The sequence below is a fragment of the Pipistrellus hanaki genome (assembly GCF_964339955.1).
Source record: "Pipistrellus hanaki genome assembly, chromosome: 4".
NCBI lineage: Eukaryota > Metazoa > Chordata > Mammalia > Chiroptera > Vespertilionidae > Pipistrellus > Pipistrellus hanaki.
Window position 1 is genome coordinate 25388905 of NC_140506.1, and position 60948 is coordinate 25449852.

General features: G+C 50.0%; 1 protein-coding gene across 3 annotated transcripts; it reads left to right on the forward strand.

The window, feature by feature from the left end:
• The first annotated feature begins 24320 nt into the window (after positions 1 to 24320).
• On the forward strand, positions 24321 to 60673 carry LPCAT1 (lysophosphatidylcholine acyltransferase 1). Of its 3 annotated transcripts, XM_084882612.1 has the most exons (14): positions 24321 to 24598; positions 40215 to 40357; positions 42307 to 42521; positions 44400 to 44512; positions 45748 to 45808; positions 46349 to 46407; positions 48607 to 48641; positions 49689 to 49743; positions 51619 to 51701; positions 53828 to 53953; positions 54569 to 54722; positions 56403 to 56501; positions 56771 to 56912; positions 58301 to 60673. In XM_084882612.1, exons 1-14 carry the CDS (start codon positions 24464 to 24466, stop codon positions 58483 to 58485), a joined length of 1605 nt encoding a protein of 534 aa, XP_084738738.1. In that variant the 5' UTR covers positions 24321 to 24463; the 3' UTR covers positions 58486 to 60673. The 3 variants fall into 3 exon arrangements, with proteins under 3 accessions (XP_084738738.1, XP_084738736.1, XP_084738737.1); XM_084882610.1 differs by lacking the exon at positions 56771 to 56912 and having other exon boundaries at positions 24341 to 24598; XM_084882611.1 differs by lacking the exon at positions 40215 to 40357 and having other exon boundaries at positions 24360 to 24598.
• Positions 60674 to 60948: the final 275 nt, after the last annotated feature.

The window sequence follows — 60948 nt, forward strand, 5'->3', positions numbered from 1 at the left end:
GCCTCCCGGGGCACCAGGCGGCTTCAATGCCCACATCCTGGCCTTCTGCTCTCTGTAATTGCTTACCTGCCTTCTGAGTCATGACCATTGTGTTATTCATCTCAGAAGAGAATTCTCACCATGCTTCTCTCTCCTTTAGGAATTAGCCTGTCAGAGAACATCACAGTACCCTGGGTCAGGTCTGCTGACAGACACCTCAGAAAGCTACGATAAGGCCCCAAACTGCCCTAAGCAGTTAAAAAAAAAAAACTTAGAAAAAGCTGATGTATGTGCAGAGCAAGCAGGCGGTGGAGAGGAGGAAGGAGGCACGGGGTCAGAGTGCCGGAGGCAGAGGGCGCCTCCGGTCTTGCAGAGGAATGCCTGCAATGTTGGAGTTTGCGTTAGAAAGCCTGAAGAGGTTCTGACATCCTGGAGCCCAAAATGGACAGGTGGTCCGACTCGCCAGTTCCTCCATCTGACCGTTCTCTGAGGCTTCCGATGGGTAATTTCAAGCCGTGGTGTCCACACTCTCCCGTGCAGATGCCTGTTCTTTGGCTCCTGAGAGCTCCCCTGGTGAACCCACATGGCATCTGCAGATGTGAGGCTCTTGCCATCCACCCATCAGAGCACTGTCCCTGCACCAGCCCCTGGGCGGCCCCTCGCACCTGGGACTGGGCTGAAAGCAACTAGAAGCACTGTCAGCACAAACTTCACTACCAAGAGTCTCCTGAGACACAGTCGTTTCTCCCTTTATTAAACACAGTCTGTAATTTATAAAAATGGCCTCTGTTTAAAAGCCCCACATGCTTATAGGCCTAATTCATTAGTGCTTCTTCTGATTTATTTTAGAAATCATCAGAAGTGCTAAGTTTAATATAGAAAGATGTTCATTTCACAACTGATCATAATAAAGAAAACTTGTACATAGTCTAGTGCCCAGCTACAACATTGTAATAAAAAGCAGAGTGTGAAATATTGTGTGACTATACTTAGCACTTATTCAACTTCATAAATATCTTAAATGCTTTGTAAAAATGTGATGTAGGACTTTTTGTTTTGTATGTGTGGTAATGATTAAGTGATTAATCAAGGAAATGGCCAGAAAATTTAGAAAATAATGTATTTGCGATTATATTAACTCACACTAAAAGGCCATGTTTCTTCTCCTCCCTTCTTCTGAGCCACTTCTCTTTAATCGGCCCTTCGGTGCTAATTATCATGCTAGGAAGTCCTCTCACCTGCGGCTAGGAGTTAGGGAAGCCCAGGCTGAGGTTCTGTTCTGTACGAGCCCTGCCTCTGTGCCGCGCCCCACAAACAGCTGCACAGAGGAAGGGCGATGTTGGTAGGAGTGCTTTCTCACTGTCCCCTGAGAGGTTCTGAGGACCGAGTCCCACTCTGCCCCAGACCCCGCTCTGCTCAGCACCCGAAGAGATCCCAGGCCACAGGCATGTTCCACGTCCTGCCACGTGGCTCCACTGAGCACCTGGGACAGAAGGTGCCTTCATCCTCCCCACCCACCACTGTCTTTCCAGCTCTCTCACCTGGGGTCACCCACTAGGTGGTTCTCCAACCCCATCATGGCCCCGGGCCACTGCCCCCACTCCTGTTTTGCTATCCCACATCCTCTCAGAGGCACCAACCTGGCCACCCGGTAGGGCGTAGGAGGCCCAAGCAGGGCTCTTTTTCGGAGCCAGCCAAGCATCTCCAGCCAGCTCACCCCAGCCTCCTCCCGGGAGCTGCCAGCCACCTTAGAAGACTAACGACACCCACCGAGTATCCATGAGTTAGGGCAGCCGGCTGGGGCTCTCACACATCAATGGTGGGAATGGAAGGTGGTGTCTCCCCTTCGGGAAATGATCCGGTAGCTTCTCACAAAACAAAGGCACAGCTGCCCCGTGACCTGTCAGTGCCGCCCCCGCACATGCACCCAGGAGGGGGACAGCCTGTCCACACAGGGCAGAGGAGCAGGGGGCCTGGCACTTCATCCCTGGCATTCCTGTCGCCCAAGTGTCCATCAACAGGAGGACAGAGGGACAGTTGGAAGCTCATCCACTCAATGGGGGGCAGCACAGCCATGCGGGAGAATGACAGCAAATAAACATGGCATAACATTGTGTTAAACACTGTTAGTTGCCAATTGCTGCGTAACTCATAACCCAAAACTTTAGTGGCTTTAAAGCAATACCAAACACTATCTCACAGTGTCTGTGGGTCAGGAATTCCAAATGGGCTAACGTGTTGGTTCCAGTTCCATGTCCCTCAGGAGGCTGCAGGCCAGATGTTGGCCAGATACCTGACGGCCGGATGAGCCCACGGACTGACGTCGATATATTCTTCATGGAAACTTCTCCCTGGGGCTCTTCATTCATTTTGAAACTGGCTACAAGGGCAGCCCTCTCCTGTGGGAGGAACTTCAAGGGCTGTCATTTTAAGATGACCACAAGGTGAGTCATTGGTGTCCACTTTGGAGACCGGCCACAAGTACATACTATGCGTTTCCAAGTTTTGGAGCTCAAGATCAGGCAAAACTCACCTGTGGGAGAGAGTTCCCAACAATGGCCCCTATTCTTGAGGGCAGTGTTTGCTGGGGTGGGGAGGGGGAGTGAGGAGTGGTGTGGAGAGCAGTGTTTGGCCAGGTTCAAGCCTCAGACTAATGAGAGGGCATAGTCCTCTTGTGGCCACATGCAAGTCCCAGCTTGGAGGGCAGAGCCCTCCCAGCACAATTATAGCCAACAGCCATAGTTGTAAGCTTGAACCGATGGTCCGAACACGTGCTCCCACGTGCCTGAGTGATGTGGGCTTGATAGAGTTCAGGTGCATGTAATTGAGTAGGATCAACACCCAAGAGAATGTTGTAAACATCTTGACTGAGCCCTTACTTTGCCTCCTGGAATCTCGCTATAAAATAAAGACACGGCTTGTAGTCCCTGGCGCTGTCGCTAGCTCTCCATCAGAGAGGACAGCGTCCCACCAAGAACCCAGCTTTCATTCTCTTGTCTGTCTTTTCTCAATCCTTCACCGCTCACCGAACCTGGCTGAGCGCCCTGGGGCTGAGTATGCCATCGCCGTGCCGGCTAGCCACAGGGTGGGATATTCGCTCTGTGTCTTGACTAGGTGGAGATTGTGCAGATCCACACAAGGGTGAAAATTAGTCGAATGCTTATGACCTGTGCCTTGACTCCCTATAAGTCAAATGCATTTTGATTAAGACAAAAAATTAAAGCGCACAGTGTGGTAAACACTGTGACATGGTGACAAGGCTACGTGAAGGGCCCCGTGGACAGCCAGACTGGAGGAGCAGACGCCCTGAGTCAGGCAGCCTGGGAGGAAAGCAAGGCTTCGGTCATGGGGAGAGCAAGGAAGGTTTGTCCGAGTCTGTGCAGAGACTAGGCCCCAGGCTATGAGCTCAGTGACTCTCCTGGCAGATGGCACTCAGGGAGACCATCTGGGAAGGCCTGAGAAGACCTAAAGGAAGAGAGGCCAGCTAGCCCCCCAGCTGCTCCACGCGCCCAGCCCCAGACTTCCCGATCAGCCGACACCTAATCCCAGCCACCGAGACCCTGAGAGAGAGCCACCAAGACCTTCCGGAATTCCAGACTCACTCCCATCAGTAGTGTGGTGACATGGCTGTGAAAAGCCACCAGGTTTGGGAAGCTCCCTGAAGCTGGACCCCCATCCTCCGAGGCCCCTCTTCCAGGCTCCCAGGCCCCAGATATGTTCACGGCGCTGCTGCTATGAGAAAAACCGTTTGACCGCTCTGAGACCCGTTTAAATGCGCTGGGACAGCTGTGAGTGCTCAGGATGAGCTGAGCGTGTCTGCGCCCGTCAGAAAGTCGGTTGCAACATCGGAACTGCTGTCATCACAGATAACATTCTCGTCTGAGAAATGAGAGGCCCCAAGGAACAAACGGAGGCATCTGCAGCGATAAGCCTTGATTACAGGAGAGGGTGCCAGCGGCTTCCACCTGCCTCCCTGTTTCCACCCAGAGTCAATGTGCCCCAAGAGCAGCCCTGGTCTTGGGGGTGTGTCAGGACTCTGAGGGGCAGACAGCAGGCTGGGCTCTGAGCTCACACAGAGGATGGGGTCCCCGGCTGCAAATGAGGAAGCAACCAGTTACTGTGGGGAGAGGGGCGGGGAATCAAGGGGCTCTCCGTCTGAAACAGAGGGGTCTGAGGCATGGGCACAGTCATAGCCAACACCTGAATTTCACTTTGTAGGTCTGCGGGCCCCAGCATGTCCGTCCCACTTGTCCTTGTGTAACTGGCATTGAAGAACTGCCCGGCTGCTAGTGAGCAGGACCGGGACCTGCCTGGCCTGGAGGGAGTGGCCTGGAATGAACACCTTCCCGAGGGCTGGGCAGGCTCCCCATGGGGTGAGTGTTTGCGTGTCCTGAGGCCCCTGGAACAAATCGCCACACACAGCAGCAGAAATGGGTTCTCTCCCATCCTGGAGGCAGGAACTTGACACGCAGATCCTGCTCTCAGCGGCTCCCACGGGCCTGCCCACTCCGACTGCCGGTGCTCAGAGGCTCCAGCCTCTGCTCCATCTTCACGTGGCTTCTCTCTGTGGCACATCTAATCTCCTGTCTCTCTCTTGTAGGGACATTGCATTCAAGGCCAAGCAGTTAATCCAGGATCATCTCAGATCTTTAACTAATTCACATCTGCTGAATCACATTTCTCTTATTTGGAGAAAGGTCACTTTCACAGGCTCCAGGGATCAGGACATGGACACGGCACCCACCACGAGAGAGGTGTCTGTTATAGAACCACTGTGCCCGTCCGTTCCCAGGTCTGACCAGTAGAGACCATTCTGCCCAGATCTGCAGCACAGGAACCACTGGAAGGACATCGGGGGCTGTCCTGTTTCTCAGGGGCACTGGAGAGGTAGGTTGAGAGCCTGGCGCCAAAGCAGGAGGCCAGAAACCAGCCAAGGTCCAGACCCGAGAGCAGATTGTGTAGGGTCCTGCCTCGGCCACGGGACCCCCAGTGACCCGGTCACTCTCTGTGGAATGGACTCTGCCGTGCACCTGGTGGTGGGTGAGGGACCTGAAGCCTTGCAGCCCCAGCCATGCAGGACCCTTCATGATGGGAGCCTCCAGTCAGACTTCCTGGCCCCAAAATATAAGGAACCCAGTTCTCAGGGAACAGGGCAGAGCACAGGTCAGGGGCAAGTCATGGGTAATGCAGTATCCCTTGGTTATAAGAAGTGAAAGCCCCAGGACATGAAGACTTGAGGGCCCCTCCCCCAACTGTGGGACCCAAACCATGCAGCTGAGAGCAGCTAGTGTTGGAGAAGGGTCTCCATTTCACTGATCGCTGACCCACAGGAGACTACACAATGGGGTCTGGAGTGGTGAGTCCAGGAACTCTGCCAGGAAGTGCATCTGCTGCCCTGGTGCTGTGGAGACAGGAAGGGGGTGAGAGGCAAGAAAGCCAAAGTGACAAATGTGCCCCCTGCAAATGCTGAGGTTCTGCCCCGGGGCCACCCCAGAGACAAGAAAATCATGGACAGAAATAGCTAGTCTTTTAAAATGAGTTCTCATCTGTAGTCTCTACATCCTATATTTTTAGTGCTTGCATTTATTTTATTATGATTTCTTAAAATGCATGACCTTTCCTCTTGGTGTCTCTGGGCCTTGCATGCAGAGTGGACCCGCTGGTAGAGGATGGCAGAGCCACAAATGCAGGGGTCAGTTTCTGCCTGACTATGAGCCACCACAGCAGCCATGCCAGGACCCACCACCTGGATTTTGTTTTTAATGGAAAGCCCTGCTCTTTGGGTTTCTGTCCACTGCAGCTGAAGCAAATTCTTCCTGCTATGGACTCTCCCTCATTATGGGTGGGTAGAAGTGTACATTTGTTTAGCTACTTTGAATTAATTTTTAAATTGTAGATACTGGTCCCTCCACTCCTCAGACAGCCTACCCATTTCCCCTCTATTATCCTTAAAATATCCCATGTTGAACCATCACTGAAAATAGCCATTCTGGGAGACCACAGGATGGCCCGGAACTTGCATGAGTGATGGTCAGAGCTGTCCAGGTGGCTGCTGCAGATTTATAACACATCCATCCAGGGTATTAATAGGGTGCTCTCACGCCCCTCAACTCCTCCTCCAACCAGCAGCTGGTGAGGGATGCCTCCCCGGACACCTGTTCCCAGGACCACAGGGCAGGTGGCAGCTTGCTCGACTGGGGCCACACCTGGGGTACAACTTGGAACTGAAATGATCCGTCCAGCTGAAGGGCCTGCAGTCCAGACATCTTCTGCTACATGAGTTCCTCAAGGGTCACCACGACCCTGCCTGCCTCCTTGCAGGGGCATGACCCTCTATTCATGTGTTTCGTTCCATTAAGAAAACACAGCCAGGGTCGTTGGTTTGCATAGTTCAGTGTAAACCATCGGCTGATTGGCTGACACCACACTTTTCCATAACAGCTGTCATGGGACAGTGCAGATGCTGCCAGGTTCACCTTTTGGCCCTGGGCTAGCCTTCTCCTACCCCTGACAGGCCCAAGTCTGCCCAGCATTCTCCACACGCAGAGTCAAAAATTGGGCAACTGTGAGAAGAATGACAATAAGGGCAGGAAGGTTGTATCTAGCACAGGTGTTACTTTATGGAAAAACTCAAGGGTTTATGGGAAGCTTTGCCTACACTGCAGGCGCTGAGTTCCTGCTCTCTCTGTGAGGTCAGGCCTGCCGAGAACCCAAGGCACTGCCCCGCCCCCACCATGTGTCATCAAAACCACTAGAAATTGTTCAGAAAGGCAAATATACTGGGCAAGCCTGCTTTCCATGCACCACGGAGGACGCCTGCCATCCAGACACGGTTAGATACATGAAGAGCAGCCTTCCATGAAAAAAAGAAACGTTAAAACTAAGGAATAGTCACTACGAGATTGAATAACCCTTGTTTTCATAGGAAAGTCAGCTTCTCAATTAATGTCTCACAATTGAAAATCCTTCTATTCTGTGGCGCCTTGGTGTGACGTGCACCCACAGCTGGCTGCCGCGGCAGCAGGCTCAGCATGGGCTGGTGGGGACTGAGTTTATCATCAACCACACCACCTCCCCAGTGCGTGCCAGGGCTAAGTGACACAGGACTCCAGGCGCTGCCTTCAGCGTGAGCAGTGGACAAACCTGTGTTTCCAGTCGCCTTGGAAAACATGGTTAAAATTCATCACAGCACTGGGGTGGGGGAACCAAACCCATCACCACACAGAGGAGGAAGCTGAAGGGCTGAGCACCCGGTCTTGATCCAGGGCCCGTAGTGACCAGACCCAACCAGCCTCCTGACCCCTTGCCCCACACTCACAGCATGCGTGGCTGGATCTGCAGAATCTGTTTGGCACACAGGCCCTGACCAGTCACCTGCCTCCGAAATCTCTTGCCCTTTACCTGACTCTTACTGGGAAGTTCAAAACACAACCCCACCTGCTTCCTGGACATCCACTGAGGTGTGTGTGAATGTAAACATGCCTGAAAGCTAACCTGAGCAGCACCTCACAGCCCCAGGCATTTGGGGTTCAGGGCATGCCCCCCTCCTGTGGCACGGTGAGCCCTCAGCCCATGTGGGAGCGGGTGTCCTCTGGGATAGTGCCCTCTCTCCCTGCCATGGCACTCACAGCCCAGCCCCCCACACACCGTTTTTTCAGCACTGCCCTCTCTGCATGTCCAGGAGCCGTCTCATCGGGAGTCAGGGACGGGAGCAAAGGCGGCCATACGTAGAGATGTGGAGGAGTCATTACCACAGCCCTCTGCACACCGTGTCCCTGGGGACAAGCTCTCTGGGCCAGAGGCATGAAAGTGTAAAGCAACACCCTGAGGAGAGGAATGGGGGTCTGTTAGGGGGGAGCACCATGGGGCGCTTCCTGTTTCCGCAGGCCGGCTGAGCAAATGCCCAGAGGGACAGAGCTCTCTGCTCCTGCTCCCGGGCTGACTTCCAACTGGTATGTCAGCCCTGTTTAGGCCCCCCAGGGTCTGGGCCAGGCAGGGCTTGGAGGGCTGCGCAGGGAAGTGTGAAGCTGGGCACCGTGCCCTCGTCCCTCTTTCTGCTGCCTGGTTTCTGAGAATGGCCCAAGCTTCCCGACACTGGGAGTTAGCACTACCACTCAACAAGAATAGGGGCGCATTTATTTGAACAACAAGCCAACTATATATATATATATATATATATATATATATATATATATATATATATATATACACACACACACACACACACACACACACACACACACACACACTGAGCCCACAACCTGGGCATGTGCCCTGACCGGGAATGGAACTGTGACCTCCTGGTTCATAGGTGGATGCTAAGCCACTGAGCCATGCCAGCTGGGTTGAACAACAAGCCAACTTTAAAAAGTCGCACCATGGCTGGCAAGACCCCTGCATTTAGGCCTCAACTACCGAGGGCCTCCTTGACATCGTGGGCAGAGCAGCCTCTCTGGCTATGTTGGCACAACTCCCGGGCCCACCAGAGCTCCCTGGACAGGCTTTCCCCTCGGGCACCAGATGTCAGGGGATCAGCCCTCCTTCCTTCCAGGGAGCCAAGCGACTCAGGTTTCAAAGCCCGAGGGTGGGGACTGGCCACAGCAGCCTCGCAAAACCTGCTCCAGTGCCTGTCTCCTTCCTGGTTCTGGCCGTGTGGTGCCCTCGCACCAACACAGGCAGTGCTGACGTGAGCCAATGCTCACTCCCCAAAAACTAAAAATGTCCTCCGTGGGATGAGTGTCCAGTGACTGCCTGACGTCGCCTGAGAAATTCACAGGGCGGGTTTCCTCTGGGTTCACGCGCTGGGCCAGGATGGGCACCACGGCCTCTCCCACCTGATGGGCTGGCAGGCGGAAGAGCTGTCCGGGCACCCATCTGGGATTCCGGCCCCCGCAGTGCGGCCGGCCAGACCCTTCCTATTCAAAGCCGTGAATGAACAGAGGCTTTTTGTTGCCCTGAGATTTCCAGGGCTGAGTGATCTCGCTCCGTAGACCGAGGAGGCCTGGCCAGGGTCCAGTGGGACACAGAGGGACCTGTGTGTCGTGTTGGGTCAACAGCACAGCACAGCACCGCCGCGGCGGCGGCGGGAAAGTGGGGCAGCCGTTCATAAAACTCTGACTGGTGCGAGGGCGGCGTGCTTTTTCCAACGCCGCCAAGAGGCCGGGTCGTGCTGAAAACTCCGTGCCAGCCGTGGTTACAGCATTTGGACTGAAATAAAAATGGCAGGATCAGGAGCTAGGGTAAATTCCTTTCCCTCACTCTCCTTCAACAAAGCCGAATGAATGGAGCTCAGACCCTGCCCTCCGAAAAACACACTTGGCTGAGAACTGCCTGTGCCAAGCGTCGGCCAAAAACAATTGTTGTGCTGACAGCAGAAGCCCATGAAAGGCAGTGTAGCGAGTGCTGACGCCACCAGGCACACAGCCTGGCTGAGGAGGCGCGGCCCTCCCTCACTCCCTCTGAAAGCGAAAGGGCCTGGCTGCTGAGACACAGGCCAGACCAGAGTTCTGTGGATGCTGCTGGCTGTAAGAGAACTTATTATTCAGACAGCAGTGCTACTCTCAAACATTAAGTAAAACAGAAAAATGGAGGTTGAAGTAAAAAATATATAAACACCATAGCTTCATTATCAAGGTAAGTTAAATTTACACTCATAATTGAAGAAACAGCTGAAATGTCCCTTAGCCTCATGCCCACTCCTCCGTCCGGCTCCCACCCAGGCTGCTTTCCTAAGCAGACCCTCAGACCCCCTGGCCCATGGACATCGTCCCCTCACACTGCCCCTTCTGCGGCCGACTTGGTCCCCACTCTCAGCCACGCTGCTTCGGTGTTCCAAATGGGGTTTCAGCACCTGCCATCTCACTTGTGGAAACCTACTCTGTCTCATGGAGAGATCCGAGTGACGGTTCAAAGTGCTGCCTCAGAATGCCCCTCGCCCTCTGTGCCTCTCATCTCTGGTCTCGTGATTAACCCAGTGCTTCTTGAAAACCCCATTCCGCCGCAGTGCTGAGGCTGTTCTGGGAGACAACAGATCCTGGTGGCCGCGTGCAGTGCCTGGTGACTTAACCCTGCCCAGTGCTCCACCCAGGGCCTTGCAGAAAGGACTTGCCACTTCCCTCCTGGAGGGCATTGCCAGTCTCTCAGTTCCAAATCAAGATTCTTCTCACGCGTGAGACTCCTCTGGGACAGGCTCCAAGGAGTGTAATTCCTAGATCACAAGGCTTGTGTGTGTGTGTGTGTGTGTGTGTGTGTGTGTGGTTTATTGGATATTTGCACCCTGCCTCCCCAGGGGCTGCTCTCATCTCCTCTGAGCATCACTGCGGTCTCCTGACAGGTGGCCTGGCTGACTCTCTCATGCTGCCAGCTCAGGGCTTTGGGGTTTTGGGGGATGTCTCCTCAAGGTGGTGTTTGCATTTCCTGGGCCCTAACCCTGAAAATGGAATTGACCAGATAGTAGAACAAGCAAATACCTGCTTTTACATCATGGAAATATAAAGATACACAACACCTCCTGGGGGGGATCCATCCATTTCCCAGTGTAGGTTTTTATACAAGGAACCCCAGTTGCACAGCCCCTGCCCATTAGGTACAACCATGGCTGCAGAAATAGCTGTGGGGAGCACACTCAGGGCTCACGGGGCTCCTGGGTGCTTGGCCATGCTGACTCAGAGAACCAGGCTCTGTTTCTGCCCCTCCGGCTAGGGCCCTGCAGGAACCCTCTGTGACTCTCAGTGAGTGGAAGGGGTTCCTCTGCCCAGTGCTGTGGAGCGGCCACCGTGGGCCCCAGGGGAAGGCTGTGCTGGGCGCCTGGAAGGAGGAAATGGCCCTCACATCAGTTTATTGAAGACACTTCATAAATCACAGGAACCCTATAGCACAAAATGCAATGTCGTAAAGACTTTATGAGTTCCCCTCAAAGTATATTGTTTCATTGTGTGCAGCATTTTCCCAGGTGTTTGTTTTTTATAACAATGAAAAGACAGTTTTCTTAGATCTATTGCCTCTTGACATTAGAGTTCGTGTCCGTTGGCTCTTTATAGGCTAGCCGGGTCATTCTGGTCTGCTGCAGAGGCTCGTGTGCCGCCCCGCCCAGCTAGCTTCCTCGGGCTCAGGCCACGCCCAGAGGCTGGACCGTTTACCGAGTTATTTTCTCCATACATCTCCTGGACCGGGATCAAAGGAGAAACAAGATCTGGAGGCAGCCGCTCCCACGGGACTCTGGTGCGTGAGGAGCAGGATTAGGATTCGGGTTTTGAACTGGATTTCCTGTAGCGCCTGGAAGCCTTTAACTGTCCACAGAGTGCAACATGGCTGTGACCGTCAGAGGTGTGAGTTCGTTTTTTCTCATAAAATTAAACAGCACCTTTAAGACATGAAGCCAACTGTGAAAACACAGTCTGACTTAGAATAATAACAACAATTTTTAAAAGACCACAGGACATCAGCCCACGTGGCTCCTGAAAGGTAAGGCGAGGACATGGACCTACCCATCATGAACACCCAACCAACCCCAAACCGAAAAAAAAAAATAAAAGGCCACGATGTTACACCTAATGGAAGATGGTGTAGAAGTCTGTTCATTCAGCTGGCGCAGTGAGTAAGAAATACCAGGATTTAATATTTAGGTGAGAGAGAGTGGCTCATGCTTTTCATGTTAACACTGACAGCTATGTTTAAGAGCTCCCTATGGGCCAAGCTTATGCTAAGGTTCGACAGCTATTTGCAAAATGCTATTTGCAAACCTTAGAGGTGGGCTGCACCATAAACCCCTCTTTGTAGATTAGATAACCCGGGCTCTGAAGTGGAAAGAACTTGTTCAACGTTCCCCTCGTGGTAAATGATGGTGCCAAGTCCTCATGCCTTTCCCTGCCCCTCCTCCTGCCAACCTCAGGCAGCCCTGGGGGAGGGGCCACAGGGACAGCCTTGGTTCTCTGATTCTTTTCTGGTGATATGTACACGTTTGTTTGTTTTTTAAGAGGAGACATTTTATTTTTATTTTTTAAATATATTTTATTTTATTTATTTATTTATTTATTTGAGAGAGAGGGGGGGGGGGGGGGGAGGAAGGGAGAGGGAGAGATAGAAACATCGATGATGAGAGAGAAACATCGATTGGCTGCCTTCTGCCCTGACCAGGAATCAAACGAGGAACCTCTTGGTGCATGATGCTCAGCCACTGAGCAACCCCAGCTGGGCATATTACACTTTCAAATTATGTTCCTGTGCGCATGGGCTAGGGACACAGACCCAGAGAAACACGTGTGTGGGATGTGGTAACAAGCTCACGCTTACAATGACGAATGGAGTACATCTCAGCACAGCTGAGCCCACGTACCCATCTTGAAGGTGTAAGAAGCCATTTGTTCAAAGAGAAGGTGAATTGCCCACCACAGAATATTCCAACTTTTCCTCTGGGAACTGGAAACACTCAAACTCGGAGCTATACTGGGATTTGCTTTCCCCCAGTGATACAGTCAGTGGCTGAAATCACACCCAGCTTTCTTCAAAACCACACCTGCAATCCGGAATCCACCTCTCCAGGAAAGCCGACTAGTTCCCTGCTCTTCATAAAAGCATCCATCTTCGTGTTTACCCTGCCACATCAACTCTGCTGAACTGAGAACTCGGGCTGTCTCTTGTCCACCCAATCCCATGTTCATGAAAGGACTGCTGTCCTGGAGGACGATGACCAGGCCCCTGACAGATAGTGGCTCAGCGAGCACTGGCTGCGAGCTGCGCTCTGCTCCTCTCTTCCCTGCACGCACTCTGAACCTCACAAAAACCTCGGGCACCTTCTACCTCGTCCATATCACAGGTGAGGACAGAGCTTGAGGCAGAGACAAGCTGTCACCCCAAGGTCACAGAGGGCACGTGCTCTAATCCTTCTCCATCGCCTCTCCATGTCATGAAATATAACCCTAGTTGTTAAAAAAAAAAAAAAAAAAAAAAAAAGGCCTGTGACTAGTGTCAGCTCACCCCAGCAATCAGATCACTGTTGTTACAAATGGATTTCTATGAGAATAGTTTAATTCCAAGCACAGAGGAAAGGAGAATGGCAGAAAACAGCATTGTCTGCATAAAGTTTTACTCAGTCAGGCAGAAATGAGAGTATTTGCCATACAGGAAGGGGTTGGCACAATGGAATGGTTTGTAAGTATATATGTCGGACCTCTGTGACAAACATCCTAAAGTGGGGGGTGGGGGGGCAGATCAGGGAGTTCTCAGCATCTGTTAGTGGAGACCAAGTGCTTCCACTCAGGAAAAATACCATTAGGTTCATTTGGGTTACCAGTGCATGTCCTATATGGGGATCATTCAAAAAACATGATGAAGCCCTAGCTGGTTTAGCTCAGTGGCTAGAGCATTGGACTGTAGAGGAAGGTCCCAAGTTTGATTCCGGTCAAGGGCACATGTTCGGGTTGTGGACTCGATCCCCAGTAGGAGGCATGCAGGAGGCAGTTGATCAATGATACTCTCTCACATTGATGCTTCTATCTTTCCCTTCCTCTTCCTTCCTCTCTGAAATCAATAAAAATATTAAAAAGAAAAACATGATGAAGTGAAACACATGCTAAACACACTTCCAAGATTCCAGGACTGCACCCCCAGTTATGTTCAAAAAGTCCTTCCCAAAATACCAATGCTATTTTCTTGTTCCTTGTTTTATGAGACACACCCTCTTTATTGAATCTTTAAACTCAAGTGACTTATAAAAGGCCTCCAATCCACTAAGAGTTCCTGGCCTCCTCAATTCAAGTACTGAAAATATGTACAAGGACCCCTATGACAAACACCCTGAAGTGGAGGGGCAGGTCAGGGGGTACTCGGCATTTGTTAGCAGAGACCAAGGGCTTCCCACTTAGGGTGACTTTCTGTTTGCCAAAGCCAGAATTGGTACAAAGCAACCTCAACTGGCTGTGCGGGTGGGGCTTCGTTGCACATGTGAGGGGAAGAGGGCAGTTGTGTGTGCAGGAGAAGGTAGTCATGCAGGTGAGACTGTATGTGCAGGAGTGTGTGGCAAGATTCTAGCTGGGACTTTACAAGACAAGCCTCTTATAAATGACGCTGATGATGTGTCTACCTCCTCACTCACTAGTTTTCTCCTGGGCCTCTTCCCAGAACTTCTCAAACACCACCTCCTCCAGGGACCTCCCTGATCTTCCAGTAGGAGTTAGTTCTCTCTTCCTAAGAGCTCCTCCACCTTCCCCAGTACCTCCTTTCCCACACACTCCGAGGGGCCCAACTGTGTCAATGTCAGTGTTAACCTCCAGCTGGGAGCAGAACCCATCTGTCACCCTAAGTCCTCCCATCCAAGCCAGAGCTTAGGACATACTAAGGGTTACATCATGAATATGAAGATTGATGTCATTACATCCTTCTAGAATAAACTTTTTGGTTCTCCAAATGTATTGACTTGTATTACAGACAATGAATATTATACAACCAAAATGTCTCAGGACTTTATAGCAAAGGTGGCACCTTGATCCTGATCTCCTACCATGTTCCAGAGCTCTGCTGGGCTCCAGACCCACTGAGGAGCCAAACAAGGAGGCTCTGGAGGTGTCAGACCACCGAGAGCATGGGAGACCCTCCTGAAGGGAGCGCAGGGTGGGTTTGGGGGAGTGACGTGGTGTGGGAAGGGGTAAAGGGAGCCAGACCGAAATATCCTGTAGAAATTGGGATGAGAAACAACCTGGGTTTGAAGAGGAAGCAGCAGAAGGGCATACTCACAGGAAATTAAAAGGGCTTTCTAAATCAATTTAAATATGCAAAAATCAATACCACATCTCCTCAGCTTTGCTTTTTCAGTCCAAGCATACCAATGGTATGTATATTCATTAGGATTAAGTTCACTTGCAAGTAGGAACAGAAAAATCCAATATAACAACTTAAACGAGACATTTACTTCTTCTTCACGTTCATGAAGGTCAAAGGTAGTCATCCAGGGCTGGGAGCATCCTCCATGGGCCCAGACTCAGGCTCCTACTGTCTGGTTGTTCTGTTGGCATGACTTACATTCCCAAGGTTATCTCATAGCCCAAAATGAATGCTTTAGCTCCAGCCATTACCTTCACCTTCCAGCCACCAGGCAGGGACCCTACCCTTAAGGGCACTTCCCATTAATTCCATTTTGTGCTTGGGTTCCATTTGCTGCCAGGATATAATCACTTGACCACAGCTAGCTGTCAGAATGTAATCACATGACCAGTTGAGGCCAGAATATAATCACTGTTGGCCAGGCCAGTGCCCCTTCCTCACAGTGAATCATACCTCCAAGAATTTTCCCTCCTGCCACAAAATGAGATCTCTGTCTTTGTAACTTTGCAAATATAATTCCCCTTTACTTCTCAAAACCAACTGGAAAGAATTACTATATGCATTTTTTTCATAAAGGATCACTCCTTTGAGAATAATCGTTTTCATATTTGTGCTTTCTTTTGACATTTTAAGAAGCAAAATTACATGCAAACATTTGTTCTGCAAACCCAACGTGTGAAGAAAGTTGTACTCAAAACACCAAAAAATTGTTTCCATGCCTCTGAATTTCAAAAATATTTTTAGTTTGCATAAAGGCCCACAGGAAAGAAGATCATTTTTTTTTTTTTAATGTCAAGAAAAATAGAACAGATGACACAGCTGAGGGAGACCCTGTGCAGATGATGCATTTTTAAATCACGCGCGGCCCTTTAACCCTGTGTTTTCACGGCAGCTTCAGATTGCTGGCTGTGCTGTTGACGTCACTACCTCATGTTTTAAATGCTGACCTGTGTGTTGAGTAAGAGTTGAAATTCACAAATAAAATATAAAATACGGTCAAGTATTTAGATTCTTATTTGATGTCAAATAGTGTGTATTTGAAGAAAATTATTTTATCTGGGAACCCAAGGGTTGCAAAACGAGGGCCTCTGTCTGGAAGGACACGTGCAGAAATAATGACCACGGCCAATGGTCCCTGGGAATCCAGAACCTGAGCGGGGAAAAAAAGACTTCTGGAAATGGGACTACAGCCTTCACTGGCCCTGCCTGCAATCTTGGCACAGTCTCTCATGCCTCAATTTTCCTGTCTATAAAATGGCCCTAGCAAAAACAGTGAGGGAGGAAGAAAAGGGGAGGAAGGATGGGGAGGGGAGCGGAGGAGGGCCACAGAAGTCCTGGAGAAGGTGTGTTCAGGGGCGAACAAGGTGTGGAGGAACCACTGGCCAAGATGGGGGAGAGTGAGCAGGAGGGAAGCGAGGTTCCTGTGGCATCTGGGAGGCTGAGGAGAAAGGCGTTGGAGCCCTGGGAGGAGCAGAGCAAGGCGAGTTCTCCAGGCAAGGTGGCCTCTGCGCTTTTCAGGTGCTGGCAGGTGTCTTTTCTGGGCCATGACTACAGCACTGCAGCTAGATGCTCTGAATCCGCCACAGCCTGTACTGGTGGGTCACCTAACTGGGCACAGGATGAGGCTGTACAGCCTGTTTACAGAGGGCACAGGGGGCAGCGCTGTGAAGTGTCAGGACGCTACATAGAACCCTGCAATGGGGACTCAATGGGTGGAGTCCTTACTCCACCAGGTGTAGGAAGGAGGAAAGGCCCTAAGAGTAACCTCATCTCTCTGGGGCGGCCCGGGTGCCCCAAGTCCAGGCAGGGACCCTGACAAAGAGGCTGAACTCATCCGCGCCCTGCATAGTCTGTGCCCACAGACAGGTAATATGAGCTCCAGTTGGGACAACCCGCAAAATACTGAGATACCCACCTTTTCTTTCTTTTAAGGAACCATGTAATGTAAATTCCTGGGATATAAAAACAGTATTTTATTTGTGTTTCTTTATTTGAGTTTCACCTTAAAACTAAGCTGAGTACACAGGAAATCACTTTCTTTGCTATGTGCTACATAAAACCTGCCAACTGCCACTCCTACGTAATAATTTTCAACTGGCTGACATTTATCAACATGGTATTTTGACGTGTTTAAGTTCCTATTTTGGTAATATTTTCTTTCTTTTCTCCAAATTGCATCAGTGTTGAGTTGCAATGTGGGGGTAGGGGGGAGGTAATATGCACAGCACCTCAATTTTGTTTTTCCTTAGAAATGCATTATCTGCCGAGACCAGTTTGGCTCAGTGGATAGAGCGTTGGCTTGTGGACTGAAAGGTCCCAGGTTCGATTACGGTCAAGGGCATGTACCTTGATTGTGGGCACATCCCCAGTAGGGGGTGTGCAGAAGGCAGCTGATCGATATTTCTCTCATCGATATTTCTAACTCTCTATCCCTCTCCTTTTCTGTAAAAATCAATGAAACATATTTTTTTTAAATATTTGCAGACAGAATACAGCAATGTAACAGGGTAATATATCACACCTAGGCAGGAAGATGGGATATCCACTCACAACTTCTGTTTGAAAACTTCCTCAAGATTCTCACCAATAAAATTAGTCAAGAAAAAGAAATAAAAGGCATCAAACTGCAAAGGAAAACCTAAAACTGTCTTTTTATTTGCAAAGAGCATGATTTTCTACCTAGAAAGCATAGAACCTCTGAGAAAGCTGCTAGAACTTATAAGTGAATTTACTAAGGTTTCAGGATACAAAATCTATATATAATTAATCATATTTCTAATACTACTATGAACAATGAAAAATGAACTTTTTAAAAAAAAGTACATGTACAGTAGCACTGAAAAATTAAATAGTGATAAGTCTGACAAAAGATGTATAAGATTTGTACATTAAAAGCTATAAAGCATTGCTGAGAGAATTAAAGAAAACCTAAATAAATTGAGAGACATGCAATATTAATAAAAAGACTCAATATTGTTATGATGTTGTTTCTCTCAAAATTGATGCATGAAGTCAACATAATTCCAATAAAAATTGCAGAGACTTTTTTGTGGAAAATTACAAACTGATTCTAAGATTCCAGTGGAAAATGAGGAGGATCTGGAATAGCTGGAACACCTTTCAAAAGGAAAACTGAGTTTAGTTTGGAAAATTAAAGCAATGCTCCCTGTAATGTATTTCAAGATACATTACAAAGCAACAGCAAACAAGATGGTATAGAACTGACATCAAAATTGATGAACAGATCAACAAGATAGAATAGACATTCCGCAAGTAGAAGCACCATGTATGTGGTCAGTTGAATTTTGACAAAGGTGCAAAGGCAATTTAATGCAGAAAAAAAAAATAATCTTTACAACAAATGAAAAACATGCAAAAACAAAACAAAACAAAGAACAAAAAAAAAAAAAAAAACATCTTGTAGCTATACCTCACTCCATATAAAAATTAGCTCACAAAGTTTATAGATCTGAATGAAAAATCTAGTTATAACACTTCTTAAAGAAAACAGGAGAAAATATTTGTGACCTTGATTTAAGCAAGGACTTTTAAGATACAACACTGAAAACACAATTCATTTAAAAAATTATAGATTAAAAAACAACCATAAAAGGCAGAACTAAAATAAATATCATGCTCTGCAAATTAATATCGGGCATGTGGGCACTTATCCAGAAAAACAGGGCTGGTTTAAGATTAGAATATCCACCAATTTCATTCAACATATTAACAGTATTAAGGAAAAAAACTATAGGATAGGTTTTTAAAAAAATAAAATAAAATGACAAGGACGCTCAGCAAATGAGGAATGAAAGGGAACGCCCGAACCTTATTGAGAAAACCTATGGGAAACCTACAGCCAGCATAATGACTTCACACTTTTCCCAAGATTGTCAAGGATTAGGGGTGCCCTCTTACTGTTTCTGCTCAAATCTATAGAAGTGAAATGAAAGAGGAGAAAGCCAATAAAAAGCAAAAGCTTGGAAAAATAAACCATATGCACAGGTAGCATGGTTGCAAACAGAAAATTCTAAGAAATCTACAAACTGATGAGTGAATTTAGCAAGATTGCAGAATACACAATAAACACACAGCATTCGGTTGTGCCTGTATGTGCTAGCAACAAACTTCTGGAAGTTGAAATTAAAAATTACAATTTACAACATGAAAACATAAAATACTTAGGGACAGAATTAGAGACATAGATAAGACCTATAAATTACCTTGTATAAGCGAAAATGATAAAACATTGCTGAGAAAATTTAAAGAAAACCTAAATAACCAAGCATGAATTACTCAATAATGGGAAGCCATTGATTTTTTTCCAATTGATCAACAGATTCAACACAATCTTATTAAACATCCCAGCAGATGTTTTGGGGGATATTAAACTGATTTCTAAAATTGTATAGGAAATGTAAGGATCTAAAAGAGTCAAAATAATTTTGATGAAGAGGAACAAAGTTGGAGGACTTACATTATCTAATTTCAAGACCTAATATAAAGCTTCAGTGATAGAAACAGTGTGATATGGGCATAGGTCGATGTGCAGGTAAATGGAACACAATTCAAAATCCAGAAACAGACCTATATAGACATGATCACTTGATTTTTTGACAAAGTTGCCAAGGTAATTGTATGGGGCAAGGTATTTTCTTCAACAAATACAACTGGAGCAACTGGATATCCAGACAGGAAAAAAAATGTAAATCTCTGCCTCTACCAGCAATTCATGCCATACACAAACATTAACTCAAAATGGAATACAGACCTAAATGTTAAAGCTAAAACCATAAGACTTCCGAAATAAGAAAATCTTTTTTAAAAGTTTAAAATTGTTTTTTATTTATTAAAAGTATCTTAATACCCTTGGTGTAGGTTAAGTCCTTCTAAAACAGGATATCAGAAGCATGACCTATAAAAAGAAAGATGCTGATAAATTAGACTTCATCAAAATTTAAAACACCTGCCCTTTGGAAGATACTATTGATGCTTAACAAAACATGCCAACACTTAGCTTCTTAAAAGCACAGGATTTACTGTTTCTCATTATTCTGTGGCTTCCTTGGGAGGTTGGTCCATTGCAGGTGCTGGAGCCCCTCATTCAGCTGCATCCACCTGGGGCTGCATCCACCTGCACCAGAGACAGCAGTGTGGGCCAGGGACAGCCACCATGGCCTCTGGTCCCCCACAGTCTGTCATTATACAACCTCAACAACATCAACACAACCATAGTATTTCTCCATATGAGTCATGAACAAATAGTAAGATTCCTTTATTTTACCCCTATAAATGTATAATGTATCCAGGAATTAATCTAATAAATGCAGAATACTCATGTAGAAAAATTTTAAGTGCTCTTAGAACTTAAGAAAACTTAAATAAATAAATAAATAAATAACAACCATGTTGGTGAAAAACAATGCTTAAAATTGCAAAGTATCAGATATTCTGTATGGAACATGATTTTCGGTATTTCTAATGCTTTGACATCTGGGAGCCTTGCTGACTGACTGCCTCTTCCAGGGCTACCTGCCTGGAGCACACATTTCAAATGCAAACAACCCTCTCCTCCATCAGGCACTTAAACTCCACACCTATGTCTCTGCCCTAATCACCTCAGGGCAGATAACAGACAATCAGGGGCAGCCCCTACACCCGCCCTTCACTGAAATTATTCAAACTAGCCAAACCTACGCCTGTTTACCCTTCGTGGCCTGTTCCCTCTTGTGGAAATCCTATGTAATAAAAGCTTAGTATGTAAATTGTCCCCTGGCAGGGAGTTCGTCCAGGAGTTTGACCAGTGGGTGGGGCCAGCAAGGGGAAGGGAGGAAGGCCCCAGCTGGCAGCCGCTATGAATCCTACCTGTACACAAAATTCGTGCACTGGGCCTCTAATCACAAATAAAGGATTTTGCCTATGGTTTTCCCTCGCTTTCTCTGCCCCCGGACCTCTCCTGGTTCTTCCCCTTATGGCCCCATGTCCCTAAGTGCCTCTTGTGTGTTGGGAGCTGTGAGTAAAAGTTCTCCCTTGACGATAGTCAACCCCCTTGTCTGTGTGTCTTTCCATAGCTGATTTCACCAAACTCCGGGTACCTAGCAACACATTCTTATGAAAGCCATCTACACATTTAATGCAACTTGAAACAAAACTTCCAGTAAAAACCTTTAGCGACTGGACACACTGATTCTATCATTTGGATGGATAACAAGTCCTATGAATTGCTGAGGCAGCTCTTGAAAAAAGAACTGCCAACAGAAACGCACCCTATGGTTACTAAGGCAGATTATTTCTAAGATAGAAGTGACCGCAGTGTGGGGCCAGCACAGGAATGAAAAAACCAATAGAATAAAATAGAGCACCCAGAAATAGCTTTATAAATACTTCTGCTCATGTACCAAGTGGAGCCACACATGGGAGAGAGACTGATAAATGGTTGTAAGAATATTGGGTCGCCATGTAGAGAAAAAAGATCTTAGAATAAAAATAACCATGAAAAGCAGAACTAAAAATAAATTAGAAAGAAATGAAGAACATCTTCCTTTTCTATAAATAAGGCTAAAATTCAACAATTACACACACCACAAATCCCCAGCCCCACAGCAACCAGCAGCCACCTGCATCCTCAGTTCATCTAGACCGTGGGAGAGTTTTTTCTCTCCGTTTACCTGCTTAAACGAGAAAAAGAGCAGGGAGCCAAAGGGACCGAGCAAGACCAGCAGCTCCTATGCTCCCAGCATCTGCATTCCAGAATGTTCCTGGAGAACCATGTGGGATTTGCCTTAGTAGTTAAAAAGACCTGTCTGGTGGTTTTTCCAAAACTGAGAAACTAAGTCCCAGAGATGAATGGAAGTCTATTACCCTCTTCTGAAAGAAACTGCTTACAGTATAACCCCAGGTCAAAGACCAACTTCTCCTAATCAAGCTTTCAGAACCCTCCGGGACTTCTAAAACATTCCAAGTCAGTATTAAAATTGAAGCCTGACAGTGAGCAACCAGTGTCAGCCAGCCAACCTCCCAGCCTCCACCATTCTCCGCACAACCCCACCTGCCAGCCCCCACCTGTCACTCAGCCTCCAAGAGATAACTGACTTTCTCACACACAAGGAACCTTTGTCCACAGTGGGTAACCCACTTGTTAGCTGTCTCTCTGCCTCTTCCAGGGCTACCTGCCTGGAGCACACATTTCAAGTGCAAACAACCCTCTCCTCCATCAGGCACTCAAACTCCACACCAACGTCTCTGCCCTAATCACCTCAGGGCAGATAACAGACAATCAGGGGCAGCCCCTACACCCGCCCTTCACTGAAATTATTCAAACTAGCCAAACCTAAACCTGCTTACCCTTCGTGGCCTGTTCCCAGTCCCACCCTGGGTCCTCTGGACTGAGATGGGGCCATCCAGGGGCCTTCAGCTGCTCCTGCATGGCCTGCTCTTTGCTGTCACCTAGAAATGGGCCTGAGAGTATCTTCACTAAAGGAAAGGTCCTAGGCCTGCCTCCTGCCCCCACACCTCCTCACGTGCATTTCCATCTGCACTCCTCTCTTTATCCCTCCTTCCTTCACCAGGCAGCTTTCCAGAAAGAGACTCTTGGAATTCCCACTCCCTGTCCACCACATGACTCACTGTAGGGTGGTCTCCACTACCTTCTACTACAACTGGACAACCTCTAAATTCTATTCTGGCCAGTCCTCCTGAGGGGGCAACTCCTGAATCCAACCTTCTGAGCCCTCACTCCTCCACCCTGCTCTCTGGTGACCTTTGGCTCTGGTTGGCCTTCCAGGGTCCACCATGGCTCTGTTCATTGTGAAAGAGTGGAGCACCCCTTCTCCTTCCCCTCCCCTGCCCCCCACTTCTCTCCTCTCCCTCTTCCTCCGATGCCCAGCTTCTCAAACTGCCCCATCAGCCTGCCCAGCTGGGCTCTCATGTCTGAGGTCAGAGCAATTACCAACCAAATTCCCAAAGATCAGCAGAGTGATGATGGCCACAGAGGCTGGTGCCTGCCAGTGTCCACCAGCAAGTAACACCTACCACATCCCCCAGGCCTTCACGTCTTCACAGCACAGAGTGCCTTTCACAGATGTGCCAGCCAAGGTTCGAGGAGCGCTCACTTGCCCGGATCAAGCATAATGGCTCTGAAGCTGTGCTGGACCCAGCCCTGGTCTTCCCTTTCTTACTAGCGCTGCTGTATAGGATGCCTGGAGAACCACTGGCCTCTTTTTTGGTTCCAATTCTCTCCCTCCATCAAAACACAGAAAGGGCCCAGCATGGTGATATTTCACCCAGTTAGAGGTGAGCGGTTCAGTTGGCTATTCAGAGGATCAAGATACTCCCTGCCGCCTGCCCAGGAAGGGATGAGGCTGGGGACCCTCCCAGATCACAAAGCCACAGCGAGGTCTGACCTTCCTGCAGTCCTAGAGCAATGCAGGCAAGCTGGGCTCCTGCCCCTAATGTCAGACGCCCATGTATGAACAAAGGGGCTGGACTGTGTCCCAGCATCCTCCCTCACCCACCACCTAATGCTGGCTCCTCCATCTCCTGACTGACGGGGCCACACGGAGAGGCATGCCGAGTAAGTTAGCTGTTCTCACTACAAAAGGTTTGAGGTGAACTTTTGAAATGTATAAATTTTGAACATGGAGCTATTTCATTGTTGCCCTAGTTAATACTGTGCCATAAATTAGGGATCCCCAAATGTCTCCCCGTCACAGGGTGATTTCATGAACCAGAGTAATTAGGTAATGAGAATCATTTGATTCAAAACACTGGGTTCCAGGTAGCTGATGCATCCCTTGACCCCTTCCAGCCTGGTCCCACAGTCTGGGGTGGGCCCCTGGGCTGAGTGCCTCCCCCACCCTCCACCCCACCTACCCCCCACCCCCACCTCCCTGGTGTCTGGATGAGCCTGCCCTAACAGCGAGGATTGGCACAGACCGAAGAAGCCAGGGAGAACCTCCTTCTCCAAAACCGCTTCCCGTCTGAGAGGGAGAAAAGCAGGGGGAACGGGACCTGGGAGCCCTAATGGGACAGTATACTGTGGCCTCACACGGCCAGGCCAGGCTCTGCTCCTCCGGGGTTTCAGAATTTGAGCAGGTGGGGCGGCCTCTCACCCAGACCGGGGCGGGGGGGAGCATGCCTGCTGAGCGGGTGCGGGCCCCCGACCCTGCCCCCGAGTGGGTCAGTCCAGGAACCACGGCCGCGCCCCCGGCCATGCGCTGAGCCGCGGAAGGCGCGATGTGGCGGGCCTCGCCGCACGTGGGGCCGGACCGTCCTCCTCTTCTCTCGGGACCAGGCGGCCTGCAAGTCCCAGAGGCCCTGCCAGCGCTCCTCCGACCCGCGCAGCCCCACCCCGCAGCCCCGCAGCCCCACTCCACAGCTCCGCAGCCGCACAAAGCCTCCGGATGCTGGGAGGGGGCGGGGTCTGGCTGCCTCTCGGGGACGGGGTGGGCGGAGTCTTCAGGGAAGCCCCGCCCTGGACACGCCCCTCCGGCGCCCCCCGCCCACGTCACGCCGCCGCCCCTCCCGCGCCTGCGCGGCTGCACACCGGCCCGCTCCTGGCGCCGCGCATCCTCGCCCCGCGCCCGCTCCGCGCTCAGCTCCACTCCGCGTCCCGCTCGCGCCCGGCCCGCCCGGCTCCTCGGCTCCCCTCGCGGAGGGCGGCGCGGCCATGAGAATGCGGGGACGCGGCCCCCGGGATGCCCCCGCCTCCAGCGCGGGGGCCGGCGACGCGCGGCGGCTGGCGCCCCCAGGGCGGAACCCCTTCGTGCACGAGCTGCGCCTCAGCACCCTGCAGAAGGCCCAGGTGGGTGCCGCCCGCGCCCCTTGCCCCTTGGCCTGGGCCGCGCCGAGGAGGGACTCGGGGAGGGGGACTCGGCGCGGCCCAGCCCGGCTCCCGCCCCTCAGGTCCCCGCCGCCCGCGCCCGCCACGCCACCCTGCGGCCCGCATCCCCGACGCCCTGCCTCAATTTCAGGTCTCCTTACTTTCCCGCCGCCCGCGCCCCAAACCTGGCTCCTCCCCTTTCCCCAGCCCCTCCGCACCTCGAACCCGGCCTTATACCGTCTTTCCCTGAACCCTGCACCCCTTTTCATGTTCTCCGAACCCCTTCCCCTGATTCCCCGCCCCCCTCCCCCTAGCTCGGTCCACGCAGCTCGGTCCCTGGTCCGGCTGTCCCCTCCGGCGGGACTCGGCGCGGGGCTGGAGAGGACCCCCCTGGTGTGACTTTGTCACTTGATGAGTTTCGTCGTGTGTGAGTTGATCATTTGAGTCAGTGCCAGAGATATTGGGGTGCGGGCTGTGTGGTGTCCCCTGAAGGTGAACAGCAGGAGAATTTGCGCTTCTCTGTTTGCAAGTTATTTTCTGGGGAGTGTGCTAGGAACGCTCCCCTGGGAGGCGGGGGGGGGGGGGGGGGGGGGGGGGGTTGTCCATAACCGGAAACAGTTGTATACAACTTCGGTTCCAGCCTGGGCGGGAACAGTGTGCCCTTTGCTTCCATCCGGTTTTATTTGTGAGGTCCTCTGGTCCCGGCTGAGGGATGGGCGGCTGCAGGAAGCACGGAGGCCTCCACACTTGTTCCTTTTGTTGGTTCTGGTCTGGTAGGAATGACTACCTGACTATCGGGTCTCCGTGCGCTGGTAGTTGTGTTTGGATTTCTGTAAGTCGCACATGGATCAGCCTTTCTTCTGACTTCAAAACTATACACCGAAGCAGGCGCAGATTTTGGACTTCAGTGGCTGTCCAGTTGGTGGGGAGTATATTTCCACCCGTGACAAAACTTTTGGGTGTGACATTGAGAATTTTTTTAAAAATTTATATTTTATTGATTTTTTACAGAGAGGAAGAGAGAGGGATAGAGAGTTAGAAACATCGATGAGAGAGAATCATCGATCAGCTGCCTCTTGCACAACCCTTAATGGGGATGTGCTCGCAACCAAGGTACATGCCCTTGACCGGAATCCAACCTGGGACCTTTCAGTCCGCAGGCTGACGCTCCATCCACTGAGCCAAACTGGTTTTGGCGACATTGAGAATGTTTTAATGTGTAATGTAACTAATCTGAAATAATTTTCAGGTGAAAGTTCCTGAAGTCAGTTTAAAGCTGTCATTTCTGGGACTCCTGCCTTGCCTTGAAGCCGTTTCTCCGTGGGTTCAGTTGGCATGGGTGGCAGAGGAAACCAGGCAGAGACTGAGAAGAGAATAGAGAGGGTGGTGTCCCTCCTGATGATAGGAAAGGGCAAGGTTGTCCCCAGTTGGCTCCTGGTCCCTGCCCCTATGTGTGTCCAGAGCCAGACCTTGGTATCTTCCTCTTTCACTTGTAGTTTCATACTCACCACCTATACTAGGTGCTGTGCCCGGGGTACTAGGATATTAGGACACAGTCATTTCCTCTGTGCTCCTGAATGCCCCCTTCCCAGGTCCGGTCCCCGTCCCCCCTTTGACTCTTATGGTTTAGGACAGTGGTCGCCAACCAGTGGGCAGACCACTGGTGGTCCGTGAGGTCCAAAAGGTTGGCAACAACTGGTTTAAGAGGCCTTCCTCCTCCCACTTCTCTGCTGCTTAGAATCCCCTCGGGTGCCCTGGGGACCAAGCCAGCCCTGAGCCCTTCAGGTGGTTTCCAAGGCCTCTTCTGGGCCCTCCCCACACCTTTGGCTCCAGCTGCCACAGGGCCTTCTGTCCCTGCCTCTCTGCTCCTCCCTCTTTGGTGAAATACCACCTCCAGGAAGAAGCTGTCTTCCCTGGAGGTTCCCAGAGGGCCACCTCCATAACCCTGTCACATTTGCAGTCCTCCCCACCCCCCCACCCCCCCACCCCCCGCCAGTTTCTCCTGTCCCAAACTGTATACTCACTGCTGAGATGGGTGAGGTCCTGTGCAGAGACTCAGCTAGTTGATGAATAAACAAGTGAAAGGGAAGGATGTCAGAGCAGAGTCAGAAATCCCCAGCTCCCCTCCCCAGGAATCACAAGGTTGTAAATTGGAGGTTTGGTGCAGTGCCTGTGGCCGTTCTTCCCTGAGACCGCTTTCAAGTCCTGGCTTTAGATGTTGGCAAGCAGCATCTGGATGGCATTCAGAAAAAGAACAGGTGGGTGGGATGTGTTAGCCTCCAAGGGAGGGCGGGGTACCTTGTGTACACCTTGTCACAATCTTTCAGAAACCGTAGTCGGAATAATCAGGTGTATTTGTAACACAGTCATCGGTACTGCTCAGATGTCAGCAATGTGTGGATGAGGGTGTGTAGCTCCTCAGTGCTCTCAAGTTCCAAGTCCTGCTCAGCACACATATTTTACTTTTCATCAAGCAGTGCTCTGTCTGCCAAGCCTTTTACCTTTATCTACTGTATTTTAGGGTAACATTTCCACAGAGTGAATTGGACTATCCAAGCAAAGAAAACCTGCCTCCCAAATCAATAAGTAAATGGATTCAGCAATGACGGAACACCGTGGGAGCTCAGGAACTCACCCAAATTCTGGTTAAGATAAACCAGTAAGGGGACCTGCATTTATCTGCTTGAATTTTCTGCCAGGGAAGAACATTGTATGTGGATTAATGACCAGTCCATCTGTCATTTAACTGCCGATTTAGCAAGGAGCTTAAGCAATTTCTTGGACAGAAAACAGCATAGTAAGATCTGAAAACTGGGAATAGTATAATATGGGCTAGTCATGGTGATTCTTTGCTTCTGAAATCATGAAGTGGTTTTATATCACTTAGGTTTTAGGGTACTTTCCACTGGAGCCCACAGGTGTGTGTGTATCCTACCTCCAGCTCTGAAGTTTCCCCATTTCTGAATTCCCTAAACCAGTGTCGTGAGCACTTACTTCCTGGAAAGCTGACTGGCTTCCTGTGTACCTTGGATCTGAGTCCTGGGAGGGAAGAAGCTGGGAAACACACCCCTCCCCCTGACTAATCCTTAGAGAGGATTACCAGGAGGGTGGAGTCCAGGGAGACTCAGACCCACTAGACCTGCTGGTAGCAACCCTTTGTGGAATTCACCCAAAAGTGGGTGGTCTTTTTCTCCACGTTCTCGATTTTGTTAAAAAAATAAAATAAAAAAGTAGCAGCAGAGGCCTTGGTTGGTCCCAGCCTGGATCCCAGGTTAGGTGTGGCCATTCTGGAGCAGGGAAGCCTGTTCATTCTGGGCCACTCGTGGTCTTGGTCCCTGCCCCCTGGCTCAGTGCCCCTATCCCCATGCACACAGACCAGCCTGGCATTTCCCTCTTGCACCACTGACCTGCCAGACTCCTGGGCCCTGCCCAGCCCTTCCCATCACACCCACCCTGCTGCCCCTTGTATCTGGGTGCTCTATGCCTGAGACATAATGAGCAGCTCGGACATAATGAGTTGCCCAGAAGGCCCAGGAGGCTGAAGCTTCAAGTGGACACCAGGCCCTGGGTCTCTGGCCACCTCTGACCACCTGGAAGTTCTGATGGTGATGCTTCTGTTGACACATTTGTAGCCCAGTGGGGCCCAGGGGAATTCCCAGTGTCCTTGCACTGGTCACTCAGTGCAACCGTGGGAGGAGGGGTTCATTGGAGGGTCAGGGGCTATATACCCACATCCCAGGTGAGGAGACAGGACCAAGTTCATTGCTGTCCCCAAGTCCAGGGCAGTGATGGCTGCTTCATGCAGACAGCTGACCTGACCTCCCATGGAGCCCCGTCCAATTCTAATTGGAAGGGTCCACCATGACACTGAATTCTTGCTAACGCTGAGGGTGGGAAGGGAGATTAAAAAGGCTTGTCTTTTAGTTTTTATACTCCTCTGTCCTGAAATGTGAATTTTTAACACTTGTATATGTTTTATATGTATGTGTATATAAACACAACACATACACAGAAGCATATTCACACGTTCACACATTACATGCATACATATTCACAGAAGTATATACTGACATACTCACACATACACACAAAAGCTGTGCTGCAGGATCTGGGCACCTTGCCCACCCTGCCAGGCCCATAAGTGTCAGGGTCCTAAGAGGGCATATCCCTGATGATCTGAGGAGAGCCCTGAACTTTCCTTTCCAGGCGAGCCTGACCAAAGCTTCTACACAGCATGTTCCAAGGAGCTCTGCCCGCCTGCCCGGAGACCTGGAGCCTTGCTGGCAGCCCTGCCCCCTGTCCTCCCTGCCCCTGGGCCTTCAAAGTGTAGGACAAAGTGTCATCATCCCCAGAGCAGGCAGAGCCCCCATCGATCCTCTGGAATTCCTGTGGGTTTTGGAAGCTGGGTTAGGGCGACCTGGCCTGGCCTAAGTTAAGTTTCTAACATTCCTAGTGTTTCTTGAACCTAGTCATAGCCTAGCTGTGAAGTGCAGTATTTTGAAAATGAGCCCAGAAGAAAGTATGTGTTTGGAAATAACATGTTTGAGGATGTGATCATAGTGTTTGTCCTTCTAGAGCCCACGTCACCCTGCAGGCCCCAGGCCATGTTTTGCAGGACTAAAATCAGTCCCTTGTTTCTGTTTTGTTTGTTTGTTTTGTTCATTAGTTTCCACGTATAAGTGAAATCATATTGTACTTGTCTTTCTCTGACTGGCTTATTTCACTTAGCATAATACTCTCCAGCTCTATCCGTGCTGTCACAAAAGTAAGACTTCTTTCTTATGGCCGAGTAGTATTTCATTGCGTAAATATACCACAGCTTTTTTTTGTCCACTTATAGATACAGAGAACTGACTGGCAGCTGTCAGAGGGGAGGAGTTTGGGGGCTGGGTGAAAAAGGGATTAAGTAAAAAAATTCATAGACACAGACCTGTGTGGTGATTATCAGAGGGAAAGGGGGATGGGGAAAGTGGAAGAGGGTTAAGGGGGGGATAAATGGTTGCAGAAGGAGACTTGACTTTGGGTGGTGAATACACAATATAAAAAATATATAGATAGATAATGTATTATAGAATTGTACACTGGGACCCTATATAATTTTATTAACCAATGTTACCCCAATAAATTCAATGCAAATTAAAAAATAAAAACTAGTCTTTATCCCTTGGCATTTTAACCATGTTGCAGCCTTATGAGCTTACATGTTTTAAGTGCTGAAATGCTGTTCAGACAGGGCCCACCTCTCTTCTTTGGGCACATTTCCTGGGTTCTGTTGCATTTGGTGACAGTCAACCAACTACTGCAGGCCATCATGGTTGGAGCCCTGGCCTCATCCTGTGTTACCACATGTGCAAGTGTCCATGGGACCATGGCCCTTTTCCTCTTAAAAGTCAGATTTCTACCTCAGAGCCCGAGGAGTGGGGGGAAAAAAAATTTTTTATTTGCCACATAAAGCCTTCTTTTTAAAAAAAATCATAATTTTAATATTTCAAACCCCTAGGCTCATGACACAGAGCTGGGCCTCTTCATGCTGTGTCTCACGCAGGTTCCCTAAGATCTGGGCGGTGAAGATCAGCATTTAACACCCAATGAGGCCTGGTGCTCCATGGCCTGCCCCAGAGCCTGAGCTGCTCACAGGTGACCTTGGTGCCCAAGGCAGCCAGGTATGCTGACTGGCAAAGGGCTCCATGTGGATCAGTCCCTGGATGCCCACCCTGTGATGGAGGTCTTCTATCTTAGCCTATTTCCTCTCCCAGGCTCTTGTGGAGGGGGCATGGGTGACTGTCTCATATACAGAGCAAACGGCACAATTCCCCTCCACCACCAGCTGGCTTCCTTGCCCCCACACCCTCCATCCACCCTAGCTGACCCTGTGTCTTCCGATCACCCCTGTCTTCCCCCACTGTGCTATGGCCAGGGGACAGACTGTCCGGGGTCCTCTCCACTTCTCTGCTGACTGGCACCAAGGACCCAGTCCCAGGCCCAACCTCACCTGACCAATGTTATTGGTGGGCTGGAGGCTCCTCGAAGCTGGGGAGCAGAGCCCTGATACTCTGGGGCACTGTCTGTATTTGAGGGTGGGTATAGCCATGAGTAGGTGCCCAGGTGGGGGACTGCCTGTAGTTGGAGGTATTCTCCCCGTGGCTGGGAGCCCAGGACTTCTGGGGAGGGCCCCGCCATGGGAAATTTAGGACTGTCACCTGGGCCCTGCTGGCTGTGCAGGTATTTGCTAAACAAACGGAAGAGTCTGGAAATGCTGGATTTCAAGATTCTTGAATTTCAAGATTCTTTTATTCGGACATGAAGGCCCCTGGAGATAGGGGATTTCCTTGAGCTTACAACTCTGAGCTGAGCTGAGCAGGGAACAGTGAGGATCCCTCAGGCTTGCTATGTAGGTGGGCCCTTATTGCTGGGTGCTCACAGCATCCTTGTCCCTGCCTCCTGGGTGTTGTGGTCTGTACTCCCTACCTTTCTGGCCCCGACTTCAGACAGTTCGATTGTGGGGGCTGTGCACTTAGGAGCAGGGACTGGGGCCTTTGCCTCACTTTCTGGCCTCTGAGCCTCGAGGACACCCAGGGCCTATAGGGACCCACCTATCGGATGAGCAGACCTGTCTGCCTCTGGTGCTTACTACAGCACTCTAATTCTGCCTGCCCCTTCAGTGCCACACTGGGACCACTGGTGTTCTGACCCTGTCATTTCTGGACATCACTTTTTAGTGGGCCAGGACGAGGTCTTCTTTGTGCCTGACCTGTGCACTCCCCTCCCTCCTGAGTTTTTATCCCTCAGGGACATTCTCAAGGATAAGCCAGCACCTTTTAGAGTGGCTCTTGCATCCTGGCCCTTCACCAGGCCACTTGTATGGGGGCCTGCCCCACCCCCTGGGGGCTGCTGTCCAACCTCACTTGTCCTGGGCTTCTACACCCACCTGTGGGGCTCACAGCCTCCTGGGTCCATTTCTGCAAGTGGAACTCGGTGTTCTTCATGTAATTACAGGATGTCCTGCCCTCAGTGAGGTGCCGTGAGAGTAGGTCAGGTGTTGCTGTGTTCCTGCAGCCTTTAAGACAGGATGTGGAGCCAGCTCCTGCCTCTGGAGCTGAGCCTCGTCCCAGAGTGGAATGTCCAGCCCAGGAAGCTACACTTCCCAGCCTTTCTGCCCCCCACCCAGGGCCCGGACCTGCCTTTTGTTTTACTGTGGAATTTCACATCCCAGGGCCACAGGGCTCCAGCCAAGAGGCCCTGAAAACCCAGGGAGATAAGATTTTGTAGAAACTGAGGAATAGGAGTGAAAACAGGGAGATCATGGGGCGGGAGGGCAGAGGGAGAGGGAGAGGAAGGAGACCCCGAGGATGCCATCATTCTGAAGCAGTGGAGCATTAGGGTCCCACGTGGCTGGCCTCCCTGTGCGCTTTACCCTTGCCCATCCTGCGTGCCTAGCCCCCTGGCCCCACCTGCCCCTCCCACAGGCCTGGCCTCTAGCCCCAGAGCCTTTGCACTAGCCTTCCCCCTGTGGGAACCCTCCCATGCTCCCCCTGCATTTTCTCTGTCTTTGCTTGAATCCCACTGGACATTATAAAGACCTTCCTCCACTCCCTTGGAGAAGAGATAATCCCCTCTACCACCCACCCCATTCCAGGTGTGCCCACCACACCTGGAACCTATTGTCGGCTCATTTGTGTTGTCCCTCTGTCTTGGGGCCCAGCCTCTAACCAGTGAGCCTCTGTTGGCGTCTGGGTGGTAGTTTTCCCAGGAGACCTGAGTCCATGTGGCAGGCGGTTGCTGATGTCCCTGAGGGTCTGCTTCCCTGGCTCATGTGGAGGATCTTTCGCTCACCTGCTGCTGTGTGTCCTTGCCCTCCTGCTCCCATCACCTGGAAGACCCCTGCTGCCCACTGTGTTGACTGCTGACTGAGGGGTTTATTTCATTCTTCCTTCACCAGCTGGACTGTGGGCCCCACTGCCTCAAACTCTTCCCCCAGGTCCCGACGCCAGGGGCCTGCACACCCTGGACGTGTGAAACCATCAGTGCCTTCAGGCACTGGCTAAAGGGCAGCAAGCAAGGACTGTCTGATGGTGGTGGTGGGATTCCTTGCGGGGACGGGGGGGTTATAGGGTGTCCCTGTTATAGGGTGTCATGTTGAGGGTGGCCGTAGACCAGAGGTGCTGACCTCTGAGGAGTGGCATGATGCCCATTGCTGCCTCAGGAGATGCATCATCACTGCAGGCCTTGAGAGTGGTCAGTGTGGCCATCCAGGTAAACTGGTTGGCCACCGACTGCAGGGCAGAGGCGTCACTCTGAGGGAATGACTGAGACACTTTGCAGACGCCTCCAGATGGGGCAGTGAGTGCTTAGAGTTGAGTTGAGAGCTCTTGAATAGTGATGATGGGGATGGCAGGGATGTTGGGGTTGGCTGAGAGTAGGAAAGACAAAAATAGCTATTTTAGAAAAGCTGCATTTAATTTTAGATTTGAGTGGGATAGTTAAGAAGAAATAGCATGTATGTAGCAGTAAGCATGGGCGCTGGAAGTTTTCTTCATTGGAGGCACAGGGTATCCTAATGGTCACACAGGTCCATGGACAGGGAGCCTCAGAGTGGGATACAGTAGACACCTCAGGTCAGGAAGACAGTCAGCATTCACATGTTAGTAAGAAAAAGGCAAATGAGTCCATGTGAATTTGGGCAAGTCACAGAAGTTCAGGTATCCAGTACACACAATATATTGTCCCCTCTGAAGCTGCCCTCGCATGTGACCTGCACTCCCTGGCCCCCAGCAGTCATTCCCACCCTGCCCCCCACGTTGACACCTTGACTCCTTCATGCCACCTTCATGCTTGTCTTTCTGTAAAGAGGAAGCTTTTTCATAAGAGCAGTCATGTGTGTGACAAGGTAAAACCAACCCCGACTGTTGAGACATCAGCTTTTTGTTTCCCTTTTGCAATCACGTTTTCTGTCTCTTAGTAAAAGTGTGAAAGCTACTGTTTATTCCATACTGAAGGCAGCATAGAGTTGGGCCCAGCAGTGTTTTATATCTAACAAGGATGTGGGGTGATGGGGAAGCACCTCGGTGGGTTTGCTGGGTTAGCATCTGCCACGTCGGACCAGGGCTGACCTCGGAAGCTCTTCCAGGCTCAGCTCCAGGCTTCTGTGGCTGCTGGAGTTTTCTAAGGAAAGTGCTGGATTGTGCCAGCTGGTGGGACTCCTGTGAGGATTACTGTGCTTTTTCTAAGTTGTTTTTTCTTTTAAAAGAAAAATAAAATGAGATGTCTCACTGCATCAGAAGAAAGTGGCCCCAGTAGATTTGACTGTTTCTAAGTGGCTCTGTGGACCACATCTTGCCTGGACAGGCTGAGGTGTGGGGACCACCATCTTCCCAAGGGTATCAGGCGTCAGCTTCCCAGTTTATATTCTGTCTATTCTAAATCAGGATTAGCAAAAACAGCTTATTGTTTTGTTTGTTTGTTTGTTTGTTATAAATAACAGTAAAAAACAAAACAAAAAAAAAACAAGATTAATTCCCTGGCCAAGGCTTTCCTGTTTATCTCACATTGCCCTGTAGAGCTTTCTGCATTGCATCTCCAACCTGTTCCTCATGGCACAAGCTTGGAGGTAACCAAGGCCAGCTTCTCAGGATGTGTTTGTGGAGTGAAGTGGAGTGCACAGGACCCAGCCCCAGGAACCGCTGCTCCAACAACTTCTGAACCCTAGTGTTTGCTTCATTCCAAAGATGAGCCCTTGTTCTCCCACCCCCAGTCTCCAGCTGATCTGCCCTCATTCATAGCTCCTTCCCAGGAGTCCCCCTCCCAGGGAAAGGCTTGGTGTGCCTGTCTGGCTCAATTCCTTCTCTGGAGGTCCAACGTGGGCCCTCCTGTATGGCCAGGTATGTGAGTGAGGTTCTACGGCCAGCCCTCCAGTGATTTGGGGAAGGGCCTGCCTTGCAGGGGTGCTGGGGTGCCCAGTGTGGTGGGAGAACGAGGGAGGCCAGTGTATTTGGGGGGGTAAGGGAGGAAGGGCTGGGGTCAAAGGGTGACTTAGCAGCAATGCAGAACTCTGAGCACCAAGGGGCGGGGTTGGCCATGTGTGGAGAGCCAGCATGGGAGCTGCCATGTTCCACCTTGGATGAGAAGGGGTCTCAGATTCTGGATTTGTTTTGGAGGTGGAACCATTAGGAATTGGTAAGAAAGAGAGGTGGCAGATATGACTGTGTAGTGTGTGTCTGCTGCCCAAGCGACACCTGAGGGACGTATCTCTCTGTTTGAGGGAAGGCTGGAGAGGAACAGGTCAGCAGGTTCACTTTGGGTGATGGTTGCGTATGGCTGTGGGTTCTCAGTTATGCTGTTGACAACACGTCTGGAGCCCTGGGCAGCAGATCCGGTGGGGTGTCAACATCAGAGCCACTGTCTCCCTGTCAGGCCAGAGTCCACAGGCGCAAGTTGCATGGAGGAAGGATTGAATCCTGAGCCTGGGGCTTTCCCCTCAGGGCATCTCGTCTGTTTCTTGAACCTGGGCTTTTGCTATAACCAGCTGACTGACCTTGAGAAGCTGCCTGCCTCCCTGTCCTGCCCATCCACTGTGGGTACCTTCGCTCTGGGACATGGACCACACCCTGCATTCCTGGCAGGACTCACCCTGCCTCCCCCTAAAGCGGCAGCCCTGCCTGTTTGCATCTCACTCAGCATGCCCTGCCCCTGGTGCACATGTGCCATTGTCCGTTTGTGTTGTTGTGGTTGTTTTGTGGGTGGTGGTTGTTTTGTTTTGTTTTGTTTTGTTTTGTTTTTTGGGTTTTTTTGTTTTGTTTTGTTTTGGGGTGGAGGGTTGGACTGGGGGTTAACTGATTGGGGTAGTCTGTTGTATTGTTCCCTTTGTTCTAAAAGGCACACCTAGAGCTGGTGAGCAGTTCCCTTTAGTTCCTGCCTGCATGTGGGGACCCTGTGGGCTGGGAGCAGGGTTGGGCCCTGGCCTGTGGTACTTCTCCTCAATGGCCCTAGGATCCTATCCTTACGTTTGCTGTAGCAACCCCATTAATCCAGGCTCCACCCCCACCCAGGACCCACACCCATTAGTGATTTGTCCACATCCTATGTGCTCACCCAAGCCTACCATCTTTGAAAAGAAATGAATTGCCACCTCAAGACCTGTCCTTAGTGCCTCCTAACTCAACAGCTCCTCCCTCTGGCTGCCCCTGGGTCTGTCACACACAGGTGGTCTTCAGCTCACCTGTCCCTGGTACATCCAACTCTGTTCCCGCAACACTGGGATCAGCAGCCTCTCCGAGTGCCCACACCCCGCTCCTGGGTAGCGGGCCTGGGCTGCCAACTGATAGGAACACTCACACAGGTCCTACCTTAGATCTCACCTGGCAGAGAACACACAGGCCATGTACTTGGGCAAGGTGAAGGCCGAGCCTTGGGGACCTGGTGGAACACCAGAAAACATGTGGGCTCTTAGCTTGAGATGCTGGGAACCCCCTGCACCCTGTGGGGTTGCAGTTTACACAACACTGTACATATTTAGTGCGTATTTACTTAGTGCATACATACACACACGCATACATACATACATACATATCAATAGAACCACTTCCTCCTCATCCTTTAGGTGGAGCCAGGTGGTTCAACCTGGTCTGCCTTATGTCCCACCTGCCCACTCCTCTTGTCATTGGAGGCTTGTTTATTTGCAGAGGGTCAAGCCTGTCCTTCCCCTGCTTGCTAAGAAACTCAGAAACCAGGACTGTGCCTGATATCCTGAGAGCAGGAGCAGGAGCACTAATGCATTTCCTGAGGTTCACATATTGTGTCCCATGTGGAATGGCCGAGTGGACCCCTTGGCTGCTGGCTACAGGAACATGTATTGCTAATTAACCAAATAACTTGGACAGCAGCACTCTGGCCCCGAGTAAAGGGTGCTGGGTAGGCTCCTGTCCCTTGACCAGGTTTCAACAGCTTCTTCCTGTTGGTCCAGATGGAATGAGGCACTGCCTCCATCCCAGTCTGCAGGTCCCAGACACATAGGGAGGGGTGCTGGAAACCACATGCTCTTTCTTTCTTTCTTTATTCTTTCTTTTTTTAAAATATATTTTATTGATTTTTCACAGAGAGGAAGGGAGAGGGATAGAGAGCTAGAAACATCGATGAGAGAAATACACCGACTAACTGCCTCCTACACACACCCCACCGGGGATGTGCCCGCAACCAATGTACATGCCCTTGACCGGAATCGAACTTGGGACCCTTGAGTCCGCAGACTGATGCTCTATCCACTGAGCCAAACTGGTTTTGGCACCACATGCTCTTTCTTGAACCCAATGAGATACAGTTGCTTTATACCATGATTTATAGTAGGAACTATCCTGGAAACAGAAAATGCCTGCAGCCTGGCTGGTGTGCCTCAGTGGTTGAGCGTCGACCTGTGAACCAGGAGGTCACTGATTCGATTCTCAATCAGGGTACATGGCCTGGGTTTGGGTTCTATCCACAGTAGGGGGTGTACAGGAGGCTGCTGGTCAATTATTCTCTCTCATCATTGATGTTTCTATCTCTCTCTCCTTCTCCCTTCTTCTCTCTAATGTCAATAAAAAGATACTTAAAAAAAAAAAATGCTTGCAGATCAGGGTGTGGTATAAATGCCACACATCCAAGTGCAGACTTTCTGGGGTTTTCAGGTACTGTGCCTATTCACACATCTGCAGCACAGGCACCAGAAAAAGGGCATTTTATGGGAATAGTAAACTCTTCTTAACTTGCTATCTTTGCAAATTGAGAAGAGAGGCCCAGCTGTCAATTTTAATGGCAGAGCAGGATTGCTGAGCTAGCTCCCAGCCAGCACCCCAAAAGTGAGGGCACCCCAACAGTGAGAGCAGCCCATGGGCTGGGGAGAAGGGGGAAGAAGGGAGGGTTACATCTCAGAAACAGGAGGGAAGTGTCACCTACAGACTGCAATCTCTTTCCCCTCTGCAACAGAATTCTAAAATAATCACAAAGGATAGAAAAGGACATAATATTGTAAACTAAATGTTAAAAATAAAGGAAAGGCAATAAACTTACGAGTTTAAATTAAAGAGGTACTTAAAGATATATGTTCTCAGTGTGAATTTTGGGAAATAAGGTATTTCTGAAATTAATGCTCTTGGCTTTTACTGCAAGATGTGAATTAAACCGTTAGCATAGACTCAGAGTAGGAGACACTCTACTAAGAGCCAAAATCAGTATCAAACTGGTTCTATAAGCAGATTAATAAAATAGAAGATCTGTCAATATAGGCTGAAAAGTTTTGAAAGCACAAATAATCTAAACATGAGCTTGTAGATCAGGATTGATCTAAAAGTCATGACAAACGTCATGGGCAGCTTCAGTTATCCTGAAATCACTTGTGCTGGGAAGTTTAGTGGGGGAGGAAAAGTCTGAGAACTTTGGAGATTTCCTCATTGACAAAAGTACTAAAATGAAACCAAGAGAAAAGAGAAAGCTTGATAAATAGTAGTCTTAGAAACATGGAAACAGCAGTCAGAACTCTCTGTAGAAATTTCTCGAGAGAGGCAGCTGGCAGAAATCCTAATATTGTTCCCTGAGGATTCACCCAGAGGAGGCAGCACACGAGGAGACCCAGGGGTCAGGTCACCGAGAATCATGATGACTCGGTCTCAGAGGCGTTTTCACAGGCAGACCCAGAGATTGATTTATTTACTTACTTAATCCTAACAATTCCTTTAAGACGGGGATGGGGACATCTGGCCCTGCCAAGTCAATCTTAGTTGGAATCTGAAATTCAATAAATCTAGGAACTTTTTCCATAGCAACATAATTTTTAAGTTGATAATTTTGTATGGCCTGCAGATATTATTATAAATATCCAAATGGCCCTTGGCCAAAAAAAAAAAAAAAAAAAAAAAAAAAAAAGGTTCCCTACCCCTGTTGTAAGTAAAGAAACTGTACGTGTCACTTCGCAGCACTGTCACTAAGGTTTCAATGTGAGACAAACTGTGAACATATCACTTGTGAGTGAGGACAGGCACAGGTTCACCCACTGGACACAGACCTGTGATAAAGTTCAGCACCCAGTCACCATGTAAAGCAAAGCCAAGTTCTCAAAAATCCAGGATGCAAAGGTGCATTCTCACCAGTAAAACACATTTCCTGACAGCCTTGAGGCAACACCACTTAGTGGGAAGCATGAACACTGAGCCAGCAGGACAGCAGGTCTGGGATGGCCGCTTAGGTGCAGCCTCCTACTGAAACAGGAGCTTCCCGCTGGGCTCTCCCCATCCCGCTCCTGCAAGAGGAGGAGAGAAGGGCCATTAAACATTGCTATCCTTTGCAAAACATGGTTATCAAATCCGCACTGTCCAACAGGCAGCCGTGGCCACAGGTGGCTATTGAGCACTTAAAACGAGGTGAGTGTAAATTGGGATGCCCCAGGGGCATAAAACGTACACTGGATTTCCAAGACATGAAAAAAGCATGGACTACCTCATAATTTTTTATATTGAATACATGCTGAAGTGATATTGCAGGTATATTGGATTAAATAAAGTTTCATCACCTTGTTTTTTTTAAAGGGTAGCCACTGGGAAATTAATAATTACACAAATGGCTGGCATTGTATCATGTTGGACTGTGCTGCTCTTGACGGGGGCCCAAGGGAATCTGCAGAGGCTGAGGGAACAGCCCACATGCACTCAAGTTGTAGGTGACAGGGGCCCAGCAAGGTGAGACAGGTGGGGCTGTTCAGGCTTGGCCAACTGACAGCATGACACCTCACCACAGACCTGTCTTTTCTGTCTTCTCTGCACCAAACCTGCATATTTGAAGTGTGTATTATTGCAGATAACGGAACAGTGTATTATGGGTCATAACGTCTCTGTAAGTTTCAGTTGTCATCCTTCCCGGTCCACTTCTGACTGCCTGAGTATCAACTGGTGCAGAGCCAGAGCGTCGAGTTGTGCATGGAGGTGTTTTAGTGACAGCTGTCCATCCACCTGGACACTGTTGGACTCGACCACTCTGCTGAACCCATGTGTCCATCATTCCCACTCCCACCCCATGTTTGCACTATCCCCTCACCTGCAGGGCCTGCCCCTGCCCACAGAGCCCAACCCATCTTCCCGGCATCCTCCCAATTAACCCATGGTGGCACATTCTCTGTTGGGCTTGCGCCCTATAATTTCCTTGGGCTGGGAAGCCCCCAAATTCTCTGGTCTTCTTAGGCCTAGTCTTGCCAGCCCCACCCCTGCCATCTAGCTATTTCACAGATGACATCTTAGTGCTATGCAAGTGTCCTTGCATCATGTAAGACTCAGGTTCCGACTGCCTGCAGGTGTGGGAGTCGGGATGGAGCTCTGTTGATTCCTCGAGAGAAACCCCCAACCCTGCTCCTCGGCCTCCTGCAGGGGTGACTTTAGGACGGAGTGCAAAAGGGGTAGCAGGTCCCCTGTAACCTGGGTAGGGTGTCGCTGCTGCTTCAGCCACCTGGCTATTCCTGAGCTGAAAGTACCCTGACCAGGGCAGGCCTAGCACCAGTGCCTGGCAGCTTCCACGTGAGGATTCCAGAGGAGAGGTTCCCTGATGACAGTGCTTCTGGAACGACCTCAGTCTGTCTCCCCAGATTGCGGTCATGACGCTGACGCTTTTTCCCATCCGGCTGCTGCTTGCCGCCTTCATGATGTTGCTCGCCTGGCCCTTCGCACTCGTCGCTTCCCTGGGACCCGCTGAGAGGGACCCGGAGCAGCCCCTGGCCTTGTGGCGAAAGTAAGTCCTGTCAGTGATGCTTTGATGTGTGAAGTCACAGGGTCATTTCTTTGTTCTCACAGCTTCTGTCCACCCAGTGTTTATCCTTTCCTTCCCGGGGCAGAGTGTGCCAGGGTTGTGCTCTCCAGGCTGGGACACTGCAGCTCCTGCCACACCCTGCCATGGTCTCCAGCTCCTAACAGAGTCCTTCCAGCCACATGGCTGCTATTTCCATGTCCCCCAGTCCTCAAACTCCACTGTGGCAGCCAATAAATGATTCTCTCATCATTGATGATTGTATCTCTCCCTCTGAAATCAATGAAAATACATATATGTATATACATACATATATATGTACAGGAGAACAAACTGCACACTGAACTCCTGAGAGGAACACACAATGACTTGTGCCCAAGTGTGGGACCGAGGGAGGCAAAAGGAAGCAGGTTTTGAAATAACAGGGCTCAGAGCATATGCCCTTCGGCCCCATGCACAATGGGCAGCATGCTCGTGCAGTGGGCAGGGAGGTGGGTCCTCCCTCTATGCACAGCTGTGCGGCTCTGAGTAGACTGAAGTTAGGTTAGGGAGCCTTTTTGCTGAATGTATGTCAGTGTCACTCATAAGTTCCTAAAATAAAAATCTTAGGTTTTGTTAATGAAAGGAAGTGCGCCTTTTCACAAAAGGCAATTACTCTAAGTTACTTTCAAAACACAGTGTTGTAAAAACTAGTATCTTCTTGCAACACCTGACCAGCGGGCCGACACCTAAGCCAGGCCAGGCGGGCCATGGCAATGGTCATCTTGGTGCTGACCCTCCCTGCCCCCTGACTCATGTGGTAGAAAGAGGTGTCTTAGTCCTCTCAGGCTGTCTTAACCAAGTACCACCAGCTAGAACTAAACAACAGACATTTGTGCCTTGAGTCTGAAGTTGGAGGCCAGGGTGCCTGCATGGCTGACTTCTTGGGGAGTGTCTCCTCCTGGCTGCAGATGCCACCTTCCCCCTGTGTCCTCACAGGACAGTGTTCCGGTCTTTCTGCTGCTTCTTATAAAGACACCGATCCTATCAGATGCAAGCCCTGTCCTATGATCTCATTTCACCTTATTTCAAAATATAGGAGTTTGGGGGACATGGTTCATTCCCACGTGCTCCATGGGGGAACTCTGCTCTCAGATCTGAGAAGTCCATCTTCATGACAGCCTGGTACCATGTGTGCCCTGGAGACCAGGGCCTGGACTTGAACTTATTTTCAGCTTTTCTCTGCTCTCCTGGAAGCCTCCAGGGTCTTAGCTTGGGATTTCCCTGGAGAAACCCAGTGGCCCCCACCTCCAGTCTGCAGCCCAGTACTGCCTCTAGACCTGCTGCCCAAGGACTGGCCCTGCTCCTGGCCAGCCTGGCCCTGCATTGAGCTTGAAGCTCCTTGCAGCTCCAGGACATGGCCCAGGCCCTTCCTGTCCTCACAGCCCCAGGATATGGCCTCAGGCCTCTCCTGTGCATCATCAGCTGTCATTGCTTCATGGGAGGGGGAACAGTAGGCAGAGTGTCCCATCAACATACAGGCCAGCTCTTACCTCTCCCCTTGTTTGGGTGCTTGCTCCCTTTTGTAGCAAAACCATTTGAAACATGCAGATCAGCGGTCTCCAGGACCACATGGATCTCAAAAACCAAGGTGGACTGGGCTCTTTCCCACTCTTCTCATGCTTGCATGTTCAGGGACCAACACCCAGGGTTCGATGTCAGGATGCGCCCTCCACCTGGACACACTGTCTCCTCAGTGTCCAGTTATCCCCCCACCTCTGTGACCCTTTACCTGCCATGTGCCCCTTCTTGTTTTGCTGGCTGTGTCTACCTCTCCCTGACCTCGACTACAGTGAGTCTCTGTGCTCTCCTGGTGAGCTCGTCCAGTTCAAGGGTATCCACAACTGTCCACAGGAGGCAGGAGACTCCTGTTTGACTTGCATCCTCTCTCGTAGGGTTGTGGACTTCCTGCTCAAGGCCATCATGCGGACTATGTGGTTCATCGGCGGCTTCCACCGGGTGATTGTGAAGGGGCGGCAGGCCCTGCCCACTGAGGCAGCCATCTTCACCCTGGCACCACACTCCTCCTACTTCGATGCCATCCCCGTCACCATGACCATGTCCTCCATCGTGATGAAGGCCGAGAGCAGAGACATCCCAATATGGGGAAGTGAGTGAGGTCCTCTCCACCCGCCCGCAGTGCAGGTCACTCCCACGTGAAATAGGCCCTGGGCTTGTGTCCCTGTTATCTTTCCTTTGTTGTGATTTCCTCTGTATTAGTCATTGTGGGTTTTAGTTTTCATTTGTGCCCTTAAATATAATTTGTTGAAGTACTTCTTCAAGTTCTAGCACCGAGGATCCTGGAAGTCTGGGCACAGCACAGGGCTCCGTCCCACCACACTAGTTACTGTTCTCAAAACCCAGGCACAGGAGGTCCTTAGACTGCATGGTAGATCACTGTGGCTTAAAACAACAGAACTGTGTGCTCTCTCATTCTGAAGCCAGAAGGCCCTCATCACATTATCTCAGGACTGAGCCCCCTATGGGACTCTGGGGGTGGGATGGGGATGGGGGCGGCCTTCCTGCCTCCCCAGCTCCTGATGCTCAGGCGTCCCTGGGCCTGCGGTACAGTCACTCCACCTCTTTCTCCATCGTCCCAGGGCCTCTCCCTGTGTCTGTATCTCTGTGTGTCTTACAATCCAGGGTGAGTTCACCTCAAGATCCTTACCTAGGTACATGTGCAATTTTTAAATGTCACATTCACAGATTCTGGGGGTTAGGACATAGACACATCTTTCTGGGGTTACCACCGAGCACATTCACCATTATTGTGGTGGCTGAAAGGAATCCTGGGCACTTTAGATGGTCTCTTGGGTACTTTACATGGTTCCCTCACTTCACAGATGAAAGCACCCCAGATGCCAAGCCTGGCCCAGCCCTCCTGGAGCACTGCCCGTGGTGCCCCTGGAGGGTTGGCCAGCCTGTGCCAGGTTTCCATCCCATGGTTCCTCCAGCTGCTATGCCTGGGCTCTGCCCCTATTCTCCTTCTTGCCAACCAGCTTCTGCCTTTTTTTTTTTTCAAATCCTCACCAAAGATATATTTTTATTTATTTTTTTCAAGAGTGAGGAAGGGAGAGAGAGAGAGAGAAACATCGATTGGCTGCCTCCTGTACCCACTCTTCCTGGTGGATGGAACCCACAAACTGAGTATGTGCCCTGACTAGGAATTGAACTTGTGACCTTTGAGTGCACAGGACAAACTCTACCCAACTGTGCCATTCAGGCTACCCTCTCTGCCTTTTAAATTTCATGTGGATTCTGGAGCAGGGCTTGTCTAGGCAAAGGCAGACAGTAGTGTTCTCTCCCTCTATGTCTGTTATCCCTTCTTATAAAACAAAAACAAAAAAACCCAGTCACTGATTAGGGCCCACTTCAATCCAGACTACCTCCCTGTACCTTGAGTACATCTGCAAATATCTTCTTTCTGCCTGGCCACTGTGGCTTAGTGGTTGAGTGTTAACCCATGGACCAGGAAGTCTCAGCCAGTTTGATTCCCAGTCAGCGCGTATGCCTGATCCCCACCCAGTAGGGGGCATGCAGGAAGCAGCCGATCAATGATTCTCTCTCATCATTAATGTTTCTATCCCTCTCACCCTCTCCCTTTTCTCTGAAATCAATACATATTTTTTTAAAAATATATCTTTTCAAATAAGATCACTGTCATAGGCTAGGACATCAGCCTATGTTTTTGAGGAACACAGTTCACCCCACAGTAGGAGCCATGTGGCATGAGTCCTGTGACCCTTGAGTCCATGGCCCTCATACCCTTCTTTATTTACAGTGACAGGGGCTCTCTCACTCAGTGTTGTTACTAAGGCTTCGTGCTGTCCTCTAAGTTTACCGGAAGCTTTGGTGGTTTCCCAGTTCCCTTGTGCCCAGTCATGGACTCCTACCCACCCCATGGTATAGCCCCTGGAACTTCTAGGGGTTTCAGTCCTGCTCAGCAGAAGTGGTGTATCCCCACATGACACCTTCCCTTCCCTTTCAGCTCTGATCAAATACATACGGCCCGTCTTCGTGTCCCGATCAGACCAGGATTCTCGCAGGAGGACTGTGGAGGAAATCAAGAGACGAGCGCAGTCGAATGGCAAGTGGCCACAGGTAACCTGGCCTTGCTTGCATTTGAGTGAATCTATTCCAGAAGGTGTGAGCTTAAAGACTGAGGGGAGAAGAAACAAAAGGGCCAGAACCTGCCTTCCATGGGGACTGGCTGTGTTTAGTTGTCTTTTATTTCTGATGAGTGTGTAAATTCAAGAATCTGCTAAATACTTTTGATTCTGAAATTTTAAAATTAAAAGAAATAAGAAGAAATCATTCAGACCTGCATCTCAAGTTCCCACAATCTTTATTGACAACAAATCTTTGTATAAGTTTTGAGTCAGAAAGACCTGCTACCCGGTCCTCTGGGTTAGCAGCACCTCATTTCTGAGCAGAGTATTCATCTATAAGGTGCCCACTGCTTCATGGTCATGGGCTGAGCTTCCTGAGTGCACCTGGTTCCTGACCCGGGCCATTAGGCGCAGGCCTCGGCTGCTATTAGCCATCGAAGTGTTTGACCCAAGCTGTATTTTTCTTCTTTTAAACTGAGCCAACATTGAGAAGCTGGAAATCCCACCAGACTCTGGGTTCTGGCTGCTCAGGAAACATGAGGGGTGCTGGCTCCTAGCACCTGTGCCCGTGGACAGCCACTTGGAGTGGTTCCCTGACTGCCACCCCTACAAGTACAGGCCATTCCTGCCCCTCCTTCAGCTTACCTGCCTGACCGTTGACATGCCAGGGTTAGACCCCTGGTGGCTCATTGTCACCTGGGGATGGTCTTCCCTTCAGGGACCAGAATTGAAAACACCCACACAGGTTGTATTTCTCAGCTGTGGAGAAGGTGTTGTCTACTGTGGATTCTGTTTGGGTTTCCACTTGCTGGCCAACACCCTCTTCCCCAGGGCCATTCCGAGTCCTTTAGCCACAAGCTCTCATCTGTGTGCCCCTGTGCTCCCCTGCCTCGGACGCCTGCTCCCATTGACAGCCTGCTCTTTGCAGGTGTGTCTGGTCCTCTGGGCAGTCAGGAGGCAGGGACCACAATTAGCATATGCAACTCCCTAGTCTAAGAAGGCACATGCTGTTGTCTACTTGCATTGCTTCCAGATTTTAATAAATCCCATAGTTAGAGAAGAAATCAGCATAATCTTCCATAATGCGTTTCACCTTGTTCAACTGAAAATGATTAAAGTATCTAAAATTATGTCAGCAGTAGGGAAATAGATTGTCAAAATTGGCACCTGTGAATTCTGAATTATGTCCCTTTATTGCTAAACTCTTTTTTTCTTTTTTATTTCAAGATAATGATTTTTCCAGAGGGAACTTGTACCAATAGGACCTGCCTAATTACCTTCAAACCTGGTATGTAGCTTTTTTTAATGTTTTTTATTGAGTCCAGAGAGAGGAAGGGAGTAGGAGGGAGGGATAGAAGCATCATTGATGAGAATCATTGATCAGCTGCCTCCTGCATACCCCTCACTGAGAATCGAGCCCACAACTTGGGCACGTGCCCTGAACAGGAATCAAACTGTGACCTCCTGGTTCATGGGTCGGCACTCAATCACCAAGCCACACAGCCAGGCTATAGTTTTCTTTATTATTTTTTTTCTCCTTGAAAAAGTGGAGGAGACCCTCACTTCCACCAGTGCTCCCAATTGTCCTATCAAAGTGCAGCTCAGCCTGGAGACACTTGTGTCTGCTCCCTGCCAGCAGGGCTGTGACCCTGGAATTCTCTGTGTTTTCCACCAGCACAGATGGGGAGAGCTTTCCAGGCAAGGGATTGCTGCTGACCAGGAAAGCCTTGCAGGAATCCTGTTTTATTTTGAGTCCAGCATGGGCCACGCAGGCACAGGACCTGCCGCCGTGGCAATAAAACAGTTCCTGTGTCCCTTTTCTCTGCAGGTGCCTTCATTCCGGGAGTTCCCGTCCAGCCAGTGATTCTGCGGTACCCAAACAAGCTGGTGAGTGTGTTCTCCTGCGGATCTGTGTTCAGGCGGAGGGCCTGGGAGTGAGAAATGCTAGGTGTTTGAAAATCCTGGTTTTCCAGTCAACCCTGCTATTCCAAATATTCCCAAATATTCACACACAAAATCCTGCTTTCATAGGTCAGGGAGTGGACCTCCTCTCATGTGATCGACCCTGACATTTTCAGGTGAACATCCCCCCTCTCTGCCCAGTGTCCTCAGCAGTTGTCACTGCCTAGTTCACACTCTAGGAAATTTTTATTTTTTCATTTTTATTTTTTTAAATATATTTTATTGATTTTTTTTGTTTTTACAGAGAGGAAGGGAGAGGGATAGAGAGCTAGAAACGTCGATGAGAGAGAAACATCGACCAGCTGCCTCTTGCACAACCCCCACCGGGGATGTGCCCGCAAGCAAGGTACATGCCCTTGACCGGAATCAAGCCCGGGACCTTTCAGTCCGCAGACCGACGCTCTACCACTGAACCAAACTGGTTTCGGCTCTAGGAAATTTTTAAATTAAGAATATTGAAGTTCTAAAGGGCTGGAGGCAGTAGGAGAGAAAGGAGTTAGGTGACTTTGTGGTTTATGTGCTTTTATCTTGCCTCTGTTGTGCACAGAGGTTTTGTTTGTTCTAAGAGAACAAAATAAAAGAAGGGGTGCTTGGGTCTCAGAGCTCCCAGACAATCTTGATGGATCCCCAGCTCAGAGGCAGAGCTGGGACAAGGCCTCAGAGCAGGTTCTGGCCAGGGCCCTGCTGGCTGCGTCTCACTTCTATAACCTTGTCTGAGGGTGTCTTCTCACCTTGATGGGCTGAGGGCCCTTGCAGCCAAAAGAGGTACACACACACACACACACACGTGTCCCCACCCTGCCTGGGCCCTGGACACACGGGAGCAGTTCTCCACGGAGGTATCTGAGGCAGATCTGCTTGTAACACGGAGCTTTCTCTCCGTTGCAGTGTCTTTATGACGGCAAAGGAAGAAACCCACCGGCCAGGACACGGTGGGCTCTGGAGTCCCTGGTATAGAAGGTGCAGAATTACATATGACATCTGAGCCAGGCCTATAGGGTCTGAGATTTGCACACGGGGCCTACAGGTGTGGACAGGCACAGTGGAGGCTCTCTGAGTGGTCTCCTAGGAAAGTATTTCAGTTAATTTAACAAATGTGACATTAATAAATGTCAGTCAGAACTGGTCTCCACGCAGACTGACAGATAAAATTGTTCTCGCAGCACAGCTGAAACTAAAGAGGTGTGTTTGTTCGTCAGTCTCTGCAAATAAGAGAATCTGTCATTGGTGTGTAGAATTCTAGATTTTCCGTTTTTTAAGTTTCTCTCATGAACGTATTATAAGCAAGGTTTTTTTATAGGTTCCAGAGCATGCAGCTCGGGTGTTAGAAGCACCTGCTTTGCCTGTTTGTGGCCCATGTCTTGTGTTCAGCTGCATAGTCACAGCATAGCCCACTGCTGGCAGGTTTGAGCACAGACCTGCATAGAGGGGGCCACATGGGTGGCAAGGAACCCCGTGCCATGGGTTTTTGGAGCCTATGAGAGGAGTGCATGGGTGTCAGGACTGCAGAAGGAAAAAGCTTTCATAGGGGACCTTTGTCAGGGTAGAAACAGGCACCTGTCCTCCAATGTACCACCTAGGTGGCTGCTGTGCTTGCTGAGGCTGAGAATGGAGGGGTCAGAAATGCCCTGTGGGGCCCTGGCCTGGCACGGGAGTGCGGAAGTCATGGTTCTGCAGTGGCTTGTTCTACTTCCCAAACCTGGGGCCACCTCGCTGGAGTTGGGGGTGCAGGCGGGTGTGGTGTTGAAATTTGGCTGGGTGTCGCAGGCCCTCATGAGCAAGTCTGAGGGAGCAGATGGACAAAGAGGCTCCTTGTTGTAAATTGAGATTGCCAGGATACCGGGGGAGGGGGGCCCGCGCAGGAAAAGGAGCTGGGAGGGGTCTTAGGTGGTGAGCACCCACCTTCTTCTCTGCCCCAGAGTGGATTTGAGAGGATGAGGAGCTCAGCATCTGGGGTCAGAGGAACGTTAGAATGAAGGCAGGGAGGAGGAGGAGGAGAAGGAGGAGGAGGGCAGCAGAGGAAGTTAAGATAAGGGGAAGGAGGGAGGGGCTAATGTGGCCTTCCCAGGAATTTCTGATGCCTGACTCCCAGTCATGTTTCATCCATTCATTTCTTGCCCCCAGGACACCATCACGTGGACGTGGCAAGGCCCCGGAGCGTAAGTCAGACATTGTGCTGTCTCATTTGTTCTGTCCTCCTAGGAAAGTGCTCCAGTTAATTTAACAAATGTGAAACCTGAACACAAGACCCACTACTATTTGACAGCAGTTAGGTTCCGCCTGTTGTGGAAACTGAATGTAAAAATCTGGTCTGTCCTCACACCCTGGGTTCCAGGACTTAAGTTCATTGTCTTCAGCCCCATTGGGAAGACAATTGTGAGAACCTTTCTCTTCCCTCCCTGCGTCTATCAGCTCAGTCATACTGTCCCTGGAAAAGACAGCAGACCTCCAGGGGCTGCCTTCCTCTTGCTCAGCTATTGGGGGTGGGGGAGGCCTGTGGAACAGGGATCCAGGCACATTGGGCCTCCAGGGTGCTGCGGTTTTGGAAATGGAAGTGTGGGTGCTGAGGCCAAGCAAAGCCCTCTCGCGGCCCCCAGGCCTTATGAAGGTATTTAGAACAGAATGCTTGGGAGGTGCCATGAGGAGCAGCATGTCCGAGTGGTGGTCCTCCGTTTCTGAGGCTGGAGTGGGGGGGTAGACGGTGAGAAACTGGGAGAAGGGCTGGAAGGGGCTCCTGGTGGCCTGGGCTTGAGGCTGTCTATGAGGCAGAAGTGGGATGTGTAAGAGTGTTACGAGGGGGGACTGTGTATCAAGGGGGTAGTGAGCGAAGGCCCAGGAATGGTATTCTGGATGGCTCCCCATTTCCAGCTTCTGCAAATAAAAATTTTTAAATGCTGGCTCCGAAGTCAGGAACTCTGGGAGCCAGGCATGGGAGTGGCATAAGCGAGGGCCTGTCCAGTTTGCGCTGCCATGGGTGAGGACTGGTGGGCAAGGTTTCAGATATGGACGAATTTAATAAGAACAGTAAAGACCGCTATTTCTCTCACTGATGTATTTTAAGGTTTAGATTTAGGCTGAAGAAGGCTCAGCATCTGTCTCCTGAAGGAGAATTAACTGCCTAGTACTGCCCTCTGCAGGGCAAGGGGTTTGAAGATTTTGCTAAACAGAATCTTCTAACCAGTACTATAAATCTATTTGTTTTTAAGGTTAGAAATCCTGTGGCTCACCCTGTGTCAGTTTCACAATCAAATTGAAATTGAGGTTTGTATAAATATAGTGCTTACACAATGTTACATTGGGGTTATAAATACATTGTATCAAGGCATTTTATAGATACAATGTTATGCTGTCTTTATAGATAAAATGTTATAGAGGTGTCTATGTAGATATAGTGTTAGTGGTATCTTGGGTTTACGTAGATACAATGTTACATTGATATCTCTATAGACACAATGTTATATCATCTGTCTCTTAGAACCCTTGCCATTTCTCATGGCTCCTTAGAGGTGCTTCCCAGTAGTTTTACAATAATCACTTTGTGTTTCTTGGATGATTTTTAATCTATTCAGATACAATTTTTTAAAATATATTTTTATTGATTTTACACAGAGAAGAATTGAGAGGGATAGAGAGTTAGAAACGTCAACGAGAGAGAAACATCGACCAGCTGCCTCCTGCACACCCTCCACTGGGGATGTGCCCGCAACCAAGGTACGTGCCCTTGACCGGAATCAAACCCTGGTCCCTTCAGTCCGTAGGCTGACACTCTATCCACTGAGCCAAACCAGTTTCGGCCAGATACAATTTTTTTTAAAACAACAAGGAAGCTAACCCCATCATACACATATACAATGAATAAATTTTTTAGCTTTTTTTTTTTTTTTTTTTTTTACTTGATACTAATACTGCTGAATTCATACTGCTAAATTTGTCATACTATCTTCCTTTCTTTGATACTTGGTCAGATCAAGTAACCTTCCTTTAAGTTTGCATCCCACTGGATGTATCAGACAAAGTTACAACACCCATTCTCTCATCTAAATTAAATATAGCTATATTTGTTCAACTTGTAAATTTGATCTGAGTGGATGAGCAATAGAGTTTATTTTCTTAAAAAGGGAATTACCAGGCTATTCCAGCACCTGAAAATTAAAGATGAGTCATATGCAACTTAAGTATTTCATGAAACACTTTACTACCTTCCAATCAATTTTACAGAGTAATACTGACTACAAATGAACCGGCTTTCTGCCAGGTTTTTTTTTTTATTTTTTTATTTCAGTAGAATGTAGTAAGCCACTTAATACTCAGGGTTGAGCCAAGGGTAGCACGCTCACAGCTTAGAACATTTTATGTGGCTCGCCTGTGGTGGCTCAGAGCACAGTGGAGCCAGGCTCTGAGAAAAACAAGTTGGGCCTGCTCTGGGCCTGCTGGTAGAAACAGCTCTATTTCAGTTCTGGCTTCTTATTGTAAGCATTGAAAAGAGGCTTCTTGGCTTGTGAAATCCCTCTAAACATAATTCCTGGTGTTATTCCTCTAAGACACTGGTGCTAATGTGAGGAACTGTTGCAATTTGTGTGGTTCTTTTCAATGTAGCTGTAAGCAAAGGGTTTGGTTATGAGAATTTATAGTATTTGGGGATATTCCTGTAGTCTTAAATATTAGTGTTAAAGAAAAGGGCTCAGTGGTGGTTGTTTGCCTTTTCTGCATAGTAGGACTTATTTAAAACATTGTGTAGATGTCCAAAAGCTAGTAATTGTCTTTTACGTAGAGATAATTTGTTGTGTTATCCCCAACACAAAACTGAGTCCTTTAGAAATGAAAACACACATGTCATTCTTTTATGTCTAAAGACTAAGCCCCTGTGTGAAATTACAAATACAGTGTACTGGCTACAGCTGCAGCGTCGTGAGGAATGGCAAGTTGTGAGTTTTCATACACACCTGTGCATACATGTGCTCGAGGGTATGTGCATATGTACATGTACACATGTGACCACTTCAAACATGATACTAGTGGGAAGTGCTTTGACGGATCTTAATTTTTTCAGACTCACAATTGTCACTCACACCGGCATTGGTAAGGGGGGTGTCTTGTGATGTTGTGGAAGTAACGCAGCCTTCTCTGTGTGCTCAGTTCCTTCCAGTGTACAACCCTTCAGAGGAGGAAAAGAAGGACCCCGCCCTGTATGCCAGCAATGTGCGACGCATCATGGCCGAGTGAGTGTGCCCTGTCTCCTCCTGGCCTCCTGACTTCCTTTCCCTAAGTATTACCCAGCACTCTTGTTTACCTGCTCTTTTCCTCCTCAGTGCTGCTACAAACAAGGAAGCCAATAGCATTAGGAAGATGGGTTCTTGAAAAAGCTAGTGAACAGTATGGATTTTGCCTATTGGACATACACTTTATGTCTCCTGTTTTTGTCAGATAGCATTTGAAAAATCCTTAAACATCACTTAGTTTCACTCATGTCAGGTGTGCCCATAGCCACCAGTCAGCCTGGTGCCTCATGTGTGGGCGCCCCAGTGTGGCCAGCAGCAGAGCTGTCAGTGAGAGCGATGGCCTGTGCAGACTTCAGCGTCTGTCTGGGCTGGAATGATCTCGAAGTTTCTCTCTCCATCTACCCATGCAGTGTTTATTAATGTTTCTGCTCCATCTCACCAAGTTCAGTGTGGTAATTGTGCACCTAATCTTGTGCAGTAGCTCGTCCCACTTGCACGGCACCCGTGCCACAGTCAGGAACATGCTCACCTCCTATTACTGGCCATTCCCAGCTTGTTCCAGGTAGTGGTAGTGTCAGCTCTTACACCTGCCCCTCTAACCACCTTCATCCCTCCCATCACGTCTTCTCCCCTCTCCTCCTCTCTCCTGTTCCAGGGCAGCAGGGGCTGCCTCTGACTCTGGCCACCTCGGTGCCTGCAGGGGGCTCAGCGGCTCTGACAGTGAGTGCCACTCGTTGGGGGTCCACGCGGCTGCAGAGGGGGTTTTAACAGTTGCTATTGCTGACCTGTGTGGCTTAGACTTCTAAGATAAAGCATTTCAGTATGCACATTGCACCCCACGTTAATTCATTCTATAAGACTCCATTGGGCAAAATCCTGCATCTCACTTCAGCTTACATGAATTGACACTCAGCAAGCTGTTCTTTGTCCACCGGCTCCTCAGGAAATTGGGCGCTAGGGATAGAGTGCAGTGAAATGCTCCTCCCCTTGCCTTGGGCACCTGCCCTCCCCCCCTACCCAAACTCCCTCTTCTTCTCCCTCTCTGATTCACACCGCCACCAGGATGTGCTTGATCCTCAACTTTTGGGAAGTCAAAACGCTCAGTGACACCCTTGTTTAACCTCTTGATAAAAAAATAATGTCCATCCATGGAATTGCAGGCTCAGTAGGTTGGGTAATAAGTATTCTTCGTACACACTGAAATGAATTAACTGTTAACATTTTTAAAGATATATATCCTAAAGAAACTGTCCATATTAATTCAAAGGAAGAGGACAGATAACCCAAGGGTCACCCCCTCGCCTCAGCGGCTGCAGGAGAATTTCAGTGGGATGTCACCTCCCTCATCTCTAGTCTCACATTCAAATGCTCCTGGGAGGGGCCAGGATCCCCAGGGGCTCTTGGACAACCCCTCAGCCCCCTCGTTCCCCTTCCTGAGGAAAAATTCTGGCTTCTGTCTCCAAAGGATTATACCTGAGTTTGTCAAGAAGAATGTCAGAGTCACTGTTTCCTTCTCATATGATTGCACACTGCATTATTATGGCAACAGGAACTTTTATCAAATGATTGAAGCCCATTCAGTTATGAAGGTGGGGAGCTGTTTAGTTTTCTATACTAAGAAAGGTTATTTCTCATGAACCCTGATGCAGCTCTGAATGGCCAAGTTCTGACTCCCCCCAGCTTCAGGGAGGTGCCAGCTCTGATAAAAGCGATCCCGGTCACTTGTGAAGAATTGAGCTTCTCCATACAACATCCTGTGGGGTGGTGGTGTCATCTTTCAGGCCCAAATGCATGGTTGTTTCCTAATGGGGTGCAAACTTGGGCAGCCCCAAGTTTTAAGTAATTGAAATTTAGGGTCAGCTATTAGGCATTTATGTTTAGTACTAAACATGAATTTCCCACATTGCCCTTCTGTGCATCTCGGCATTCAGAGTCCTCCCTCACGTACTAATCGCTGTGTGAGGAGGGTACCCCAGGGGCTCAGAGCAGGGTGCAGGACGCGCATGCAGCACTGCCTCTGCTAGGGTGTCTGCCCTTGGAGCAGACTTCAAGAGACCACAGGGGCTCCTGTGACTTGGGGCGGCCGCCATGCAGGGTGCTCACGGCAGGGCTCCTCTCTACTGCAGGGCTCTGGGCGTCTCCGTGACCGACTATACCTTTGAGGACTGCCAGCTGGCCCTGGCGGAAGGACAGCTTCGGCTCCCTGCAGACACCTGCCTTTTGGAATTCGCCAGGCTTGTGCGGGGCCTGGGGTGAGTGCCTGGGTTTTTTTATTCTTGATCAGTTCGTCAGAAAAGGAACTCCCTCAAATGCTGTGACAAGCGTTGGGGCTGTGATGTGTGACAGGGCAGGTGCGTTGTGTTCAGCAGCAGTGAAGAATAGCTTTGCACTGGATCAAAAACTCCGGGCAAAACCTCGCAGTGGCCTCCACCTGCAGGTGTTGGGGACCGAGCTGGAGGTCACAGCAGCGCCTGGGGCTGCCTGATGTCACTAGAGACAGGGCATCAAGGAGAGCTGCAGCGCTTGTTCTGGCAGTTCAGTTATTGTCCTCTATTCGTATGCCAACTTCAGCCCACACTGAAGTGCCAAAAAGCCCCTCGTGGCTGGTGCCACTCTCTCTGAGCTGCCCCCAGAGGACGTCCTGCCCACAGGCCGCCCGCCGAGGGGTGAACATGCTTATGCAGATGCTTAGGCAGAAAGCATTGTGGGCCTTCAGGATATTAGAAGTGTGTTCTTGAAAATTAGCAGCTTGGTCTATAAATCATGTTGATAATTTGTTGGGTCTTAAAATAGTAAGCCTTCTATTTTTGGCATTCTGTGATTTTATTGGAAAACAAAAACAAAACTTTTCCTCTCTTTTTATTTAGTCTAAAACCAGAAAAACTTGAAAAAGATCTGGATAGATATGCGGAAAGTGCTGGGGTGAAGAAGGGGGCAAAGATCAACGTCTGGGAGTTTGCGGCTTACCTGGAAGTGCCCGTCTCCGACCCGCTGGCCGACATGTTCTCCCTGTTTGACGAGGTAGCACATCACCCGGTGGGGGTGGGGGTGGGGGTGGGGGGTGGAAACCTTCCACCTCAAAGTATACATTGTAATGTAAACATTCTGTAGACAGTTTTGGAAGTACTAGATAAGGGAAAACCATTCCTCAGTGGCCCCATCCTAACAGCTTACCCTGACCTTGGGAGTATTTTCTTTTCGTGGTTTTAAATGCACAAAGAACCTGACATTTCAGTTAACATGTGCTGATAAACATGTCTGTAGTTTGGGATTCCTTAGATCAGATCTCTAAAAGGCCAAGTGATATCACACAGCAATGCTGGCCTACCCGCTGCCATGTCTCTTCTCAGAGGCCTCCACTGACCAGCCCAGCCAGGCCTTCAGAATTTCAGAACATGGCCTCTTTCTGGATGCTCGGCTTAGTGGTTCCCCATTGTCTCTGTCTAAAGCTTGGGGGTCTCCCCCTGAGGAGCACCTCCTCCCCTCTCCACCTCGAATGTCGTAATCGGTCATATGTGCTGGCTGCACAGAGTCAACACATCACTGCAGCTCTGGGAATGGGGGGAAGGAGAGCGGGGGAGACAGAGAACCAGGAGGGCAGGCTGCCATGTAGCCAGAAACCAGCCACGCCAGGTCACTCTGGACATTTGTATCGCAGTCAGACCCCTGTGCAGTACATCCTATAGGAATAGTCAGCGTGGTACAGTGTGTGTGAAGGGCCTCCTTCAGCCACGAGTGTTCCCTGTGAAAAACGTAGTATGTTCTGTGTGAATAATGTAGCATCTTGCATGTGGACAACATTGGGTGTTCTGTGTGAACACTTAGAATTTCATGTGTGTACAACACAGCATGTTCCATGTGACAATGTATCATGTTCTGTGTGGTCACAAGGTGCAGCGTGGTGGAACCTGAAGAAGCTGGTGAGTGACGTGGGCTCTAGAGACCCCATGAGTGTGCAGGTTTGTGGCACCACAGCATGCAGTTGATCCGGCCCATCTGGGCGACCCCTACCGTAAAACAGCTTGGGGTGGATTTGTGGCTACATCTCACTCGGGCGCTATGACAACAGGGTCAGGTTTGAAATACAAGAGTGAGTGTGGTTTCAGCCAGTGACATCCTGGTGACATCTGCTGATGCGCTATCATCACTGAACACCAGACCTCTAGTCACCATGTGTGGGTTGTTCGTGTTTATTTTTCACAATTTCTAGGGCACAGTGGTCTTTCAAGGTAGGAATATTCTCCATTTCACAGAGAGCCTCAGACCCGAGATTACATACTTTCCCAGAGTCAGGGGCATAGGCGTGGGACCCAGTGTGCTCGGCCGGTGTGGTGTCCACATCTGCTTGGGCTCCCCTTTGATTCGCACGCTCAATGTGTGGTCACCAGCAGGCTAGGTTTCAGAGCCCAGAAATGAGCCTGGTTATGAAAAGGTCTGTTTTCTAGAAGGCAGGCAACAGTCATCATGCTGCACATACCTTCCTGAGCAGCTTCATGTGACAGTCACATTGAAGATCCATTCTAACAGCCTAAAGAGTGGAGAAGCCAGTGGTTAGGAGCGCTCTTCAGATGCTCTTTTCATGTAGACACCTGATCTCAAGTTGGTGTGAAAATAACCTTGTGTTGACACCCAGCAGCCAGTGTTGAACCTCAGCTCCGGGAGGTGGCCGGGCTGCTCCTGACAGAGTGTCTCTTTTCGCAGAGCGGGAGCGGCGAGATGGACCCTCGAGAGTACGTGGTCGCTTTGTCTGTCGTCTGCCGGCCTGCCCAGACCCTGGACACCATACAGCTGGCCTTCAAGGCAAGTGCAGGGTTCACGTGAGTTTAATATATGGGACAGTGAGATGTGGGTTACAGGTGGAACACACCTGTAGGTGGGAGGGCGGGTCACACTCAGGGGCTCAGCACTCCCTAGGGTGGCACGCTGGTTCTGGCCATGCTGTCTGGTGGATCAGGGCCTGCTGGAGCCGTAAGGGGAGGAGGAACAGGCCACTCTGGGCAGGCATTTGGGCTGGTGGGGCCTGAGAATGGAGGAGGGGACCTTGGGGTGACACCAGCCTTGCTTTGCAGATGTACGGGTCTCAGGAGGATGGTAGCATAGACGAGGATGCCCTGTCCAGCATCCTCAAGACGGCATTAGGGGTGGCAGAACTCACCGTGACCGACCTCTTTCGGGCAATCGACCAGGAGGAGAAGGGGAGGATCACGTTTGGTGAGAAGCCTGGGAGCAGGGAGGGTGGCCCAGTGGTGACAGAAGTGAGGACACACATGGGACCCCCACCCACTTGTGCTTGCCAGGTCACTCTGTATCTTCCGTAACACAGAGCTTCTCAGGAGGAAGGTTCTTCCTAAAACCTGGACAGAATGGTGGGAGCTTTCAAATCTGATTTCTGCAGGTGATTAATAGAGCTAAATTCCAAGCCCAGTAGACCTGGGACCAGGATGAACGCCGTCCTGGGGCTGTGGGCACATGTGCCAGGCCAGGCCAGGGCAGGGCCTCTGCCATCAGGGTTCAGTGCAGGAGCGAGTCACCTGCCCTGAGGACTCTGCTGGACAGCTCCTCTCTGGAAGATTTGGCTTCATTACCTGTGGCTGCACAGAGCAGGCTGGCCTGATCCTCAGGAGCCAGGACCTGAAACCCACCTATGAGCTTGGGGGCTGGGCAGTAGGATCTTGGAAGGCATTCTGCTCCGTGCACTGGTCAGCGTGCACATTTCACATTGAGTAAGCGTTCTTGCTGAAAAACTAGCAGACATTTGCTCAAGAAAGGTCATCGTGCACGTCTTGTTTGGACATGTTTTAAAATTGCATCCAAATGTCAGACACAGATGTGGGTTGGGAAGTAGGTGTGTGTGTGTGTGTGTGTGTGTGTGTGTGTGTGTGTGTCTGCATTAAAGTAGGCCCTGCTTCCCAGTGGATTGGGGATTGTTGATGACGTTGGTAATGAGCCTGACCAACTGTAGACTTTTCCAGTAAAAGCCATTCCAGGTTTCCTACAAGGAGACATGGATGACCCTGGAGCCTGCAGGTTCCTATACCCAAGGCCTCTGAGCATCACCTGCTCTCAGGATGCCTGAGGGTGCTCTCCACCCAACACCAGCTCTAGCCACTGGGAGATGCACAGGCAGGGAGGCATTCAGGCCCTGTGGCCAGTTTGCAGAGTGACACTCCATGCACGCATGCATGGTCTCCCCAGTGCTCAGACATCCATCAGTAGTGCTTGGCTCATGGTGTATCAGTCACCACACGGACGCTTGTCCTGTCCCTGAACCAGGTCTTGTGATGTGCAGTGCCTCCCTCACTTGCACTGAGTCCCCAGAGTACCCAGAATTGTGTCATTTCTTTAAATTCCCCCCAAGCAGAAGTAACTGAGAGGGTGCAATGGCTGCCCCTTTGCTTTGCTGTGATTTTGTGCACAGCAGAGAAAAACTGAATGTAGGTCTTGTCCTCACCTCCAAGAACATGAACATAGACCCCACCCCTGCCAGAGGGGGTTGGGGGTTGGGGGAGAAGGGAGGATCATGTAGGCTCAGGGAAGAGCTTCAGACTCTAGATGTCTGTTCCCGAAGCCCCAGTAACCATGTGCCCTCGTCTCTCCAGCCGACTTCAGCAGGTTTGCAGAAACGTACCCCGACTTTGCAGAGGAGTATCTGTACCCCGACCAGCCACCTTTCAAGAGCTGTGCACAGACGCTTCCTGCTCTCACCCCCAACGGCTTCTGTGCCGACTTCAGTCCCGAGAACTCAGATGCTGGGAGGAAGCCTGTGCGGAAGAAACTGGACTAGGACTGAGGGTGCTGGAGAGACAAGACTGCTCCCTGGCAGTCACCACCCGCCTCCACATGGCCGCTAGCCCTCTGCTGTGACCACCTCCGGGCTCCACTCTCCACGTCGGCTGCTCGGTCACTGTCCCCAGGCCCAAGTGCCAGAGGCTGGGGTGTTTCCACTTTGTTTCTCTGTGGGGCACCGGCCTGAGGGGTGCCTGTGGGGCATCTGGAAGGAAACTTTATGCTCACGACACCAGGACTCTTCACAGTGAGACTGCGTGGGGCATGCCCTTCCCACCTTGGCGGGGCTCAGAGGTCTCCCTGTGGGCAGGTCCTCGGGGTAGGTGAACACCAGGTGTGGCTTGTTTTCAAGTGTCCTGGGTTCAGATTTTCATCTCACTCTTCACGCGGCCCCCGTTGGTCAGTTCGAGGCACACGCACAGGCGGGCAGCCTCTATGCACACTCAAAAAGCAGGGCATGTGGCATGTGTTCGATTCCAGACACACCCTTTGCTGACTCTGGAGTCACAGCATGGCCGGCCTGCCAGCAGTTTTTAAACATTTCTATATTTGTGGGAGTTCATGAGTATTTTATAAACCTCATTTAGATACTACAGGAAACATTCAGCATTTTTTTTAAAAGAAGAAAGTTGTTTTTCTACTTCATTTTCCTTTGAGGGTCAGAGGATATTTATTTATAGGTTCTTTTTTGATAGACTCTGAGGCTGTCTGTGGTTTTGACTTCACTCTCTGGCCTCTCCACCAGGTCAGTTTTCCTCCTGTTTGGGCCACCAGGAGTACCAGCCCAGACCTGCTATCTCCCATCCTTAATCCTCTTGAATCTCCCTCTTTTTTTATAAACATTACCAGTTTGGTATTTCTGTTTTAATATGACATCATCTACTTCACTGTAGTGTCGGCTCCAACAGAGGCATTGAACATGGGTGGCAGGAGGGAAGGACTGGTCCCGGCTCCTTTATCATGTTTGGCCGTGCACCTCCAGCAGCCCTGGGACAGCGCGTCCTGCTCGGAGGGTGGCCATCCCTCCCCTGCTCGGGTTCTATGGTGAGTGGACGAAGCAGCTGCCCCTGCAGACAGATGAGCTGTACAGACAGACAGATGGATGGACGGAAACGAGAGCAGCAGAGCCCATGATCACCTCAGGCTGATGCCCCGTCTGTCAGGGAGACAGGCCACATAAGTCTGTCAGGGACCAGCTCCAGTCCCACCTGGGTCAGAGGAAAGCAGTCTCCTGGCACCAGATGGGGGGACACTGGTGGTGGTGGTGTCTTTGTTCTTCCTGAAATCCCCTTAGTTCATTTGGTTAGGACAGAATTGAAACCTGTCCTTAAAGCACAATCATAACCACAGACTCCGGTTGTTGTCCTGAAGCCTCTGGGTTCCTTTGGGGGGAATTTTTTTTTTTTTTTTAATTTCTAAAATTAATTGAATTTTGTATTTGGGGCATCTCTACTGAAAGTGACCACCAGGGCCAGAAGCACAGGGAAGATGTTTACTGATTTCCCGAGGCATCCAGGACATGCATTTCTACCGGTAGACGCTAGGAAAACCCTAACTCCGGTTCAGCTGTCCCCTCCCCCTGTTCCAGCTGCTCACTGCCAGCCAGGACGCACACAGGGGCGGGTGCTGAGGGCCATCGGGGCACTCGGCCTACTGGACACCACAGAAACTCAGATGCAGCCTCGGTGGCTAACGGTGAATGATTTTATATCCACAAAATGCATATTCATTTTTTCAAAGAGAAAACCCCACCAATAACCAATGAAGGAGGTGAATAAACTAAGATGTTTGAGGGAAGGGGCCTGAATTTGGCCTTCATCCTCCATGTCTGTGCATGAAGGGTTTTTTTGAATGAAATGCCATGGTGCGTTTTCAGGAAAAAAATCTCTGATAATCAGACTTTGAACGGATGTTTACACCTCCTGATCCCTTTTCTCTCTCTCATAGTGAATGGCATTCTGAACTGTGAATGTATATAGTGTTGGGATATACCCCATTAGTATGAGACGAGGACACATGGGCAAGTGCAGCCCTGGCCCCTCCTCCTACAGGGCCCTGCCAGGACGTGTGGGTCCTGCTGGGATGGGGGGAGGGGTTCTGCCGGGACGTGGGGCCCTGCTGGAAGGGGTGCCATGTGAAGAACTTTGGGTTTGTAATGGAATGAATAAAATGTAGTCCTACTTGAAGCTGCTCTTCGTTATGTGTAGTATTTTTTTATTTTATTAGAAAGAACATTTCTTAGGCTGTGACAGGAGAGGCAGTCAAGATGAGATTTCTAGCATGTTTGGGAAGCATGGTAATTGAAATTCTGTAGAAGCAGCTTCTGAATGGCGAAGGGGCACTGTGGAGGGGTTGGGGCAGTGATGGCATTTCCCAGAACTCAGACTTGCATAGCTGTCTCCCTGGTTCTGTAAATGCTCTATGTTGAGCATATACACCTTAAACACACTTTGCAGTCCTT

Bases quoted from the DNA above. Each gene is read 5' to 3' on its own strand.
- LPCAT1 (XM_084882612.1), top strand. From the start codon at position 24,464: ATGAGAATGCGGGGACGCGGCCCCCGGGATGCCCCCGCCTCCAGCGCG. The intron at 24,599-40,214 runs GTGGGTGCCGCC...CTGTCTCCCCAG, and splicing joins GCACCCTGCAGAAGGCCCAG to ATTGCGGTCATGACGCTGAC. The intron at 42,522-44,399 runs GTGAGTGAGGTC...CTTCCCTTTCAG, and splicing joins AGACATCCCAATATGGGGAA to CTCTGATCAAATACATACGG.